Source organism: Xenopus laevis, chromosome 2S (assembly GCF_017654675.1).
Source record: "Xenopus laevis strain J_2021 chromosome 2S, Xenopus_laevis_v10.1, whole genome shotgun sequence".
Lineage (NCBI taxonomy): Eukaryota > Metazoa > Chordata > Amphibia > Anura > Pipidae > Xenopus > Xenopus laevis.
In genome coordinates this window covers 48,269,383-48,332,108 of record NC_054374.1, presented here as the reverse complement: position 1 = coordinate 48,332,108, position 62,726 = coordinate 48,269,383, and the positions used below count along the sequence as shown (strand labels likewise).

The window sequence follows — 62,726 nt, the reverse complement described above, 5'->3', positions numbered from 1 at the left end:
CCCTCATAGACGAGCACGGGGTCAGATGGGTAATGTAAAAGCTTTGAGCAAATACTTTATGGCGAAATTCGAAGTTGCAAACAAAGCCAATACTATGATAGATGTAAAATGGTTTAATTTCTGGTGTCAGTATCTCTTTAATATAATTTTTAGTAAATGTATTTATGTCTTTAGAATAAATGTGGTTAGGCACATTTATCAAGGGTCGAATTTCGAATTCATGTGAGTTTTTTAAAACTCCCATAAACTGCCATAAACTCGAGATAGATTCAACCAATAAAAATGTATTAATGAAATCAGATTTTCTCAGCTCGAAAGAATTTAATTGACTGAAAACTCGAATCTAATGTGATTCGAATTAAAAAAACTCAATTTTATGTTAGGAAGGCTGCAAACATCACCAAATTGATCCCTGGACCTCTCCCTTTTTACAGCAATTCAGCAGTTTAAGGTGGCAAATAGTCGAATTCAAGTTATTAAAGGGCCAGAGTATGATAAATTTTGAAATTCAAATTAAAACTCAAATTAAGGGGGCGTGGCTACCAGCTAGATGTGAACAGACGCACTTGCACTGAGCTCCGGAGCCTGAATTCCTAAAACATCCTGATTTCACAGAGTGGAGGTTATCACTGCTGGTAAAGTGGAGTGCAACTGGGAGCAGTTACCACCTAGACAGCAAAATCGGGCACAAAAGCGTGCATCGGAGGCCGCTGCCAAGCTGGGAAAATATGCCCGGGAAGGAAAGGCAACCCAAGATGGCGCCTCATCCTCAGGGCCCAGCTCTCCGCGCGCTGATGATCCAGCGTCGCACTCTGAAGTACCGGAGCCTACCCTTGCTGATCTTCTGATGGAGATTCGATCCACCAAAGATACCTGTGCGGCACTTATTACCTCAAAAACAGAGGAAATAAAGGTGGACCTGTCGATAATCAAGCATGATATGCAGAAAATCAGAGAGTGAGCGACGGCTGCTGAACATAGAATCAGCGAGTTGGAGGACGCCTGCCTTCCCTTACCTGATCGCATGCAACAACTGCAACATGCGATGCAGCAGGCTCATCAGAAGGCCGACGACTTGGAGAATAGGCTCCGTCAGAACAATTTAGGGTTCGTCGGTTTCCCTGAAAACGCAGAAGGGGATAACCCGGAGCAATTTCTCGAGGCCTGGTTGACGGAGTTGTTCGGCAGGCAGTCCCTCTCCACTACCTTTGCCATCGAAAGGGCCCATAGTGTCCCCACGAGACGCGGGCCGCCAGGGACCCCCCCGAGGCCGCTGATTGCCAGGCTTTTGAACGCACGTGACCGCGACAAGATTTTGGTGCTCGCAAGACAAAAAGGCGACATTCCATACCAAGCTGGACGAATCTCCATTTACGCGGACTTCTCTGCAGAGGTCCAGAAGCATCGGGCCCAATTCCTGGATTGCAAGAAGCGCATGAGGGCGCTGGGCCTCCAATACGCCATGCTTTACCCGGCGAGGATGCGGGTGATTGCTGACGGCGCTACACTTTTTTTTGTTTCACCTGCAGAATTGTCAACTTGGCTGGATGGCAGACGGCAACGGGACGACAACGCGCAGCCAGCTCCTCAGTAAGCTGCTCACTAGCCTCCATAGTTACCGGTTTTCTTTTCCTGCCTCACCGTGTCTTTCTGCATCTCTCCCCGTAAGTACTGTTGTTATATGTTGCCATTGCTGATTCCCTGGGGAAGGAAGGTTCTTAGTTTCCACTGACACTTTGGTTTTGGGACCAAGTATGGACATTGACTTAACCCTACCTATGCGACCCGGTTTGTGTGTGGGCTATACCCTGGTTCATTATTCCACTCAGGACTTTGACAAGGGCTACGGAAGGAGGGTGCCACGTGGTACTCGGCAACTTGTGCTATTGTTTACAGCTCCTCAGGAGTTACTGCACTGGCCACCCCAGTGTAACCATTTTTTGTGTTATGGGTACAGTTCTACCTAAAGTTTGGGAGATAGGTAGAAGGGGAGGGCAGGGTCATGGGAAGTTTAAACTGTTTGTTGCTAAGATTGTTATGCTAAATGTTGGGTTCAGGATGATTACAACAGGTAATATTGTTGGCTATTGGTATATGCATGTACGGTCACCATTGAAACACAGACCTCCATGATGTTGAAAATTATGAGTTGGAATGTAAGGGGCCTTAACCACCCTATCAAACGTAGGCTGGTTATGGATCTGGTTAAACGCAAGAATATTGACATAGCCCTATTCCAGGAAACCCACTTAAAGGAGAAGGAAACCCCCAGGGCGCTAAACCCCTCCCCCCCTCCCCTGTGCTGCCCCCCTTCCCTCCTCCCCCCTGGCCTACCTGTCCCCCTGGGCAAATGCCCCTAACTTTTTACTCACCCCTCTGCGCAGGTCCTGTCCACGGAGTACGCAGTCGCCATCTTCTCCCACGCGCGTCTTCTTCCTGCTCTGATCGGCGTTTTCTGGCGCATGCGCAGTAGGAACAGGTACCGGTACGGCTCTACTGCGCATGCGCCGAATGTCACGAAGTTTTCCGATTTCACTTCGTGACATTCGGCGCATGCGCAGTAGAGTCGTACCGGTACCTGTTCCTACTGCGCATGCGCCAGAAAACGCCGATCAGAGCAGGAAGAAGACGCGCGTGGGAGAAGATGGCGACTGCGTACTCCGTGGACAGGACCTGCGCAGAGGGGTGAGTAAAAAGTTAGGGGCATTTGCCCAGGGGGACAGGTAGGCCAGGGGGGAGGAGGGGGGGCAGCACAGGGGAGGGGGGGAGGGGTTTAGCGCCCTGGGGGTTTCCTTCTCCTTTAACCGGGAGCAAAATTTTAGCCTTGCGGAAACCCTGGGTAGGCTGGCATTACCATGCCACGTATAGTACATATTCTTCTGGTGTGGCAATAGTGGTGTCCAAGCAGATCCCCTTTCAGCTGCTGAACTTGCAATCTGACCAGAGGGGCAGATTCCTTTTCTTGCGTGCCATGATCCATCACCATGAATGTGTTATTGGAAATATCTATATACCACCACCTTATGAGCTTGAGCCTGTGTTACAATTAATAAAATTTATTGCACAGTATCCCCATGCAAGGGTCATAGCTGCCGGTGACTTTAACAGTCTGTTGGACGTAACACTTGACAGGCTGAGGATTAGACCATATGGGGGTGCCGACTCTTGCTCTAACCTGGCAGACCTAACAGCCGGCGTGGGGTTGACAGAGGTTTGGAGACACCTACATCCGCAAACTCGCCAATATTCATGCTTCTCAACCTCCCATTCTGTCCTTTCGCGCATTGATATGGCATTTGTTAATGATCACGCCATCCCCCTCATACAACAGGCCGAATATTTGCCTAGAGGTATCACTGACCATGCCCCCTTAGTGCTTACCCTTAACTTTGTACAACCCCGGAAGAGGGCCAGGTGGGCACTAAACCCGATATGGCTAACAATACTAAATAATAACAAGGAACATGAAGCCAAAATAAGGGAATTCTTCGAGCTTAATAAATCTACTACAGACAGTAATATATTATGGGACACCTTTAAGGCTTACCTCCGAGGTTACATGAACCAAGAAATTAACATGCATAAAACCCAATCGAGACAGGCAATCACAGCCCTTGAACTGGAGGTATTGCAAGCCGAATACCTGGTTACTCACACCCCTTCCCCCCAGCACTGCTCTCACTTGAAGCTTTTACAGGAGAAATATGCCCACCTTGTCTGGGAAAGGTCACAATATAAACATATGTTTGCTAAAGCTAGGATTTTGGAACAAGGGGAGAAGGCGGGGAGAATGCTGGCTCTACTCACAAGAGAACTGGTGGCCCCCCCTACAATCACTAAACTTAAAACAGGGGACACCAGCTTTACTAGGATGCTGTGGAAATTCAGCAAACTATGGTCGGATTTTACACAGATCTATATCGCTCTGGGCTTGCTCCGGGGGGGTGGCAGTAGATGCATTCTTAGATAAACTGACAATGCCTACGCTGAGTGCAGAGTTTAGAGACTATCTCGATCAGCCCATCTCAACTGATGAAATCCTAGAGGCGATTGGGTCTTTTCCGGTGGGGAAGGCGCCGGGAACGGATGGCATTCCCATTGAGATGTATAAAACTCATGCGGCACTGTTAGCCCCTCACCTGTTAAAAACCTATGATTATGCTCTTGATCACATGCTGCTCCCTGCATCTATGTATGAAGCCACCATTATTTTGTTACCGAAGCAGGGTAAGGACCCCACCTGCCCTGAGGCGTATCGCCCCATATCTTTGCTGACAGCGGACGTAAAAATTCTGGCGAAGATCCTATCGAGAAGGCTGGGGAGGGTGGTCACTCAGCTGGTCACTGAGGACCAAACAGGGTTCATCCCTGGTAAAACCACTGCCCATAATATTAGACGGCTCATGCTCAATCTTACTATTGAACACACAAATGTGGGACATAGGGCAATAGCGGCGTTAGATGTGGCAAAAGCCTTCGATACTGTAGAGTGGGTTTATCTATGGAAAGTCCTGGAAGCCTTTGGCATAGGTCCTCATTTCATTAAGTTGGTCCAATTGCTGTACAGAAACCCAATAGCTTCGCTGAGACTTAACGCCTCTCTCACTTGTACGAGACAAGGATGCCCCCTATCCCCTCTCCTATTTGCCTTGGCCATTGAGCCTCTGGCACTTGCAGTCCGCCAAAATACCCAGATTAAAGGCTTACAACTCTTGACCAGGGAGGAGAAAATACAAATGTATGCGGATGACACACTTGTGTACTTGGGCGATACACAGGGTTCACTAGTTGCACTCCTTGACCTGACCAAAGAGTTTGGGGACGTATCGGGGCTGAAAACTAACCAAGCTAAATCTACTCTGTTCCTTATTTATCCGAATGCAGGGGCTGCCATCCCTAACGCCATTCCGCTACAAAGATCCTCCCAGTTCACTTACTTAGGGGTTAAAGTTGCTCTGCCGATCACTACCTATTACACTCTTAACATTGCCCCCCTGCTGCAATGGGTGAGGTCCAAATTCCAAACCTGGGAGCGGCTACCATTAGGTCCTACAGGTCGCATCCAGATTATTAAGATGATCATAGCCCCGAAGCTCCTGTATCTACTTTGGCATGCACCCACCAGGATACAGGGCTCTTTTTTCGTAGAGCTGGCGTCTTCGTTTAGGCGCTTTGTATGGGGGTCATCCAGGAACAGATTGGCCTTGGCAACACTGTATCGGCCAAAAGATTTGGCTGGTATGGCTCTACCTGATATGCAGATGTATTATTTGGCGGCACAGCTCTCGCAGTTGTGGACTCTACTGCACTCCTCAGACGGAGAGGCACTTTATCAGTTGTGGCAATCAGTACTGCACACAGAACTCCCCCCAATACATGCCATTCTAACTGTAGCCCCTAAAAATTCCAGGCCCGCTCATAACCCGCTGTTGATCCATCAAAAAGGTATCCTTAACAGGGTTTACCATCTTACGAACCGGGCAGGACTGGATCCCCTTACACCCCTATGGTATAATAGCAAACTAACGCCTTTGGATAAGTTGAGAGTCCCCAAAGCATGGCTAGACGCTGGGATATTTACCCTGGGCCAAATTTGGGATGACTGCGAAGGGGTCTCGTTTTCCACCCTTAGGGAAAGGTATGCCGTCCCCTCCTCTCAATGGCTTACCTATCATAAAATCATTGGGGCTGTACAGAAGGCTCTTAGGTCTACTAATTACCAACTGCCTTGCACGCCTGTATCAGAAGTGTTTGCACAAACACAACCCGGGCGCAAAATATCTCTCTTTTATAAGGCACTACAGCACAGTATATATCAAAAAACCTCTCTGAAGGCTAGGGACAGGTGCGAACAGGATGTGGCCCCACTGACTGATGACCAATGGCAACTAGTTCTCCAGTCCCCGCTGGTTATTTCCCCCGTATACAAGTTTAGAATTCAACAGTTATATTTTGTACACAGGGCCTATTATACTAGAACTCTCCTTCACAGGCTTAATCCGATGCTCCCGAATACATGTTTGCGGTGTGAGAGGGAAGAGGGTACTTTCATGCACACGTTTTGGTCTTGTTGCAAACTGCATTCCTTCTGGGTGGCCATTCAGGCTCGGATAACGAAACTACTAGGGTTTGAGCTCCCACTTGACCCTAAATGGTACTTATTATGTATGGACCCACCTACCACACTGGCATCCTCAGCCCGTAAAATGGTTAACAAGTTACTTTTCCTGGCCCGAAAGCTCATAGCGCTTCATTGGAGGGCATCTCTCCCCCCTACATACCAGGCGTGGGAAAAAGCGGTCCAAGACTTGCAAAAGGTAGAAGATCTCATAGCTAGAAAGAATGGTACTTCCAAACAGTATCTTAAGATTTGGCAATTATGGATTTTGGAAGATGTATAACTGTCTGTTTGACCTTTTTTCTGTAATTCAACCTTGTGTTTAGACTGTATTAAATGTCTGACTGTTATGCTTATATGCACATCTACTGCTGTAAAACTGCTATATACCTGTGTAATGTTTGTTCTAATAAACTTACCTGAACCAAAAAAAAAAAAAAACTCGAATTAAGCTTGGATAATTCACAATTCGAATTTGAGAGTTTTGACTAAAACTTGTATTAGAATCCAAATTCAAATTCCCTAACCATTGAAAGTTCGCCAGCGACGGCTTTGCAGCCATTGCAACACTTCGTCAGGCATTGCATCCAGGGCTCAGAACACTGGCGAATTTTAGCTAGCGTTACTTTGGCAATCAAATCGAAGATGCGCTAGTGTTGCCTAATTTGCATACAGCGGAAAATGATAAAGTTACATGGACGTATATGTTGCAGCAAATATATTACATTACACAAGTCCAGGGAACCTTAATAAATAAAATAAAGTTTTTATAATGCCCTACACATAAGCCCAGTGTATAGTTTATGTTCCATATGTTAGAAAATGGAGGGGGGGACCCGGATTACCCCAAAAAATTTTTACAGACCTTTGCAGGCTATCACTCAGAAAAAAAGAAAAGACGCCAGCGTTTTTTGTGACTTAGAAAAATTTTGCACCAAAAATTGAGAAAGTCCTATGCACTCCATTGCCTGGTCTGAGCTGGCAAAGGCAAGTCTGGCGAATGAGGTAACATTCAGTAAAATCCGCATCTTAGTGAATTTGTGGAGTTATGTCCATTCACCAGAGCGCAAATTTGCCTGGCATTAGAGTGTGAAGTTACGATATCTTCTATCTCCTTAGCTAGCGGAGTGACGCTGGGGAGTTTTCATTAGCGTTAGTCACTTTGTCCTTTAGGGAATCTGCCCCTTAGTGTTTATCAGTCATCTTCCTAATTTCAACAATACATAGTAGCTGAGCTTAAGAAAATATACCTGTACATCAACCTTTTACAAAGTCCTCAGACTAGGCAGGATGTTGTTTTTTTTAAAACATTACATTTTTGTTGTATTTGTCACATTGGTGTTAAAGAAGCAGCACCATCCACCCTTTAAAAATGTTTTCCATGACTTTAAGTCCCCACTATGCTGAAAGTATGGGAAAAAACCCTACAATGTGAGTAAAAACATGGTGATTTATAATGTTACTTTACACTATGTGATGCATCGGTAAATGTAAAGATTTTAGACCTGAGAAACAGAGGACAGTTTTTATGCAGAAGGATTTTACTGTTTGAACATTCACAAAATAAGCTCAGATCAAGAAACAAAGGCAAACTGCATAATAGACTAGTTTACTGATGCCAGCCCTTTATTGCACAAAAATATAATTAGTGATTAAGCTAGAAAATGATCATAGTATCCATCTCCTCTATTAAAGTGCCTCTCTGCTCTCTGTCATGGGCTAAATCCCTATGGCAAATCATGCAGTAGAATGTCATGTGAGCACTGTTACAACTTTACTGGCCCCCACACCACCCATCCTGTCCCTAATATTACAGGTACGACATCTGTTTTTCAGAATGCCTGTGACCTGTTGTTTGCCAGAAAAAAAAGGTATTTCTAAAATGCGGAACAGCATGCCATGAGGCATCAAAACATTTTAACAGAAAAAACCCAATAGAATTGCTTTGCCGTCAGCATGGATTTATGCAGCTTACTTATCATCAAGTACAAGCTACTGTCTTTTTATTGTCCAGACATATTATAGAGCTATCTGGATAACAAGCTGCTGGGTAATATAGAAGCAAAGAAACCATGTTTGATTGACATGCCAGGGTTATGTAGTAAGTTTCGTTGGCATTAGATCAACTGCTTAGGTTTAAATCCACGCATATAGACAACTGCAGTGCAAGGTTTGATCAGGTTCTACCAATGATGCAGTAATGTAAAACCTTGCTCAGTGGCTAATGATTGGACCTATCATAATAAGTATTAAATGAGATGGTATTTTAGCCCTAAATAAACAAATTATCCAATACCAAGGACCAATATGAGCTTTGAAGTATTAATTCAAGCTCATTTTAACTCATAATAAAGTTAAAGGTGCATATCTGTGTTATAGCAGTAAATCTTTTATAGTTCATTTCAAGAACACATAAACACTATCACAAATATCAGTGATACTGACCTTGATACCACCACTTCTACTTCCTTCAACAGATTACTCCTTAGTCTGTGAAGGTACTTTAGACACCTACAATTGTAAAGCTCATGTTGCCTAATGAATAGTAAACATCAATTTGTTCTCTACTTTTGGCTAATGTTGCTCATTCACTAATGAGAATATCAACATAGAACAGCTAAGATTAATGGAGCCAGGGCTGAAAAACGTTCCATGTGCAATCAGCATAATATTCCAGTTAACAAACCTATGGACCAAGCTTTAAGAGGGGCAGCATGCTTTACTATGGAATCCTATGTTAACAATATTTTCAATTTCTCTTATCAATAGTCAATAACCCTTGCTGATCCTAGACTGACACTGAGTTCCCTCAGTAATGGAATATCCAATAGGACCTAGTCCATCTGGCTTCTCTCTGGGATGTTAGGCTACCCATTCTACCTACCCTTACATGCTCATAGAAAAAAAAGTCCAATAGTGTTAAAAGTCAGATGAAAAAAGTACTCCAACTTAGATCTGCTGAGAACATGTACGCTGGATGGAGTCATTTAAAGAAAATCTGTATTTTGATAAATAACCCCCTAATTGTACTGTATCTCTATTTTATGACTGCTATACAAGCCCACAGATACAGGCCTAGAACACTGACATGCCTCATGATTGGTCTTTTTCCACACATGTTCCTATTCTCTGCAATCTTGTAATATTTGCTAAATGTCTAGCATTTATGTCAGTCATACATGCTATTATTAAACACCATTAAAATCAAGGTGGTTGCTAAGGATTTATCTTTTGATATCACCTTGGTTTTATTACCTTTAAATATTAGGAAGGCATTTGTGACTTGGCAATCTAAAAAGCATTCCTTTAGCTTTTCGAATAAATTGCATACAGGATCTTGGTTTCTCCACATATAACCTTCTGGGAAATATATTTCTAAAAGAGCATTGTCTCAATGTTGTCAAATGAACAAGTAAACAAATGTACTCTATATCATGTATGGCTAATTTCTAATCCTTTTGCCTGATTTGTAATAATGTCATACTATAATCAAAATATACAATAAATTATACGGTTTAACAAGATAAAAATAAAGACAATAAAAAACATAAGATGAGTGTTGTTGATGAATGAATTACTTTTTTTCAGTTATTTAATTGGAAAATGTCATGCCTTTAATTTAAGAAACTAGAAGCTTGAGCAAATTTACAACTGAACAAAGGTCACTTGCTTCTTGTAATTGCCATCAAGCTCAGTGTCTGAGAAATGTACTGTTTTATAATCAATAACACTTGCTCTGTTTTAGCACATTACACATTTCTTGATTTTCCTTATTTAATGGGAATAGATCTGTGCTAATTATAAGAGCAATGTGTCACCATAGGTCAGCTCTACTGTCTGCATGGTTGTGCAGAGCATCTATAGCTAATGTCCCATACCAGTACTTCCCAATATAGGCTGTGTCTCTTGGTAGTCACATCAATGGCATCTGCATGTCACTCCCATATGATAAAAATACACCACTGATTTCACTTCCTACAAACCCAGTGCAGCATTGGGCAAAGCATTTTTTCAACTGGTAGAAAAAAACATGAAGTCTGACATTGGCCTTAGTTTGCTGCTGGTTGTCTTAATGTATATATTCCCTTGCTTTAACTAGTGCTAGATTGCTACTACTTTTTTTTAAAGGTTTTATTTATTAAAAATGTTAATAGAGAAGTGGAAAATAAGAAAAGAAAGAGAAGGGAGAAATAGAAAGATATGGATGGGCTTCCCCTGGTATCCCTACTTATATTGTATCTAAACAGTTTGTTGTTGTAAATTGCTGCATTCCTTTCAACCTTCTGTGCCCTTTGTGGATGAGCCAGCCATCTGTCCCATATTTTCCCAAATATGTTAGGACATCCACTGACCTCATAAATCTGTTTTTGCCTTGGAAGTATGTCATCAATCAGTTTTATACAGAAGCCCAGTGTGGAGGGCTCCCCACATACATAGGCTTTCCACATAAATTTTGGGGTCCCAGTGGACTACTATACCATCATATTTATGGAAAGAAAACCACTGTAGTTGAGGGTCATGTTGCAGGTTTCTAACAGTTCCCGGATCCATTGGGAATACCATTGATATTGACCAGTTGACCCTGAGGCCCTGAAAAAAAAAAATTATGTTACATCCTGGAGGAGTGCAGAGAGCGATCCTTTGGCATTGGCTAGGAAGAAAAGCATATCATCTGCGTAGAGCAAAATCTTTTCCTCCATCCTCTGTATTTAAGTCCCTTTATGTTGGGGTTGTTGAAAAGTCGACAGCGGGCACCCCTGGCATCTTGTACATCTTGCCTAGACCATATGGCCCCAGGAAAACTTCAAACCAGGTTGTTCAACTAAACCATTCAGTTAAATTCCGTCAGTGAAACCAAGTGTGAACTATAAATGTAGGTTACAGTGTCTTTTGCAATGTATAAGGCCAGGTCTGCCTGCTTAGTAAATAGCTGACCCCTTGCTGGAAACGTGTGGGGGGAGGCAACTGGCTCCCAGTATTGTGAGGTGTGAGGAGCTAGGGTGCTGACATTGGAGAGCTGCAGAGTAGTCCGGATACAGGGACACCCAGCTCCTTTGAAGAATATGTCACCTTTCTTCCTTGCTGCCTATAATGCAGCATTTTGGTCTCTGTAGTTCAGGAGCTTGAGAAGGAAGGGCCTTGGAGGGGCACACAGGGGGGGGGGGCTTGCATAGGAAACCAGTGCGCTCGTTCGGTACCAAATTGTTGGGAAAACGTGTCTGCCCCAAGAATGTCACATAGCCATTGCTCTGCAAACAACTCCAGGTTTTGGCCCTCGCTTTCTGTAATATTAAAATGACTCTGGTGGTTTTCCATGTTGTCTGTTCCATATTTTGCTTAACCAGCGTATGCAGTTGGGCAATCTCCCTAGACAATGGGCCTGCACTTTTTCCCTTTAGTGCACCTGTTCTATCCCTTATGGACTGAACATCCTGTTTCTGCAGCAAGATTTCCACTTTACTTCATCTATTTTTGTGGTCAGCATAGTTGTTAATTTGGACTGACATGTGGATATCAATGTGATAACGTCCGGCATAGTCGGCATATGGGGGTTCATGTTGGACCAGGTCCGTGTCAGGTAACGATCTCGGTTCCAGAGGTAAAGGAGGAGTTCGGGCTCCATCTTGGCCAGGAGTGCGCACATACTGCTCCTGCTTTGCTGTGGCTTCCGAGCAGGACTGCAGCATTTGTTTACCCATTTCCGGTATTCAGAGGTGCTCAGATACTTAAGAAGCTGTCTGACCCAGGATCTGAGTCTGCTTGGGGCCAGAAATTGACTGTGCCGAATCATAGTAAGCGGGGCGCCCCACTACGTGTCTTACTAGCTCAGCATGCCCCTTGCTACTACTTTTGATTGTACAGAACAACCCCATTTTTAATTCCCCATTTTTTAAACTGTAGTTTTACAAATAAATTGCATGCAGGAGCCCATATTTCTTCACATCTTCCCTTCTGGGAAATATTTACTTGTACCAAAAAAATTGCTTCTTTCTGGCTTTGTTAACCTTATTTGACAGGTAAACCATTTTTAAGACTGTGTCATTTATAGATGGCGGGGGGTGATTTTATTAAAGTACATTATTCTGCTGTAACTGTTAACAAGCATAACACTTACATAATCTTACCTAAATCATGTCAGATTCAATCTGTCAATCATTTTTCTGCCCTGTAATTGATTTGGGCCTATTATTTGAGCATTGCAACAGCAGTCCAATTTAGTACAGTGGTCACCTACTGAGCGAAACGGTCATTTGCTGATCATACTAGTAAAAACTCATTTTTTATGATTTTCAATGTTGTGCTCAATCGACTTGTTTCCATGGCAACCGTCTTAAGGTTATTTCACTCCTTTCAATTATTCACTTTTGTTTATATTTATCAGTATATAGGTGAAAGTCTGAACAGTGTTTCTAAAGCAACAGCACTTTTGAAAAGATGCGGCTGCTCTAATGGTATATAAGGCTTGGGTACCTTTAGCTATGTTGCTTTTATCTCTTGTTATATATCTGATTTCTTCCACTTATAATACTTCAATAAAAGGCAACACAATCATTGATACATTGATATTTAAGCAAAAGAGACACAGTTACATAGGAATAATATTTAATGATATTTAATGTAATATTTACAACGCTACACTAAATCTACAGTGATATTTTAGCAAAAGAGACACAGTTAAATAGAAGTAAATTTACTGATCAACAATGATCACCTTTTAGGGAAATACCGGTACTGTATTTATCAAAGGGAGAGGTGGTCACAGTGTGCCTGAGGACAGCGGCTTTGTATGTTCATTCTGACAAACTGAGTTGAATTGATGGCTCGCTGATGTATAATTTGGAAACAAATTGTACATAGGCATATTAAAAATTAGGCACTCAACTCCATCCTGTATGGGGTGGGGGGGGGGTAGGTAAATGACTGAATGTGGGAGCACACAAGTTGTGGCTACACATAGAGAACTCAGATCCCCACTGCTCTCTCTCTCTGGCAAATCATGTAATTATCTTATATTATCTAACACATCATTGTATACAGCAATCATCATCAATTCATCATAATTTTTTTCTGCATTAAAAGCAATATCCCCCGTCACTAAAATAATATCACTCAAACTTGCAGCACAGCAGTAAATAGTGACTGAAGTGACTATCAGAGTTTATCAGAGCACAAGGAGCAGCACTATTAACGGATACGTTTTGAAAAAATTTTCCCATGACAGTATCCCTTTAAACGTGTTTATTTTTTTTATGGGCATTTTTATATGTAACTGCAGATTCAAGCTGCACTTGTCTACCCAGTCTGTTCTCAAAAACAGCCAGTTTCTTTCACTATGCAAAAAACAGTTCTAAATCAGTTTTGTATCGCCTCTGCAATGTAGGGAAACAGTATCAATGATAAAAGCCCTGTCTGATAAACAAGGAGCGGAGGAGGTCCACCAGTCACAGCAACATGTGCATCATGTTGATATCATTGATTAGTATTACAAATGGGGACTGGCATGGATGGCAACAGTATAAATTCCTGTGTGTTATGCTTACAGAAAAATTAAATAGTGAAGCATAAATGTGGAACTAAATAGTTGGTGTCTTGTCTATATGCTAGTTTTCCAATAGATGGCACTACTTTATAACAGACATTGACATCTTCCTCAATAGTCCTCAAACTGCAATGCTATTTTCTGCTTTAACAATATTAAACCAGAAAATAGAACAGAGTGATTGGTTTTCATGACTTCTCAATAAAAAATTCCTATACATTATGTCTGTATATTTTTATTTATCCAGGGATGCTGGTATATACACAAGTGTATATTATAATAAAAGAAATAGACGAGGAAGATACAATAACAGAATAAAAATAAATAAAAAGCATGGATTTACTTTAAAAAGCACCTGTTGCTCAAAAAATGTTTTCCCCACCAGAGGTGTGGGCTAATGGAGCCTGCACTCCAGTATGGGGAATCAATAGTGTTTAATAGTGTTGGTGCTAGGCCGCCTACACTGGGGACTGGGGGGCTCCCAGTACGGGCAGTTATATTTAAGGGTGTACATAATTAATGGTTTGCTTGGTGCACTCATTATCACATGCACATAACTATAGAAAGATGTGTCACTATTCTCAATACCACAGCATTGCCACCCACACCTGGAGCTCCCAACAGTTGTGGACACCCTAGAGCAGGCAGGAGGCATTCTTAAAAAAAACAAAAAAAAACCCCCACTATTGCATAGCTTCAAAATGTCCCATTTTTCGCGGGTGAGTCCTGATTTTGACAGCTCAACCCACAGTCCGATTGTTAGTGAAATGTCCTGACATTCTCTTTGATTTCCTGCACTGAACGGCCAGAAAAAGATACAAAGTTTTTTTATTTTTGTAACTTATTTTTTATTAGTTTTTAATATTTAATATAGTAATTACAACATTCTTAAGATTCAAAGTTTTTTAAACTTGATTGGCTTTTGGCAGAGAGCCCAGAACACTTAGCAGGTGCACTTAGATACTTTTGTAACGATTTTAGATAAGGAAAGAAGCCATTGTAACAATATAAGATAAGCAAGTCCCTTGGGGAAACTGTGACAGTTTAAACAGCAATTCACCTTTATTAGCAAAACTGTAATAACATATAAAAATCACAGAAATGTGTTCAAACTTTCATAACCTGCCAGATTTTGTAAAACGAACATGGTAATTAGGGGGTCACAATTAGGATGGCCACAAAAAATGGGCGCTACACGCTGCAAATCTTTTTGTCCCTCTTTCTATTTCCAAAATCCTGGGAGGTATGCTATTGTTGTGTCCCTGTCCCCCAGCCAGCTCTATTAACCCACACTGGGGGAATATTTTTCAGACGACAGGTGTTTTTTATGGATTTGAGGCTCAGTGTTCTCTAATTTCTACCCAGTTGGTCCTGATACACCCCCTTTATGTCACTATTCCCCTCTTGAACATTTCTGCACCTTTTACATCACCTCCACCCCCACATGGTCCTGCCCCCTCCCCTATTGGTGCATTTGAAAATTTTGGGTTAACTTACAGATAAAAAAATACTGGCCTTTCTATAATTTTGCCTTTTCTTGATATCATTGCCTTCAAGAATCATTTTTACCAGCCAGGTGGCAACTCTATATACAGTGGTACAGAAAAAATATTTCATGGGGAGAAGAATTGGATTTTCAGTCACTATCACATACCCATCCCAGTTATAGCATCGGGGCTCCTTGCTGCCCTGAAATGGCCTTTCTGATTCCCCCCCCCCCTCGCACCTGGCTCACATCATTTCCACATCGCTAGTGCGGAGAGAGCAATTGCGCTTAGGGATGGGCGAATTTTTTCGCCGTGTTTCACCTCGGAAATGACGCCCATAGACTTGTATGGCGTAGTGCTTCAAAAAAAAAAATGGCACGCATCAAAATGCCTGTCTGCGACATTTCACCGGCGGCAAATTTATGGCGAAGCGAAGTGGGTCGAATTCGCCCAAGCCTAATTGTGGTCTCTCCATTAGCAGAGCCAAAATTATGATTTAAAAAACAGAAATTTCAGCTCCTAAAGTTACCAGGAGTGGCTTTTTTGCTGTCCTTGCTAACGTATGGGCTGCTGCTGCCTGAGGCGAGTTTCTCAACTTGCCTCATGGCAGCATCACCCCTGCATTGGGGACTTTGTATATATTTTTAGAATTTTCTTCAAAAACCTAATTTTTCAAATGATCTCTCATTTAGAAACTGCTAGTTTGCTCTGAGGGTGAAAGAAAAGATAGTTAATTCTTCCAGTATTTGCTTCCCTTTCTCTGCCTGCCTGGTTTTCCAAATTTGAAAAACGGGGCAGTATTCCTTATGATTGAGGCGGAGATCGGGCAATCATCAATCGCTATGTCATAGCCCCGCCCCTGATGTCATGACCTGACCTTCAGTGTCACAGACCCGCCCCCTGCCTGGATTGAACCAGGCAAAAAGATGGCAACCTTACTTCCTGTGCAGGCCTTCCTTCCTGTCAGAGAACGATGCACAGAATGAACAGAGGACGAGACATGACAGCATCCATACAACTCCCACACACATTCAGAAGAACTATTGGGCACCAGTGCTTTTTGAAAAGGAACAACAGGGTTACTGAAAAAAGTACCATGCTTAGTTCACTCACTGTTGTTTCAATATATTTTCAAAGGCATCACATATATTAAAGGCATCCTGTCATCGGAAAAAATGTTTTTTTCAAAACGCATCAGTTAATAGTGCTACTCCAGCAGAATTCTGCACTGAAATCCATTTCTCAAAAGAGCAAACAGATTTTTTTATATTCAATTTTGAAATCTGACACGGGGCTAGACATTTTGTCAGCCAGCTGCCGCCAGTCATGTGACTTGTGCCTGCACTTTAGGAGAGAAATGCTTTCTGGCAGGCTGCTGTTTTTACTTCTCAATGTAACTGAATGTGTCTCAGTGGGACATGGGTTTTTACTATTGACTGCTATTCTTAGATCTACCAGGGAGCTGTTATCTTGTGTTAGGGAGCTGCTATCTGGTTACTTTCCCATTGTTCTTTTGTTTGGCTGCTGGAGGGAAAAAGGGAGGGGTGATATCACTCTAACTTGCAGTACAGCAGTAAAGAGTGATTAAAGTTTATCAGAGCACAAGGCACATGACTTGGGGCAGCTGGGAAATTGACAAGATGTCTAGCCCCATGTAAGATTTCAAAATTGAATATAAAAAAATCTGTTTGCTCCTTTGAGAAATGAATTTCAGTGCAGAATTCTGCTGGAGCAGCACTATTAACTGATTCATTTTGAAAAAATGTTTTTTTCCCATGACAGTATCCCTCTAAGCATTCTCATTAATAGACAATGGAGGTGTGTGATCATTCCTTCATAGTTAATGTCACCACAGATGTCAACAATAGTGTGCTGGTGTAAGGGATTTAGGGAACCCATGAGGGTTGGCATCTATTAGGTCTATTTGGGTCTCAACTGATTTTCAGCCTTTGAAACCCACAAAATAATTTGGCCAATAAATTATAAATTTATTTATAAATCTTACTATTATATTACTGCCCATGATTTTTTCTATCAACATAGTTATGGTCAAGGACAGTTTTTTTTATTACAGAAAGAAAAATCAAATCAGTCAAAAATGAGGAATCGGCATTGCCATATTTCAGAGCTTTTTGGATAACTGGTTTCTGTGGCAACCCTAGTCCCCACTGATGAGTTGTGAGACCTTCAGGCAAGGGAAAGTTATTTTGACCATTCAGGAACAGGACAAGCAGGAGTGGGCATAGAGACAAAACAAGGCAATAAAGAAACAGAGACTAGATAAACTCAGCACAGGAACATACCAGGACACGAAAGGAACAAAACTGAAACAGAAACAGGACTGGAACAGAAACAAGCAACAGGTGTCAGAGCCATAGTGGTCTAGCCACAAAGCTACCAGAAGCTAATGTTAAGGCAAGGAAGTGATGCAGGATATGGGTCTATATAGGACACAGCTGGCTCTGATTGGCTGGCCAATACACTGCAGGGTAATGATGTCAAAGAAAGGTGAAAACTTAAGAATAAGAAAAGAGAGATGAAAATTCACCAGCTGCTTTCCTGATCTAGTAGTCAAGGAGATGAGCCAGGAACCTGGAGCATCCTTACTACCCAGCAAAACATTATAGTTATATATCCAGTGTCTCAAAGGGAATGCACATTACCCTCAGCCCCTACACATTAAAATCAGCTTCACCTGACAAACTAATCCGTTATGATCTTCAAAGGTGGAGCACAGACCTGCTCTTTATAGCTGACCCTTTCTATCTCACACTCTTGAAGTATTCTGTAACAGTTGATGCCCTATCCCTCACTACAAGCCATATTTCCCTTTCACTGAAGTGAAATTAAAAAGTGATTACAATCTTTAGGGGGGTGTCCTAACATTTGTGACCCCACTTAGATTGAACATTTCCTTCTCCTAAAGATACTGTAGCTAGAATCTCGAACAACGCAGAGCAGAACTGTTTACAATGGAATGCTGTTTTGATAGTACCCATGTGACATATTACTCTGTCACATAAAGCAAATCTTCAAGAAGTCTACCCGTCTCCCCTAATTCATAAATGATTCAATAGACAGCCAACCCCCTCTCTTATGATCCACCAGCCATCTATATTCACCCCTCAGTTCATTCTTAAAGCCTTCCAATAGATAAACAATCTCTCTTTGCATAGCCCTCTCTCCCTCTCTTATGATAGACTGTATTTTGACTCCCAGAAGAGGCCAAATATCTAGTATCTGCCAGATAAACAGAAAAATTACATATTTCATCAGAAGAACAGTAGAAGGCACAGAGAAGTAAACAGCACAGTTTACTAACCAGGGAGATTTCTGACAATAAGCAGAAGTTAATGGCACAGCTCACTGAGCAGCGATCACATGCAATACATGTGATTGCACTTGTTCCAAAATGAAACAAACAGGGCTGTTTAGCTCATGAGCCCTCTGCATAATAAACAAATAGGAACAGTGTTTTGAATGCAAATGGTTACTGGATAATTGGGGTAACTGTATAAAACTCTTTCTTCATGTGAACTCAATAACTGTGCATATTTGTTTAACCGTCACGCTGACTATTGAGCATATTGCTAAATCTGACCTAAAAGACAGATTAAACCACACCTAGAAGGCTGTACTGATCCTGTAATTACACTTAATACGATATATATGCCAGGCTACTGCCACTAGACTATAACACCTCCCAGCACCATACAAGCAGGGGGTTGCTAAAAGCACACTGTCCTCACCCTGGCAACAACAGCTCGGAGCCAGAACTGCAAGAAGGCAGAAGCCACAGCCATGAGCAATACATATGATGTCATAGTCATCGGTGGAGGCATCTCAGGTTATTATTTGGCTTATAAGAATAGTTGATGCGTAATGTTTAGTTCCAGTGGATTCTGCCATTTTAGGACAGCTACATTCTGTAAAGTCAGATCACACTTCAGCACATTTGGCTTCCCATGAGTTAAATGCTTTAAATTGTTTTGATATAAATGGAGATTTAAAATGTCATTAATATATACTGTGTGCCAGAAGATAACCTTCTGCTTTTTTGTAATGTAGTATAAAAATACCTCGTTATGTGCTTTTGTCTGACACACAAACAGTATATATCATGAATATTTGGATGACATATCTGGCATTCCTCTATGTTATCCTAATTTGAGTTGAGTGTAAGATTCTGCCAGGTTTTGCAGTGGGAACCTCCTGGTTACTGTATGCCTGCCTTATCAACTGGGCCAAGAAGGCAACAGGTATGTTCCTGCTCTGGTCTGTTTTGTCCCTACATCTGTTCTGACCTGACCTGAGCTATCTCTATGCCTACTCCAGTCTGATCTGTTTCTACACCAGCTCCATCCTATCCTGCTGTCTAGTCCTTCTTGATCACATACTGCTCAATTCTCTACCCATACCACCCTTTTATCAGAGGGGCTATTTCCCAAATACAAAAATGAACAGCTCTAAATAGCAGACCCCAAAGTCACAAGGCTAACAGAATGGATGAGATTGTCTTCGACTTAAAATGTTCTTCTTATTTACTGTATATTCCAGTATTGGGAATTTTGAATGTAAAAATATATTGGCCCTTCAATTATTTACAGGCCTTTCCGCTGCAAAACTTCTTTCAGAGTCAGGAATTAGTGTTGTGGTGTTGGAAGCTCGGGACCGAGTTGGAGGAAGAACTCATACTGTGCGAGTAAGTGTTACTGTAAAATTATTGCACCCTTCATTTATGTGTGAAGTGCCAAGGCATTTCACTATTTTCCTGCTACATGAATCAAACTAATCAATGGTGTATTGTAATAAACAAATAGTGTTGGGAATACTACCTGTTTTTTAAGTGTTTGGGTGCCATGCCAAATATGCTGCACCTGATGGGAAATAGCTTAGGCGAGGCCAGTGGCATGAAAGGGATGTGACATAGTATCAACTGATGTTTATGAGTAACTCGCAGGAAAAACACATCAGGTCAGCTGAAGCTTTCCACTGCAAATTCAGTGTTTTGTGTGTTGTGTCCATTTTGAATTGAAAATTGTAGAACCTATTGCGATGTTAAAGGGGTGGATGACCTTTAAGTTAACTTTTAGTATATTATAGAATGGCTAATTCTAAGCAACTTTTGAATTGGTCTTTTTTCTATTCTATAGTTTTTCAGTTTTTAATGAGGATTACTTACCCCATCTAAAAAACAAAATTCTCCGTAAGGCTACAAATGTATTGGTATTGCAAATTTTTATTACTCGTCTTTCTATTCGGGAACTCTCCTGTTCATACTCCAGTCTCTTATTCAAAGCAATGCATGGTTGGTAGGGTAATTTGGAGTCTAGCAACCAGATTGTTGAAACTGCAAACTGGAGAACTGCTGAATAAAAAGCTAAATAACTCAAAAACCACAAATAAAAAATGATAACCAATTGCAAATTGTCTTAAAATATCACTCTCTTTATCATACTTAAAGTTATTTTATAGGTGAACAACCTCTTTAAAGGCGAAGGAAGGGCATCATACACTTGGGGGTGCCAAATGTCAGGCACCCCCAAGTGATTGTAGTGACTTACCTGAAACCTGTGCCGGTGCTCCTATCAGCAGAAAACTGCACTGGCCCAGGGTTATACCAGTAAGCACCACAGAGTAATCGACTTCCGTCTTCTTTCTTCGAATTTCCCGGGGCAAACACATGCACAGTTTAATGAAACAGATGACTTTTTCGTTAAAGTTCAGCTTTTTGTTCTGCTGCACATTCGCAGCCACGCAAAGAAGGAGGAAGACGGAAGAAGATCGCTCCGTGGTGCTCTAAAAGCCCAAGTCAAAACTGGCTATAAATATTCCAATGACATGTTGTTTCGGTATTTCCAATAGCCCATTTGTGTTCCATCTCCACATCCCCCAAATTTCTGTTCTTTGCGGGCAGAATGCATGCACAATGCTCTGCCCTAGAATAAATAAACAGGTGCACAAATACAGTCCATAAACGAGCTGCCATATGAGGTAATTATGCTCATTGATGCAAAGTACAAAAAACAGATCCAAATTGACCTTTCTATCCCTGTGTAGCACCTGTCACCACATTGTACAACTGTTTTGCACACACAAGGTGCCCCTGTAACCTATACTATGCTTTTCATCTTGCAATGAATTTTCAGTCTGTCACAAAGCACAGAGTGCAGTCCAACTTTGGGTTGGGGTGGAAGTGCTATTTTTATGTGTCCTGAACTTTTTGGTCTTTTTTCAACCCAACTATGTAATTATGGATAAGTAATGGACTTAGAGTAACCCAGAAAGTAAGCCAAATATGGCAGCTCCATCTTGTTTTGCATATTGCTACCAGCCATAGGAATACCCCAATATGACTAGAGACTTTAGTTTCCTCTTTTGAAATTCCCCTTTATACTGTAGGCCTGCATATAACATTATTTTAATTTTTTTCTGCATATTTCTCTATTCTAAAAGAATAAACAGGTTAAGTATGTAGATCTCGGAGGTGCATATGTGGGACCAACCCAAAATCGCTTATTACGGATGGCAAAGGAACTAGGTCTGGAAACATACAAATTAAATCTCCATGGGCGGCTCATTCAATATACAAAGGTGAGTTGCTTTTATAAAAATAAAAAAATGAGAAGTTTCAAAGTTGTTACTCACCTAATCACCTATAGCAACCAATACACAGGAAGAATTATGTATAATTAATCCTTATTGGAAGTAAACCTAGCATATTGGGTTAATTTAATGTTTAAATTATTTTCTAATAGATTTATAAACATTACAAAAATTACAGAAATATCCCTTATTCTGAAAGCCCCAGGTCCCGATCCACTTTATGGGTAAAAAGGTCCCCTGCTATTTGTCTATAATGTCCTCTAATGTACTTGTAAAGTGTAATCATGTCCCCTCGCAAGCACCTTTTTTCCAGAGTAAACAACCCCAACCTTGACAGTCTACCCTCATAATTTAAGTCTTTCACACCTAACCAATTTAGTTGCACGTCTCTGCACTCTCTCCAGCTCATTTATATCCCTCTTAAGGACTGGAGTCCAAAACTGCACTGCATACTCCAGATGTTTTCATCCCTTGAGTTAATGCCCTTTTTTATGCAAGACAGAACTTTATTTGCTTTAGTAGCCACAGAATGACACTGCCCAGAATTATACAACTTGTTATCTACAAAAACCCCTAAATCCTTCTAATTTAAGGAAACTCCCAACACACTGCCATTTAGTGTATAACTTGCATTTATATTATTTTTGCCAACGTGCATAACCTTGCATTCATCAACACTGAACCTCATTTTCCAGTTTGCTGCCCAGTTTTCCAACTTAGACAAATCACTCTGCAAAGCAGCAGCATCCTGAATGGAACCTATAGTTCTGCACATTTTAGTATCATCAGCAAAAATAGAAACAGTACTTTCAATGCCCACCTCCAGGCCATTAATAAACAAGTTAAAAAGCAAAGGACCAAGTACAGAGCCCTGTGGTACTCCACTAACAACACTGGTCCAATTAGAAAATGTTCCATTTACCAGCACTCTGTTTAGTCAATATTTTAGCCAGTTCTCTATCCAGGTACACATACTATGTTCCAGGCCAACATTACTTAATTTCACCAATAACCTTCTATGTGGAACTGTATCAAATGCTTTAGTAAAGCCTAAGTAGATCACATCCACTGCCTTTCCAGAATCGAGGTCCCTGCTCACCTTCTCATAAAAGAAAATTAAATTAGTCTGGCAAGATCTATTATGCATAAAACAATGCTGGCACAAATTCATAGTATTATGATTTGCGATGAAGTCCAGTTATCCCTTAATACCCCTTTGAAAAGTTTTCCTACCACTGATGTCAGACTAACTGGTCTATAGCTTTGAGGCTGAGAACAGGATCCCTGTTTATCTTAACATGTTCTAGTCTCTTTTGAATTTCCTCATGTGTTAAGCATGCAACATTAGTTGTTTTACTAGGATTGGGACTAATAAGAAGGAATTTTTCATTACCTGGTTCCTCATTTGCATAGACAGACAAAAAATTGTTTAGAATTAGTTATTACAAGATCCAAAAGAGACTGATTCATAATTGGTTCTCGAACGAGCTGAAATAAAAAGTTGTCATTCAGCATATTAACAAACCTGCCAGCTTTTTCTGACTTGGCAACCCCATTACCCCAGTCAATGTCTGGATAATTAATGTCACCCATAATAATAAATTGACCTAGTTGCAAAGCCGCTTCTAATTGTAAAAGTAGTTGGGCTTTGTTCTTGGTTTGTAGCATACACCAATGGTCATTTTCATTGTAACATTTTGAAATCTCTACCCGCTTCCCAGTTCCATAAATGGACTAAATAGGTTGTACCCCAAGGAAAAATCAACCCAGCGCTCTAGGAACCCAAACCCTTCCTTCCTACACCAAGACTTGAGCCACGCATTTAGCTCCCAAAGCTCTTGCTGTCTTCCTAAATGTTGAATGTTGCATGGGCAAAATTTCAGAAAAAAATAAATTGGAAGACCTTCCCTTAATCTTAGAGCCCTGAATTCACTCTTTAAGGTCTTCCATCCATCATTAATTTTGTTGTTAGTACCAATATGTACTAAGACAGCTGGGTCATGTCCAGCCCCACCCAATAATTTGTCTAACCACATGCCAAATCCTGGCACCAGGAAGACAGCAAACTGTTTGGTTGTAGCAATCTGGATAACAGATTACCCTATACACGTTCCTAATAATTGAATCCCCTACAACCACAATCTGTTTAGGCATGGCTCTGCTCTCCTTCCCACCACTACTAGAGCAACTGGTCTCCCGGCTGTTAGAGAGATCAGCTCCATCTAAAACTGTCAAGACAGAGCTCACACAATCTGGCAAATCTGTTGGGATGTATGAACCCCGAAGCAGCCTCCCTTCTCCTTTTGCCCACGCTAGATTTTCTAATTGTCACCCAGCTAACTGCCTCATAATCCTGCTGCTGCTCTGTTCCCTCCAAACTATCTGACCCCACTAGGTCCTGCTCAGTGTCAATCGACCACAGTGTAACTCTTGTTCCAAATCTGCCAAATATCCCAGTAACAGATCAAAAAACAGGAATAAAAAATAGGGTTTAGAACAAACTTTTGACCTAGTTTGAACCTCCTTTAGTTTGAAACTCCTGTGTTTGCAACTCCACTTACAAAGAACCCACTTAACTCCTGTGTTTGCAACTCCACTTACAGAGGCCCCACTAAATGAGCAGACACTTAAGAGCAGCTAACCACTAAAGCAAGCTCCACTGGAGTCCCAGGGGTTCTAGTTATACTGTCTGTTCAGGTGAACTAATCAAGCTCCACCCACCTCAAAACGAGGGAAAACTAACTGTAAAGCAAAGCAGTTTGTAGCAAACTTGCTGTAAGCACAACAGCACACCAAACTTTGCTATTTAGCACCCAAGACAGAAAAAAACTATAAAAAAAATTAAACCACAGTACTTCAATATACATCCCTTACTTTAATATAACAGTTAGTAAATACATATCCTTTTGTGTTGATTTATTTGCTTTAGTTGCTTTCACCAGTCAGCAGCCTGTTAGTAAGCCAAATTGTAGAAAGATCCCTTATCTGGAAAACCCCAGGTCCTGGATAACATGTCCCATACATGTACTGCTCTTGCTAAACTATACTTTGACACTGCTATTCACTACCTTTAGGTCATTATGGGGTTCCTGCTCACCAACTGGTCCATACTGGTCCAACTTAGGGTCCATATCTTGAAACTGGGACCTTATGCCCCAACCTCCCAGGATGAGCCATATTCTCCCTTCCAATCTAAACCTTCCTCTCACAGGGCATAGGTAACTGAAATTGGGCTTTCCATTACCCTTTGAGTGCCCTACAACACTATATTCATCTGTTTCTATCTGCCCACAAAATCTGTCAGTTTAGTTAAACTTTCAGTTAGGTACAGTAATTTATAGCTCTCTGAAAAAAATGGTTGCTAGGTTTTTGTACCCATAATGCAATATTAAGGCAGATTCTCATTGTCTTTATACTATAAGTATTGCACACTGTAACTTACCCCTGATTGGGAAGGGGCAGCATGCTAGCATGATGTATACATGTAATTACATATCCATTAAGTGCATACGATTCAACTTTTGCAGCCCTGATAGGTGCAACACACAAAGGGAGCCTTGGTCAAAGCAGGTGTTATTTGCAAAATTAAGTGCACCATAACAAATGATTAAGGTTTTTACGCTGTTTTGTTAAATACGATGCTTTTTTCTTAAAACCCAAAAGTGCAAGATGTATTTTAGACATTGAAAGGGCACAATAAGCCAACCAACAGACACTGACATTATAATCATCAATATATTTAAGTTAATCAACCAATGGATCGGTTCTGAAAGCCAAGTACTGTTTCTGGTAGTTTAACACTAGTCTAGTAGAACAATTCCAAATCATAACCTGTTCTGACTACAGGAAAGCAATAGCTTCCACCCTTAGTGGCCAGCTTTAGTAAGGAAAATACTCAGTAATGATGATTAATAGTCTTGTCAGTGCAGAATATTTCATAAAATTAGATTTCCTGATTGAACTGAAAGACCCTGTTCCTACATAGTATATAAATTTAGCACAGTAATTACTTTAAAATAAATGATTATTTTAAGGATCTGCTACTTGTGTTTTCCAGGGTAAATCGTACACATTTCATGGAACATTCCCACCTGCGTATAACCCTTTTGTATATTTGGATTATAATAATGTCATGAGAACAATGGATCAATGGGCAAAGGAGGTACTGTATATATGATACCTATTCTATAATTGTTTAATATTCTCAAACTATTTACCCTAAGAAAGTTATTTAAAAAGGAGTAAAGCAGAATTTACACAAAACATATTTCAGAAATTATTCTGGCAATTGTTTAAGGTTACTTAGCCCTTCCTGGCAGTGGGCAGCCAACAAAATACTTGCAATCATTACTCTCTTTTGATGTTCAGGCATCTACAGTAGGTTGTGTGTCAGACATATGTTGCTCAAAAACGCAAAGATGTGTTGTCTTTTACCAGCCATGGATTAGCAGCGAAATTCTTCATTTCGACATCTGCGGCAAAATTTTTGCTGCGACAAAAAAAGTGCCCATTGAGTTTAATGCATTTGGACAAAAAAGTCGCCTTAAGAAAAAATACCCATTGACTTTAAAGTGATACTGATACAAAAATTTTTCTATTCAAAATATTATTCTACACCAACAGTTACCTATAAATCATGTTGATCTTTGCTGATAGTTCTGCTTTTGTAAGTAATGAAAAAAAAAATTTAAGTTCCTAAATCTGACTGTTTTGCCAACCTGACTGTCCCTTCTAAACCTGTCAGTTAAAGTTTCTAATGGTAACGGACTACAGCCCCCTCATACAGGAACATGAGGTTAAGGGAGGTAATTTAAAAGCATCAGGCAAATACATTTATGGCAAAATTATAAATAGCATTCATAGACAATGTTGTGATTGATATAAAAAAGGTTTTTTTTCTTGTGTCAGTATCTCTTTAATGCATTTGGAGCAAAAAAAAATAGTTGCGTAGAAAAATTTTGTTGACACCCATTAACTTCAATGTGTTTCGAAAAATTTTCACTCATCACTATCCATAAGAGCTCTTTAAATATGGCAAAATCACAAATTGCGAATATATATGCGCACACTTGGTGCCGTAGAAAATATTCACAAAACAGCTTCGCAAGTTGCTCGTTTATATTATTGTCACCGCTATTTTCATGCACAACAACCTCGCACAGTGGGCACACTCACACAAACACCCGTCTCATTTGTGAGCCATTTGCGAAAATTTATGCTCAATGCAGATTTGCAAAAGACGGAATGACAGGCACAACAGTGCATTATTCTAGCGTTTAGCAAAAAACATGGCCGATACAACCCTGCTGTCTCACTGACAGTCTTTTCTGTCTTTATACTAAAGTAAACCCCTATTAAAAATGTTATAGTTATCCAAATGTATATTTTTTTGAAAAACCCGAGGTATCAGTATTTTCCCTGATATAAAATAGTACAATTGTGAATGCAGTTACAATACATTGTTACAAATGCAGTAAAAATAATTGTTTGCTTATTTTTAAGGTGACTTTCTAATGTTGTGTAGAACCTGTTTCTGTGCTTGAGTAAAAGTATTATCATAACCAGAACTCCAGCTATTATTGCAAATAGCAGGGCACATGATCTAATGCATCACAACTGTGACACGTGAATGGTGCCATGAGTGCAGAGGGTTTGCTTTGCTCTTCCAATGCATTTTCATTCCACAAATCATTCTTCTCAGTAGTGATGCCATATGGCGAGTATTTCTTGTACTGAATTTTAATAAGTGCCAATTTTATAACCTTGAACCCCAATTGATAACATTTTTTTATTTGGCTGAATAGTTACATTTTTAAAAATTTGACTCCATCGTATCACAGATAATGCAGTGGGTAAAGCAATGGATATGCCGTTTAGTCTACCAAATACCTTTTAAATATGTTTTAACACACTCTATACTTTTGCTATGGACAGCAAGATATAGTATACATCAAACAAAGACAATTGCTGGATACTGATGTGTATGTTTTAGATCCCTGCAGAAGCTCCATGGAAAGCACTTCATGCTGCTGAATGGGACAAAATGTCAATGATGGAATTCATAAACAAAACCTGTTGGACACGGTAAGTGTAATTGTTAAAAATTAAACAAGAAACAACAATACACATTTGATATACACAATGATACATTTAGACGAATGGTACTTTATAGCACATATTGCACAAAAGCATTGGCGAATTTGTTACATTTAGCTTTGCTGAAAAATTTGTGAATTTCCAGCAAAATTCACGAAATGGCGAAAAATTTGCGAAACGCAAATAATGTTGACACACAATGGTTTTGATGCAAATGACTTTTCTGACATGCGTCCAAAATGTCCAAATTTGCCGCCGGCAAAACACGAAAATTTGTCGCCAATTTGTGCCTGGTTGCAAGGTCTTGCTCTATAGTTGAGCCCCTGGGTATAGTAAAACTGTTTGCTATGAGTCATAATTTAGCACAATGTCTCCACCTAGTGGAATCCAGGGGTATACCAGCAGCTGGAACCATTGAAAATTAACCAACACATTATATATTTATATAAAGAAAAATGGAAAGTATACACATCTTACTCTGCTTAAAGGCACTCTAAGGGCATAAATAAGATTTTTTTTCCCCACTGCACATTAGTTATAAATGATGCCCTTTAAAAAAGCACATGAGCAAAATCAGTCAATTTTTGAGAGTTTTATTCACACTTCTTACATAATGATAGCTTAGAGGCCACTCTTTGGTCATGCCAAATACAGTGATACTTTACAGCTCCTCTGTAGGGGCTCTCATGTTATCTCAGATATATCAGTCTTTTTCAGTATAGGACTTTCTTCAGGCTGTGTCTTATTGTGGCATTTATGGGCATATTTATCAAGGGTTGAATTTTGAATTTATAAAAAATAGCTCGAGATTCGAATTTTTTTAATTCAAAAATTCACCTTGACCTTTGAAAAATCTGCCCCTTAATCTCTATATATTTATACTTATATTGCACAGTGCTGTGTATCCCTGTATCACTTTATAAATAAAATTCTACCCAGGCCGAGGTCGCAAAGGCCTGGGCCTAGAGTGGTAAGATTTTAGGGACGGCATCATACCTCCCAACACTTTGGAAATTGAAAAAGGGACAAAAAGATATGCTGAGCAGAGCGCTGCAAAATTTTATTGACCAAGCAGGTTTTTGTGTCCACACTCCCTAATTACCATGTTCATTTTATAAAATTTGGCAGGTTATAAAAATTTAAACACATTAATGTGTTATTACAATTTTGCTAATGAAGGTGTATTGCCCTTTTAGCTGCAAGCCACAGTTTCCCCAAGAGACCTGCTTATCTTAAATAGTTACAAAAGTATTGAAGTGCACCTGCCGTGTATTCTGTGCTCTCTGCCAAAAGCCAACTAAGTTTTATAAACTTATCTTTTTCTGGCTGTACAGTGCAGGAGATCAAAGAGAAAGTCCGGGGCATTTCAGTAGCAATCCAGGACTGAGGACTGAGGGCTGAGCTGTCAAAATCGGGACTGTCCCGTGAAAAATGGGACAGTTGGGAGGTATGCGGCTTGCCTCCCAGCTGCATTCTAAGGAGCACTGGTGATATGTTCTCGTGTATGTGTAATTCCCAGTGCTCTGGGACATTCACACGCTTACGCCTGATTCTACCAGTATCTATACTTTTAAGACCGTTCTTGGTATCCACCAGCTCAAAAAAATGAGAGGACACTGCACACACGGCCCAAAAATTGTACGAAACAGAGATTCGTACGAATAAATCTTTGTGTCTATGGTCAAATTTAATCTACAGCCTGGGTTTTCTGCGGCAGGTTTTTCACTCCAGACTAGCATTGGGCTCTCTTAGGCCTCCATGGAATTTGCTAAAAACTGGGAACTAAGTAACCACAAAACAAACATGTGAATCAACTTATACAGAAGATGGGAAGGTTAAATATGGGTTTGATTTTTGGTTAGCTGCATATCCAAGAGGTGGGGGAGTCTCCTGGTTGAAACATTAAAGGGGTACTGTTAGAATTTCTCTTTATTCTTAGAATAACGAGGAAATGACAATTTACCACTAATGATTAGTGAACTTGCAGTTTCAAGTAAAATTTGCTGAACTGTGGAAAATTTCAGGAAACTGCTAAATGTCGCCGAACTCCATTGGAGTTAAAAAGAGAAGGCAAAATGAAATTGTGTTTAAGGCATAATTAGCTCTGCAATATTATATACATTAAGTCACATTGAGATGCTCCTTTGCATAATTCTACAGCTGATATTCATAGAAAAAAAGATTCCGAGGTTTCCAATTTCTTCCAAACATGGTGTTTGCTCAGGCCAGAAACAGTGGCGGAAATTACGGGGGTGCGACTGCACAAGGGCCCACTGGCAATTCGCGAGTGAGTGAATCCGCCGCAAAAATTGGTTTTGGAGGGGGTGGGGCAGGCTGTACGGCCTGCACCTGGGCCCCTCACGGGTTAGTCACATTACTGGACAGAAATTCTCTAAATCAGGCTCCATTCTCATTGGCCGATGTGGAAATCAATAGGTGGATAATAATAGTAAATTTTACAGTTCTTTGGCAGTAATATGCAGGGATCAAAATAGGGGTAGGTAGCAGAGGCATGTGACTAGGGTGCAATTTAGGGTGGGGGTTATTCCACACAAAAAAATATCCAAATATATTTGCACCAAGGCGAGAGCACACAGCTGGAGGCTTTGTGACAAGAGAGTGTAAACTACTAAATATCACACATATGGTGCTATAGAACATACCTGTCCTTTTGTTATATAACTGTACAGAAAAGGTTATTACCTATATATATATATATATATATATATATATATATATATATATATATATATATATATATATATATATATATATATATATATATATACATACACACATATATTATGCTAGACTCATGCTAGACCCTCATGCTAGATTCATTTTACACATTAAGGGGCATATTTAGCAAGGGTTGAATTTCGAATTGAAAAAAATTCAAAATTCGATTTCAAAAAGTCCAACCGAAGTGAAGTCAAAGTTTTTTTTGGGTCGAAGGGGTCCGTATTCGACCGAATTCTAATCGTATGATCGAAGGAATAGTGCATTCGATCAAATTCGATTCTTTTTCCCCCCCAAAAAAAAAAGTCCACCAATTGTGTTGAGGGTTTCTGTAAAAAGTAACAGCTTGTACAAAATAAAGCAAATATTTTACCATTATGGAAACCATAGAGACCATTGTTTCACTACATATCTGTTAGCTATACGAAAAGAAATAAAGCATATCAATATGGTTCAGTGAACCAGCGTACTTATAAATAGGTTATCATTATCCTTTATTCAGTGCTGTGAAATTTTTGTTCAACAGGGCAGGAAGACGTTTCGCAAATCTTTTTGTGAATTTATTTGTTACTGCAGAAACACATCAGATTTCTACACTTTGGTTGTTGTGGTATATCAAACTTTGTGGGGGAACAACAAGAGCTTTCTCTACAGACAACGGAGGTCAGGTAATGTAAAACAGTTACTGCTTTAGCTATATCTTTCTAAAGCACTGTTTTATTTTTCATCTGAATTCTGGGTATGAAATAAGCAACTAGAATCCCTGTGGGATACCTAACTACTAGGCAGTTTACAGTGATTCTACTTTTAGTTCTACATATGATTTCAGTACTTTTACTCTGGGCACTAAGCCCCAATGTTCTTTGGTTTTCCCAGGCATCCCCTTTATTGAAATGGGTACACATGTAGTACAAGCATCAGATAAAAAATTCTCTACTGCACCAAAGTCCAGGTTGGTGCAGGGAATGGCTTGCAATGGGAATGGCAAAATAATATGGCTGTGTAGCACAGCCTGGGCTTTATTTTTCAAAGAGAGGAATAAGGCAGGAAAAAATTACTGGGGGCTGCCTACCAACCTTGCTCCCCCAGCAATTCTAACTTTTGTTCTCCTTTAATCCCATGATTTAAAGCACAGAAGAAATTCTTTAAATGAACACAATTTGAGGGGATTAGAGTTCAGGCAAGTCTTTTCATGAACATTTGCTTTTTGGATGTGTCAAAAGATGAGGATTCTGTGAATCTCTAGCAAATATAATATGCATTTGCAATTTCTCCATTTACCTAACGACAAATCCAATTTCTTGTTATATGTTATACTAGTTGTTGTTATTACATTTAATCACTAGATGGTGGTGTGGCATAGGGAATCCCCTTGAGAAAGTTCTACAGCAGGACAAGAGCAGTTAAAGAGATTTCCTAGATAGGCTATTTAAGGTAGATCTCAGAGGACCACTTCCTCTTTGGCTTATGTGTATTATAGTGGATGATTCAGAGAGCCTGAACCTTGTCATTTTATAGTAAAAACCCCCAGATAATATCAAGTTTTTTGCATTCAGACTTTAATAAATAAACCCCTAGGTCTGGGTATGTAATTTAAGATGCAAAGTATGCTTCTGTTTTTATCACCTACAGCAATCAATTCAAATATAATTTACTGGTTACCTGCAGACATTTTATTGGTTGCTATAAGTTACTGCACCTGGGCAAACTATGTGCCTTTTATTACATATGGTGAAAGATAGTGGTATTTTTGAATCAAACTCTGCTTGTATTCTGAGCACTGACACAAGTGGCAATGAAAACATCACATGTGTTAGTGATACTAACAGCCCAACACCAGTTGGTATTCTAGGATTGAGCTGGCAAAATATAAAGGAAAATTATTGATAAAATATACTGTACAACTACACATATAAAAAGTATGTTATAGTCAAAATGATACTAAAAGTAAAAGTGTTAGCTTAGTGTGCAAGGTTTTTTGTATCTCAGGTTAAATCTTTTGAGGATAATTGTCTTATATTATGCCCTGCAATAATGGTAATTACTGGATTTGATGTTAATGAACATTGCAAATTGTTTTTAGGAGAGGAAATTTGTCGGAGGCTCTGGACAGATAAGTGAAAGAATCATGGAACGTCTTCAAGGTCGAGTGATGTTGGAGAGTCCAGTGGTCAAAATTGACCAGTCTGGGCAAAGCGTTATTGTGGAAACCCTAAACCATAAAACGTACGAGGTAAATGAATCGCGTTCTGTTACTGATTGGAAGCCACTAACTGACTGGATGTGACCATAAAACCAATTTCTACAATATGTAACAAGTCTTTGCAGCCACTTATATGCAGTAATCCTTAACATTTGAATAAAAATGACTGCTTTTGTCTGCTTTATCTAAATATAAGCAATATAATAATGATAAGGAAAAGTAAACTTGCCATGTTCTTAAAGGGGTTGTTCACCTTTGACATAGCTTTTAGTATGATGTAGAGAGTGATATTCTGAGACAATTTGCAATTGTTTTTTTTTTTTATTATTATTATGTAAGGTTTTTGAGTTATTTGGCTTTTTATTCAATAGCTCTTTAATTTGCATTTTAAGCAATCAGGTAGCTAGGGTTCCAATTACCCTAGTAACCATGCACTGATTTGAATAAGAGACTAGAATATGTATAGGAGAGGCCTGAATAGAAAGATGAGTAATAAAGAGTTGCAATAACTATTAATGTGTAGCCTTACAGAGCATTTTTTTTAGAAGGGAGTCAGTGATGTCCATTTGAAAGCTGCAAAGAGCCAGAAGAAAAAGGCAAATAACTATAAAACTATAACAAATAAATAATGAAAACCAATTCAAGTTGCATAGAATTCGTCACTCTATAACATACTAGAAGTTACCTTAAAGGTGAACCACCCCTATTAACAAAGTCTATTGTAGACACAGGAATTCAAACAGTATAAACGCTTCTAAACAGAAGCCAGCTTGGGCACTGTCAAAATGAAGAATTTGCTTTTTAAAGAGGATTCGGGCGCCAAAAATTCAAATCCGGCGCCGAAACATGACGTCATGACGATCGGCATCAAAACGCGAGCGTCACGATGCTCTGCGTCAAGTGCTGATGAAATGATGCCAGCGTCATTTTCCCCTAGCCGAGGTGTGCAAGGAACCTGGAAGTGCGTGCCTGCACACCAGAAGATGTGGAGAGACGTGCCGGGAGGTAAGAGACAGATGCAATCTCCTGGCGTGTCTTACAGGCTCATTTATCAACATTGGGTCTATTTGCCTGTGGGCAGTAACCCATAGCAACCAATCAGTGATTGGCTTTTTCCAGCCAGTTGCAGGCAGAATATGGAATGCAGCAATTTAATTGGTTGCCAAGGGTTACTGCCAATGGGCAAATTTGCCCAGAGATGATAAATGACCCCCACTGAGTTCCGCCTCATCTCAATACATGTGGCTCAGTGCAAGAAATGCATTATATCTTTGATGAAATCAAATCAACACATTAAAATAAATATAATGTTAAACTGGTAATGTTTGCTGCAAGCAGATTGGAGAATTAATCAGTTGTTATTTTATGCTATTGCATATCTTTAGCCGTTCTGAGTATTTCACATAAAGAGTTTGTTTAGCTGCATGTTTATTGTTCCAATGTATTGGGTCTATCTTATTAAATATGTATATGTCTGCTCAACTTTTAAGGCCAAGTATGTCATTAGTGCCATTCCACCAATTTTGACTACAAAGATCCATTTTGAACCAGAACTGCCAGCCATAAGGAACCAGTTAATTCAACGTCTGCCAATGGGGTCTGTCATCAAGTGCATGGTATACTACAAGGAAGCCTTCTGGAGGAAAATGGGTATGAAATCATCTTTATGTTTGAAATAAATTATCACTTCTCAGCATTTGCTTGTAAGGTACAAAGTGCACCTTTTGGAGTTAGTCATGCCTGCTTGTGCTCTTGGATTTATTTAGGAGCATATGCCAAGCTTTCTTGTGTGCTATCCTAATGTCTTGTACAGTACCTTTAAATGAAAAGGAAAGCTTTAATCACTAGAGGTGTCAACAGTTAGGCAATTGTCAGCACAATATATGAAAAATGTCAAAAGAGATGCAAAAACACAATATTTATTGCAGTTAGGCACTCCTCATTGATTGCAATCCCTTACCTGATACCCCGCTTGGTGCTCCTGTTAACAGTAAACTGCTATGGCCGATGTACTTCTATGCTAGATCACTGTGGGGTGATCCTTTCAAATTTCCTGCATATGCGTTGGCATCAGGGTTTTGAAGAAAGAAGAAGCAGACGAAGAGGATTACTCTGTGATGCTTGTGCAGAAGTACCCCAGGTCAGTGCAGTTTTCTGCTAACAGGAGCACTGGCCAGGGTAACCGGGTGAGTGATTAAAATCACTTGGCGGTGCATAAAACCCCCAGTAATAGAAGCTTTCCTTCTTTTTTAACACTGTGTACTGGTCTGGTAGATCTCCCCACAAAAATGCTACAGCATTGAAGGGGCTCACCAGCAAGACCAGTGTATTTGTCTAAAAGAAAATTATATATCAAGTATGGAGTTATGATATGTAGTATATGTATTATATATACAGTATTATAATATGTTGTAAGAACACAGGTAAATTGAAAGGTCATTACAGTGAGAATTATTGTGACATGCTGGGTGTTGTTATTTATGAGAATCAATTATACATAATGCTGGAATGCACATGAACAACTTCTTTAGTGTTAGATTAAGTGTATCTCTCTTTTTCTAACTTCTAAATTGTATGCTTGTCTCTTCTGTGGCTACCTACTAGCATTATCATCAGTCTAGACTAGGGATGTCGCGGACTGTTCGCCCTCGAACTAATTCGCGCGAACATCGCCAATCGCGTCCGCCGAATGTTCGCGAACGTTGCGCGACGTTCGCCAATTTGGGTTTGCCTTAGCTGGCGCTTATTTTTGCCCTCTCACCCCAGACCAGCAGATACATGGCAGCCAATCAGGAAGCTCTCCCTCCTGGACCACCCCCACACCCCCTGGACCACTCCCCTTCCATATATAAACTGAAGCCCTGCAGCGTTTTTTCATTCTGCCTGTGTGTGCTTGGAAGAGCTAGTGTAGGGAGAGAGCTGTTTAGTGATTTGAGGGACAGTTGATAGTAACTTTGCTGGCTAGTAATCTACTTGATACTGCTCTGTATTGTAGGGACAGAACTCTGCAGGGATTTGAGGGACAGTGAGTTTAGGTTAGTTAACTTTGCTGACTAGTAATCTACCTTTTATTTTCTGCTTTTATTTTCTTTTTTGTTTTTTTACTTTGCTACTATAAGAGCCCAGTGCTATTAGTCTAGCTGTGTTGGGGAGTGGGACTGGTTTGCTGCTCCTCCTAGTAGTTCACCACTAACAGCACCAACCAGAGTCAAAATTGTTACAAAGTATCTTATTTGCACCTGTTAGCTGTTCTGAGCTCTCTGCCAAAAGCTAATTAAGTTAGAAACTGGGTTTTTTTCTGGCTGTTCAGTGCAGAGAAAAGAGGGACTGGTGTGCTGCTCCTCCTAGTAGTTCACCACTACCAGCACCAACCAGAGTCAAAATTGTTACAAAGTATCTTATTTGCACCTGTTAGCTGTTCTGAGCTCTCTGCCAAAAGCCAATTAAGTTAGAAACTGTTTTTTTCTGGCTGTTCAGTGCAGAGAAAAGAGGGACTTTCCAGTACAAAAGAGGGACAGGGGGTTGAGTGGTCAAAAGAGGGACAGTTGGGAGGTATGCAAGTGCCACCTAGCTGTGTGAGCTTTTTCACATTCTGTCTAAATAACAATAATAATTCCGTGTCCGTAAACATCACCTGAGTGATGTTTTTACAGCAGCAATAATATATTCCGTATCCACTACTGTATACGTTGCCCTTGCAGGCATTGTTTGCCCAGTCTTTAACCAAGTGCCACCTAGCTGTGTGAGCTTTTTCACATTCCGTGTCCAGAAACATCATCTGAGTGACGTAGTGTGATTTCTGCCCTTTACAGCACAAAACGCAGCGCTGTGTCAACAATGTATTTTTCAGATACATTTTTGCCCTTGATCCCCCTCTGGCATGCCACTGTCCAGGTCGTTGCACCCTTTTAACAACTTTAAAATCATTTTACGTTCGCGAACCGTTCGCATTTTTGGACGCAAGTTCGCGAATATGTTCGCGAACATTTTTTCCGCCGTTCGCTACATCTCTAGTCTAGACTATGCTCCAAGCTGTTCAGGTTGAGAGAGTGATAGTGAGGAGTTTGTTTCCCATTTTTTTTTAAATCATGTTTTTCTAAAACATGCTTGGCTTGATCATTTTATGCGTTCACTTTCCCTACAGATATTTGTGGATGTATGATGATGGAAGATGATGACACACCAATTGGACTTACATTAGATGATACAAAGCCTGATGGTACTGAACCTGCAATAATAGGGTAAGGGATGGTACATCTTTATATTTAAACTACAAACATATATCATTAGAACTACACATTTTGAAAAAAAGAAGCTTACAAAATCCCCTAACCTATATTTTTGGTAATTAAGTATGTTATCATAGCAAGAAACAGAGAAATACTATCTGAGCATGCTGGGAGAAGTACTTTCAGTACGATATGCCTATTTACATTATATGATTATGAGAATGGTAGGAGATGTGCTTACTTTTCCTATCACTGATGGAGTGTGTAGGTCACGAGTAGTGATGGGCGAATTTGCGCCATTTCGCTTCGCTGAAAAATTCGCGAATTTCGCGCGAAATTCGTGAAAAGGCTCGTTTTTGACGCTGGTGTCTCGTTTTTGACGCCGGCGCCCATTTTTTTGATGCCGGTGCCCGTTTTTGACGCCGGCGTCCGTTTTTTCGAAAAAAATGCGAATTTATTCGCTGGCGGCGAATCGCGCAAATTCGCCGCAAATTCGCGCCTGGCGAATAAATTCGCCCATCACTAGTCACGAGTGAAGCCCAATATGTAAGTACAAAATGTATCATGATCAAATTCATATTACAATGATCTGACATTGAACTTATTGATCCACAATCCCTATGGGAGCTATGATACCTTTATGTTAACTATTTAATGGCCACCAGATCATCTTTTGGTTCATGTAGCCTGTATGATGTCTAAACATAAACTACTTAATTTTTCATAAACCAGTGTTTATCTGTATTCTTTCCCAAGTGTTCCTTCACTTACTACTGGCCACAATTTCTACAATATTTACATGATATCCACAGGTACACAAGAAGTTTAAAGAATATATTTTTTTTCAGGTTCATTCTTTCTAGAAAAGCAACTCTAATGACAAACCTTACCAAGGAACAAAGGTAACAATTGTGATAAACCGTTTTGTTTTCGGCAAAAGCTAAAAGGCACCAGCATCAGAATGTAGTTCTAGCAGAAAACTGTATTATATTTACATCCCAGTAAACTGAGGAACTTTCAGAGCTTTGTTGATTAAATTGACAGTATACTCCTGTTTTCAATATGACTTCAATGAATATAGCCTGTTCTATGGTTTTGGTTATTTCTTGAGCTTAATATGGCAAACAGGGAAACTGAAGCTACTCCATGTTTGGTTCTTGTTATAATTAGATCACAGGTACACAGATAACCATGTAATGCTAATCTGGGCTATCCAGACCACAAGGAGTTAAGTGTCCAGCTAGTGATATGAGCATGGGTTACATTGCGACTCACACATCAGGATCAGGGCCTTTGCTAAGTGGAAGTTTCCCATGTGGGTGTAGTGGAGTGGTTAGGGAGAAGAAGTCTAGCCTAACACCCTATACACTGTGGTTCCTTCACTAAAGGCATACAAGGAAGCCTTTTGGGAAGCTACTCCCTGCTACTGATCCTCGATAGAGCACACAACTGCTCTTTCTATATAACCTGTCTATCTCACTCTCCTATAGAGTCTATGAACGATCTATCCTGCTCTTACTAATTCTCATTCATGGGGTTTCCTGGTCCCCGACTTAAACACTAAAGGTGCTGTCCCTTTAGGGCGGTGACTTTACTGGGCCTTGGTGTCCCCAGGCTCGATGGGCACATTCAGATGGTTCAGACACCAGCAGCCAAAGAGGAAGATCCACCCCTTTCCAAACAGTATATGGAAGTGTGGTAGGAAGTGGTCATTACACCCTTTGGCCAACAACTATTGGTTATGCAAATATAACTAGAAATTAGATACATAGGCTTTTGCCTAATAACTAGGGAAGTAAAAAATAGGGTAGGGACTTAAAGCCATAGGAACATAATAAAACCTTTTGGTCCCTACAACCATACAACCATAATGGAGGTAAATTATCTTTGCACTGTAAATCTAATCTAATTATCTACCTTGCAAGAACCAAACATAAAGTAGCTTAAAACAATAGGCAAAAAGTATGTTCAGCACAAGCACTATTAATTGAGATCATGCTGAACAAGGGGATATACCTCCCCTTTAATTTGTAAATTTGTACATTGATATACCTTGATACACACTATCTCTCAAACTTCAAAATCTTACATTTTCTTTAAACTTGAATGCTACAAAGCAATTTACCATTGTGTAACCCCTTTTTGGCCACCCCCTGTGCCAAATGTTATACATCACATTTTTCTTACCAATGCAAGTTCTGAGTTCCCTTTGCTAAGTGAAAGGGTACTGGGAATAACCTCTCATGGCAGTGCCTCCACCTAATGGGATCTGGGAATACACCTGCGGTGTGGCCCCATTAGGAAAACATTCAAACACACAAAGTACTGTGTAACAAATAACTTTATGTAAGTCCCTTTTCCCCAAAAGAGCACAATTGTCCCCAGGTAGCGCTATCTGTCCCAAATACCTTTCCCAATGGACAAGAAATTGGTTCCCACATGGCAGGCACACAAAAAGCCTGTTTCACAAACAGGAGATACGCTGGATCCTTATTCTTTTTCTATCCTCCCTCAGACACAACTCACCCAGGAGATTCACTCAGATGGGTAGGCTCCTCCAGAGCTGCAACAGGCATCCACAGCAATGAAGTCCTTAGAAGCTCCAGGCTCTCCTAGCCAAGCATACAACTTGCTTGAAACCTTCAGGGTATTGCTCCCAGTACTGTCCATAGCGCGAGTACAATAAAACCCCCTTTAATCCTGACCACCAGCTTCCAGTGCTGTCTAAAGCACGAACACTCAGAAATCCAGATTTGGAAATCAGGAGCTTCAGAACCTCCTGGTCTAGCTCCCAGGCTTGGGGTTGCCGCACCCAAGCCTCAAAGGCCTCCTGCCTCTACATCTTGACGGCCAGATTCTTACTCCTACTCTGTCTTCAGTGAAGAAAAATCAGCAATTCAATCATGAGCATGTCATCTCCTATTTATAGAAAAGTGGTGCACATCTAGTGACATCCTCCGGTATATGCCATGGTAGACCCTGTAGCTCAAATCCAGGGGATTTCCAGACATGTGGTTTCGACCATAGGGGAATTAACCCTACAGGTCCCTACAATTGTTTAAAAACTTAAAATTTCAACAGTGTAGATTAAATGTACAGAAATACAGGAGACAGTGACAATGAGTGTAGAACAACCTCTATATTGAATAATCATATATAACAGTGGCTCAAAGTGCTATAATAACACTCATAAAGAACACATTTTAATGAGTCTCAACAGAGTGAAGATATTTTGTTATATTTGCTTGTATTACATTTTTTTCAAAATACTTTAAACAGTTATGTTTTGTAATTATCCAGAAAAAGAAAAATCTGTGAGTACTATGCCAAAGTCATGGGCACTGATGAAGCATTACATGTAAGTTACAATTAGTACATAAACTATTGCTATTGTAGCAAAATTATTTGCATAAATGAGCTTTATTGTTTCAAACCCTTATACTGCAATAGGACAAAATGGAATTTTAATTACAGAACATAAATTTTTGTAATGTTTTGTGAGCAGGGCCCTGCTATCCTGTTTTTGTTGTATTATTGTAAGACACTGTTTTAGATAAATTATTGTTTTGCATAACTTACTGACATTATACAAATAAATAATATATCCTCATCATACTTTACTACTACTATTACTATTATCTTTTTTTTAATATAGTAAGTTACAGTAATACATAAATCATAAAGTGCTGTGGCATATTTACACTCTATATGATTAACCTTTACTGGCACCCAAGAATTTAGCCATAACAGGAAAGCTCCTCTCTGCCTTTTATCTATATAGACATAGTTACATAGTTAGTTACATAGTTAAATTGGGTTGACTATGTAACTAACTATGTAACTATGTCTATATAGTTATAGACGTTCTCATTTCATGTTTTATAAGATTTAGTTAATACATTTACAAAACATAAACTTTGACATCAGCATTACAGGAATATTTATGAAATGACATAGAAAAAACTCTTCCGTGTCAGTTCTATCATTCAAGTCCTTTACACTCTAAGAGCTGTTTCAATTGTAGTCACCTAATAACATAGCTCTCTAAGGCAGAACAAGCATTTACAACAAGTTATACAATTATTTGTAAGCAGCAGAATGGTGTATTCTATTCTTTTCTTTTTCAAAAATATTCTTGTACAGGTATGGGATCCGTTATCAAGAAACCCGTTATCCAGAAAGTTTCAAATTACGTAAAGGCCATCTCCCATAGACGCCATCATAATAAAATAATCCAAATTTTTAAAAATGATTGCCTTACTCTCTGTAGTAATAAAACAAACTTGTACATGATCCAAACTAAGATATAATTAATCCTTATTGGAAGCAAAACCAGCCTATTGAGTGCATTTAATGTTTACATAATTTTCTAGTAGACAAGGAATGAAGATCCAAATTATAGAAAGATCCATTATCTGGAAAACCCCAGGTCCTGAGTATTCTGGATAACAGGTCCCATACCTGTATTGTATATGGTTAATTTGAAAACATGACCAGCTTTTATATGCTGCTTTCTAGCCAGTACACTATGAAGAGAAGGACTGGTCTAAGGAGCAGTACTCTGGTGGCTGTTACACTGCATATTTCCCTCCTGGAATTATGACTCAGTATGGAAGGTAAGACAGGAAATAGGGGAGATCATATTTGCGCCGGCCATTAGTACAAATATGAAAAACATTCTGTGTTTTTGGAGACCTTAATCTGATATTCTCCATTATGCATTCAGAAACTTATCCAGTTATACATAGTAGGTAATAATAAGAAGGCCATTTGTGTCTCAGAGACTATACAGTATTCCCAAGGCTCAGAAAATACCTTATGACCTTCACCCTTCCATGTAAAGAGAGGTTTATAACTCTATACAATAATAAAAGCAGCTTTGTAAAGGAATTTGTAAAGGCATAAAACTAAATCAAGTCAAGCAAATGTGAACTGGAATTTATTACATGTTATCTTATATATTATATTCATATATGGTATGCACATTGCGGCCAGTTTATTAAAGGGGTTCCTACTACGAAATTAGTGTTTATCTGTGTCCCACTTAAAGGGGACCTGTCACCCAAAATTATTCAAAATCCTATTTTATCACATTAGTCAAGCAAAATGAACTACATAAATTATTTGAATCTTGTTTCCTTCGGTCTGGGAATTCATAATTATAGCAAGCAGGCAGGAGCCATTTTGTGGACACTGTTATTAAGGCAAGTCTTGCATCATCTCAGAATCTTGTGGGGGACCCGATGTCCATCCCCATGCCCTGGCTACACAATTCAACGATGAAGAGAACTGGGGAATGTGTGGAGAGTAGTGAAATCTAGGAAGTGCTGAATGGCAAGTTATGCCTAAGGCATAGAGAAGGGGCAGGCAATATTTGATTGATATCTGAGAATTTTAAATGAGCTTACAACAGTTACGAATGCTTTAATTAAAATTAAAAAAATGCTTTAATTAAAAAAAAAGAAATGGGATTTCATGTTTAATTTGAAAAGGACTTTTATTATACAGCTTTTTGTGTCTTGGTGACAGGTCCACTTTAAGTTTTGTAAGCAAAGTGGGCAAGGTTTAGTAAATTGTATGGAGAGGAACATAGAATTTTCTGGCTGCGGTGGTGCAAATGGTAATTCCAGAGCTCATTTTTGGCCCATGGGCTCTGCCCATTCTTATTCTATTCACAACAAGAGCAGCTGGCATATTAGGTATGAGGGAGTTCAGGCACATGCAGCTCAATCACATCTTCTGCCCAACGTCAATATCCAAACCTATTGATACTAAAATTTACAGTCAGTGTGAGAGTGTGTATGTATGTATGAATGCTGGGTTTCATTTGTAGGGGTTGAACTTGATGAACTTTGGTCTTTTTTCAGCCCTATTTAACTATGTAACTATGTAACGCATAGAACCACAGTAAGTGCTAAGGAATTGATCAAAGTATTTTTTAAATATAGAGAACAAGTTGATTATGAATTGACTTAATGGAAAACAGAAATACATTAAGTAGTGGTGTATATCTCTTGATAAAGGCTCCACTGACTTTTGCAAATCAAAGTCCTGTGCTTAGTATCAGACCACTTTACAACTATTTGTAACCTGGACAACATTTCTACATCTCAAGTTAATAAATAATTGGAAAACTTAAATCAGCATTTGTATCTACTGGATGAATCCCATCTGGCTTAGAAAATATTGAATTCTTGTGTCATTATCTTTTGGACACTGAGTCTTACAAAACTCTCCTTACTGACATAAAATATTTGTTACATTAATTATTAAACCCTGATCCATATTTTCCCACTTAGTAGAAACAAAACTTATCTGCTGATGGTGTAAAAATCTGAATGTTAGAAGTGCCACGATCCGTAGGAACCAGCATATTAGGTTGTTTTATGCAACAGCTTATGTGTAACTCACAAACTGACAACTGACCTTTATGGGTGACCAGCGCCATCCTGGATTGACCATTATTCTTCTGTAGAAACACTTACAACACACAATATATCATTTTTACAGATCACAAGATTGAAGGGAACAACTTTGTTCACTAAGTGCCTAGATGGTGCTTTTTACCCTAAAACAGGTGCAAGTGTAACCCACCCATGTCACATCAGCCAGCGCAGGCACTGGATCCCCACACTCTTTCAGTATATAAACACACAACTGCTCACAAAGTACTTGAATGGAGTTGTTCTTTATTGAAGTGGAGTGCGCTTGGCTGGAGTCCTGTGAAACAGCGGGAAACACACTGCCCCTCTCATGTACACAGCAAGTCCACCAGCCCACCTACATTACAAAAGGCAGTTATTAATAGATATCTCTCGGAACACAGTACAGGATTTTTAATTTTCTAATGGAGTATACAGTATAACATAAAATACATTAAACATTAGTAGATAACACATATCTCCTTGCATTGTGATAAAAAACCTCATAATCAGGTAACAGGGTGCCGCTTAGACTGGGCAGATTTCTCAAATACAGTAGCAGGCATCTTGTCAAGTACTGTGTGCTCTGCAGGGCTTCACTGTAAACTTCAGCTAATCTGCAGTGCAAACTCAGTAAAGTTGCTGCACAACACACAGTAACTGCACAGAGCATGTACAACATATTGCAGTGGATGAATTAACTTCTAGAACAGAGTATTTTATGTTTTCATTAACAGAACAGTGACAGAGCCCTTCCCTTTCCCAGGGTCGGACTGGCCCTGCGGTACAGATCCGCACCCTGCACCTCTTCCTCTCTTCCTGCTGTGACCAGCCGGGCATGGCAAAAACACTATGGAAATGCGCACGCTTTTGGCTGCATGCACACATGCGTGGTGGAGGGCTGGAGGGGGGCACTGAGGCAGCAGCCCCAGTGGGCCCCGAGCCCCCAGTCCGACCCTGCCCTCTCCTATAGATCTTAATACACTGGGAGAGACAAAAACCGTTGGCAATAATCACTAGGGGGTTTAGGAAGGGCCCATTACAGAGATATAGTTTGGTATATATTCTCCAATGATTTAATCTATGATATCAAACAATCAGGTTTAGTCAGATATCACTTGTAACTAGGGTTGCCACCTGTCCGGTTTTGACCTAGTATTTTGAAGGGCTACCTGGGTCAAAACTTCCTGCCTGGCTTTCCAAATTAGGAAAACTGGGCAGGATTCCCCTTGATTGACACGGCGATCGGCATTTGTCGATCGCTGTGTCATAACCCCACCCCCTGATGTCACATCACTAACCCACCCCATCCGCATCAAATCCTGGTAAGTGTGTTGGTACAGCCCAAAGGTTTTCCATCCTATTATTCCTTTAACCTTTAGCAAACCAGAATTATTTGGTTCATATGAATAAATTGGCAATGAAAAAAGGGCAACTATGATGGGTTGAAGGGGCAAAATACAAGTCTTTCTTCAGCTTTAACAGATGTTAACAGATATGTGATTTTATATCTATGAATGCTTGATAAAAGAGAAAATTAATTAATACTTACCGAGATTTTCTTTTCCTGGCCATACCCCCTGGCAGCATAACAATTTGGGTTTTATCCCTATACTGGTCGGACACAGAAGGGTTAACAAGCAACCTTACAAATACCCACCCCCTTCCCGCCCTCACCAGTCTTTACCTGATGTACTGGACGGACAATGAAAAGGGTGGGCATGCTGTCAGGGGGTATGGCCAGGAAAAGAAAATCTCGGTAAGTATTAATTAATTTTCTCTTTTCCTGGCCATCCCCTGGCAGCATAACAATTTGGGTTAGTACCCTAGCAATTAAATGGGAGGGCAACTGAATGATGCTTGATAACAGAATTTAATTAGGTTACAGCTGCGGCCTGCAGTACTGAACGTCCAAACTGCGCCAAAGACGCAGATCTAATATTTAATTTGTAATGTTTAATAAATGTGTTTGGAGTAGCCAATGTTGCAGCCCTGCAAATTGACTCAGGTTGTGCTCCTGCTTCTGCTGCCCATGACGATGCAACGGCCCTTGTGGAATGTGCTTTGATCCCCTCAGGCACCGGCTTACCCTGTTCTTTATAGGCTTTCTGTATTGCCGTCACTATCCATCTCCTCAATGTTGCAGTTTTGGCTGCCTCTCCCTTCCTAGCCCCTTCTGGGACTATAAACAGCCTACCAGTTTTCCTGATGCCCTCAGTCCTTTGGAGGTACATCCGTAGACAGGCATGCACATCTAGAGATCTCCATCTCGATTCCTCTTGTGTCCCAACCTCCAGAATGAAGGCTGGTAAAACAATCGGCTCATTCATGTGCAGAGAAGAGACTACCTTAGGCAGGAATTGTAATATTGGTCTAAGGACCACTAAATCCGCTTTGAAGATAGTATAAGGAGGCTTAGATTATAACGCTTGTAGCTCACATGCTCTCCTGGCTGATGTCAGAGCTACTAATAGGACAGTTTTCAGGGTGGCATTTCATAGTGTGGCGTGTTCAAGAGGTTCAAAAGGGCTATCCACAAGAGCATTCAGGATTAAAGGCAAGTCCCAAACCTGAGTGAGTTGCTTAAGTGGTGGAACAATCCTGATTGCTGCTTGAAAGAATCTGGAAACCAAGGGTTCCACTATCCATCGTCTTCCCAGAATTGCGGATAATGCTGACAATTGTACTCTGAGTGTACTCAGGCTTAGACCCTTCTCTAGGCCTGACTGTAGGAACTCAAGAATGTTTGGCACTGATGGGTTCCACAAATCCACAAAATTCTCACTTGCCCATGCCTGAAACATTTCCCAGATCATGTAATACCAGTGAGACGTATTTGCCTGTCTTGACCTGAACAATGTGTTAATCACAGCCTCAGAACAGCCTTGTTGTCTTAACCTTCCCCTCTCAGCTTCCAAGCCATCAGGTTCAACCTGGCAGGGTTCGGATACCTCAGAGACCCCTGAGACAAAAGATCCTCCCTGTCTGGTAGGCGAAAGGGATTGTCTGCCGCCATCCTCCTCAACAATGGATACCACGGGCAACGTGGCCAGTCTGGAAGTACCACCACTGTTTCCATCCTGGTGAAAAAGATCTTCTGTAGAACTCTGAATATCAATAGAAAGGGGGGAAAGACATATGCACATAGACCTCTCCAATCCTGGACTAGCGCATCCACCGATGTCGACTGGGGACAAGGGAACCTGGAGAAGAAGTTCCTCACTTTCCGGTTCAAGGCTGTAGCCATCAGGTCTACCTTTGGGTATCCCCACCTGGTTATGATCATAGTGAATACTTCTGGGTGAAGACTCCACTCTCCACCGTCGATCCGCCTCCTGCTGAGGAGATCTGCCTGTACATTCATTACTCCCGGTATATGAAGAGCAGTGATGTGTAGTAAATGATTTTGAGCAAACTCCATGATCGGAAGTAATTCTGTCATCATACTGAGGCTCCCTGTGCCTCCCTGTCTCTTTATATATGTGACTGCTGCCACATTGTCCGAGCGGACCTTGTAGTTCTTTCCTGAAAGCCTGAAGTGCACATGCCACTGCCCTCAGCTCGAGGATATTTGATGGAAGATAGTACAGCTCCCTGGCCCAAGTCCCTTGGACTGACAGATCTGCTATGTGGGCTCCCCATCCTTGACCTGAAGCATCGGTGAACAGCTCTACATATTCCGGCTCCTGCAGAGGCATTCCTCTCATTAGGTTGAATAGAGTTGCCCACCACTGCAGATGATGCTTCAGCTTCCAAGGCAACCATATTGTCTGATTCCAGTTCAACTCTTGATGCTTCCATTGGTCCAAGAATACATGCTGGATTGGGCGCATCTGCCATCTTGCCCATTTGACCAGTCCTATTGTTGATGTCAGGGAGCTCAAATATTTCATTAATTGTCTGGCAGATAGATAGTCTAGTTCCAGCATGGTCAGAGTCATCTCCCTGACCTTGGAGATTCTTGCCTGAGGAAGAGATATCATTCCTAAGACTGTGTCTATAGAAGCTCCTAAGTATGTTAATCTTTGGACTGGACTCAACTGACTTTTTGCCTCATTGAGAATCCATCCGAACTCTTGGAGAGTTGCTTTGACCTTGTCTCTGTGCTGTATTAAGATGTCTTTTTGTCTTGCCACTAATAAGAGGTCGCCTAGATAGTGATATAATTCTAGACCCTCTTCTCGAAGCTTTGCAATAACCAGCACCAACACCTTGGTAAATGTTCTGGGAGATGTGGCCAGCCCGAAGGGAAGGCAAGTGAACTGTAGATGATGACAACCTATTGCAAAACGAAGAAACCTTTGATGTTCTAAGGCCACCGGCACATGCAAAGAGGCGTCCTTCAAATCGATTGTACAAAGCCAGTCTCCCCTGTGTATGGCTGCCTTTATAATCTGAATCGTCTCCATTTTGAAGCTTTGGATCTTTAGTCCCTTGTTCAGCTTCCTTAAATCCAAAATGGGCCTCATCTCACCTGAAGCCTTCTCTACCAGAAACAGAGGGGAATAAAATCCTCTTCCCCTCTCTTCTAACGGAACCTCTACTGCTGCCCCCTTGAGAAGTAAGTCGGAAATGTATTGCTTCATAATTTCCCTGCTCGCCACAGATCGTGGCCAAGGGGTAACACAATTGTGAGGGATTGGCTTTTGTATGAATTCCAGCCGATAACCCCTTCTCACAATGGACAGAACCCAGGAGTCTTGAAAATGTCTCGCCCAGACTTGAAGAAGCCTTGCTCCTACTCTTGGAAGCTGGACAGGCCTCCCGTCATTGTGACTTCTGCTGGGACTTGGGAGTTCTTGGGGCCTTGGCCTTTCCACCTCGAAAAAAAACAGACTGCCCTGTCTTCCAAGATGATGACCTAAAAGTCTCCCTACCAGGCCTATAAGCTTTAAAGTCGTCCTTCTTCCTTGAAAAATACCTGTCCCATTGACGTTTTGGGGGATCTTTAAATCTCCTTGGAGCCTGTGGAAGGAATGTGCTCTTTCCTCCAGATGATTTGGATATTATATCCTCCAAAGCTTTGCCAAATAACATCTTGCCCTCAAATGGGAGCCTGCATAATGCATTCTTTGAGGCAGTGTCTGCAAACCAGTACTTAAGCCAAAGGGCTCTACGAGCTACTACTGATGATGCCAAAGATCAGACAATCTTGTTAAATCTCCAGCGGCCCCCGGGCAAAAAGATGTCGCAAGTCTCAGATCCTCCAGAGCTGCCAAAATCCTCTCACAAGGCTCCCCTTCTCTGGTCCTCTGCACTAAATCCTCTATCCACATCGACAGGGCCTTGACCACTGAAACTAATGATACTGCCGGTCTCAACATGGCTCCAGTCATCATGTATAACTTTTTTTTTTTTTTTTTAAACTTCTTTTTATTGAATTTTACAACAGAGTATCCACAAGGAGAGATACTTATCACAAGAGAAGAGAGAAAAGGAAAGGAAAAGTAGAAGAAAAGAAAGTGAGGCGGAGGGAGGCGGAGGGAGGGGCCGAACAGACAGAGTAATCATATACAATAATACAATGCATATAAGCTAGACCTTAGAAAACATGCGGACTGTTGGTGTCAGGGTTGAGCACCCAAATCATCCAAATTGCGATGAACTTGTCCACGCAGCCCCTAGTGAGGTAGGCAGCCTTATAGCAGGGCAGTGCCTTATTGACTAGTTCTTTCCAGGTTGCAAGTGTCGGTGGGTCAGGCCTGTTCCATTTCAAGACTATCTGTTTGCGTGCATAGTAGAGTAGCAAGTGTAGCAATGTTCTGTCGGACCCATTATCGACAATACCCTTTGTCAGACCCAACAGCGCCAGAGCAGGGTCCAGGGGTATCTCGAGGACCATAATTTTAGATATAAAGGCTATCAGCTGTGTCCAGTAGGTCACTAGTTTGGGGCAGGACCAGATCATATGTATCCAAGTACCCGGGTGGCCGCAGCCACGAGTACAACTGTCGTCCCTGATGGGAGTGATGTGGTGGAGGCGCTCAGGAGTTAGATAGGAGCGGTGGAGGAATTTCACCCGAATCAGCTTGTCTCTGCTGGCTATCATGGGTTGAGTCAGCAATCTGAGAATTTCTGACCATTTATCAGGGTCTAAGTCCACAATGTCCCGAAGCCATTTGCCATAAGTGCCGAGCTCCTGCCGCTCTTGCCGTGATTGGAGGGTTTGGTAAATGGTGGAGAGAGGTTTGGGCACATCCAGGAGTTGCAACTTAGTTTCCAGTTCAGAAGCTTGAATCAGCGTCTGAAGGCCGACAAATTGCTTTTTCGCCGCATGTTGGAGTAGGCAACTCCGGAAAAATGCCGCTTGACTAACTGGAAAAGAGGTGCGTATTTGGTCTCGATCGAGTAATTGGCCCTGGGGGAACAAATCTTTCACAAATCTTAAGCCGGCTGTGGCCCAGATATGATAGTCGGGAATGTCTAGCATAAGAGGGAGATTCACATTGCGCCACAGCGGGGCATGCGGGGAGTACACAGTCAATCCCTTGGGGGTAAAAATAGATTGTGCCAACTTCCAGGCTGTGATAGTGGTGGTCATGGACCTGGTTACCATTGGGTGTGCCTCCCGTCCCCTGTATACCAAAAGCCGCAGGGCCTCCCTTGACCCCAAGATGGCAGCTTCCAGCGTCACCGCCGAGTTCGAGCAGTCTGACTCAAACCACCATCTACCTGTCATCAGGATCGCCGCCAAGTAATAGTGGTAAAAATTGGGCAAAGCCAAGCCGCCTGCCTGGGGCGATCGTTGCAAGGTGGTGAAACTTATCCTCGGGTTTTTGTTGCCCCAAATGAAAGAGCGGATCTGGGAATTCACCTGGGAAAAAAAATATTTAGGAAGGCATACCGGTGTATTCCTGAAAACATATAAGAATTTAGGGAGAAATTTCATTTTGACCAGGTTGAGTCTGCCATACAGCGAGAGAGGAAGCGAAGCCCAGCTTGAGAATTTAGTTTTCATGTCAGTAAGAATAGGGTCAATGTTGAGTTTCCTATATTGGGTAACATCTCGTGTAACCTGGATCCCAAGATATGTGAATTTGTCCACCCACTGGAGAGGGGAGTCGGGAGGTAGGTGATTTTTTGCCTCAACATCTATCGCAAATAGGACGGATTTTCCCCAGTTTACTTTTAAGCCCGAGAACTTACCGTTCTCATTAATAACACTAAGTAGGGTGGATAGTGAGTGGTTGGGATTGTCTAAGAAGAGAAGGAGGTCGTCCGTGTGGTACCCCTGCTGGCTATTTCGTTCAGTAGGTCAGTTAGATGGGGTCCCAACAGTTGTATGTGATGTTTGTAAAACTCGGCTGGAAGCCCATCTGGACCAGGAGCCTTGCCAGCTGGGGAAGCTTTCACAGCCTCCTCCACCTCCTCAAGAGTTATGGGCGCTTCCAAAAGTCCCTGGCTGTTGGCAGAGAGGTATGGCAACTGAGCGGCTCCCAAGTATGTAAGAATGTTCTCTTCAGTTTGCACAGATTTGGATGCATATAAGTCTTGATAGAACAGTTTAAAAGCATCTAAGACACCGCGGGGGTGCGTAATCAAGGTGCCATTGGCATCTTTGATAGTGGGAATCGTGGCAGTGGGTCTGTCTTCCCTGGCTAGCATCGCTAAAAGTTTCCCCGCCTTGTCTCCGGTCTCGAAAATCGTGTATTGTTGTCTAAGAAGGTGTGCCTGTGCACGTTCAATGGAGGCCAAGGACAGGAGACGGGCTGCCTGGAGCCACTCATTCCTTGACCCTTCAGTGGGGTCACCTAGGTAAGCCTGTTCTTTTTCGGCAGTCTCCGCTTCCAGGGAGTCTATCTTTTGGGCAAGGGATTTTTTAGCCCTGCTAATCCCCGAAATATAGGCTCCCCGAGCCGTGGCCTTAAAGGCATCCCATACCGTAAAGAGATCCGCTGTATCTGGGTTTACGTGCCAGTATTGAGAAACCGCGGGGTGTACTACTGCTTCCACAGTCGTGTGCCCTACCCAGTGAGGGGGAAGCCTCCATATCCTATCTGGCGGATCTGGGTGTAATCTAAGGGTTAGAGTAAGCGGGGCATGGTCAGATATGCCTCTCGGCAGGTATTCTACCTCCTGTATGAGCGGCAGGGAATCAGGGAGGGCAAATACCAAATCAATGCGGGAGTGGGTTTTGTGAGAGGCCGAGTAACAGGAAAATTCCTTTTTAAAAGGGTGCTTCCACCTCCAAAGCTCCGTGAGGCTGTTAGTGCTGGCCCAGGTGTCTAGGGGAAGCTTGCTATAATGTGCTCCCGAGAGCGTGTCAGTTGTCGGTTGCAGTACCGCATTGAAGTCCCCAAAGAGCAGAGTTGGAGCAGGGGTGAATCCCGTTAGGGCAGTAGTGATTTGGGTCCGAAGTAGATTGTCAGAAGCGGGGGGGAGATAGATAGAGGCTAATGTAAGAAGGAGCCCATTAATCTGAGCTTGCACTATGACATATCGTCCGTTAGGGTCCTGTTTGACCTGCCTCACCTGAAAGTTCAGTTTTTTGTGGACCAGGATAGCCACCCCCCTGGAGTAAGTTGAGTATGTGGATTGAAAGGTTCTGCCTACCCAAGCCCGTTTCAAAGCCAAAATTTTCTGCCCTGTCAAATGGGTCTCCTGTAAAAGAAGTATATCAGGTTTATACCTCTTGACGAAATCAAAGACAAGGGTGCGTTTCAGTTTGTCACCTAGCCCTCTAACATTCCAGCTAACGATCCTTAGGTCCGTCATGTGTGTGGTGGATATATGGTCGGAGCCGCTCAGTCCCATTCCCCCGCCTGGAGTTCGGCCCTCCCCTCAAGAGTGCAAAGAAAGAAAAGAGTGGAAAAAGAAGGAGAAAAGGGTAGAAAGAGAAACATGTAGTGAAAGACATATCAAAGAACATAAAATAATACATGGACACGTATCAAAACAGTAGAGGTATCCCGTGTCCTGTGAGTCCCAATCCTCTTGGCTTCTACCAAGAATCCCCCCTCCCTGACCCTTCTGGAACACGAAGAGTCCCGATCCCCTAAACTAACTGCCGAAGCGGGAGGCACCCCGTAACTATCTAGAAAGTTAGTTTGACTGTCACTTAGCAACAGTGAACGGCTAGAGCCAAATAAACAACTTTACCCTTCCGAAAGCAGTGTGTCTTGACGCTTGGGTTGCCTCGTGGTGGCCGCCAAGGCCGATGGCAGCCTCCTGGGAGAGTACCGTGCCACACCATATCGGTCTTAGCGCTTGTCGAGCCACTGCCCGACCTCTTCAGGATCTGTGAAGAACCGGACCTGCTGGCCATCCACGACCCGGAGCCTGCTAGGGTACATCATACTGTATTTGATGCCTTTGTCGCGGAGCCTCTTCTTCACGTTCTGGAACGTGCGGCGTTGCCTTTGGACTTCCGCAGAGAAGTCGGGGTAGAATTGTAGAGTGGCGTTGAGGTACTTGACTTCCCCTTTCTTTCGCGCAGCCAGCAGGATGGCGTCTCTGTCGCGGTAGTTCAAGAGGCGTAGGATGAAAGGTCTAGGCATAGCCCCTGGAACCTGCCTCGTGGGAATTCTATGGGCCCGTTCCACCGTATAGGCCGAAGACAGGGCAATAGGTGCCAGGAGCTCTTTAAGCAACTGTTCAGTGAAGTCGGCCGGGCTTAGGCCTTCAGCACCTTCCGGCAGGCCTATAATGCGGACATTGTTGCGACGCGTTCTATTTTCTGCGTCTTCTGCCTTCTGCGATAGCAGCTTGACCTGGCGCTGTAACTCCACGATAACCGGCTGTTGCTGGCGCAGCGTGTCCTCCGCCTCACTGATGCGGTGCTCAGTCTCTGTAACCCGGCCGCGGATTTTAGCCATGTCGGCCCGGAACAGGGCGATCTCCGTTTGGATCTCGACACGCAGGTCGTCCATCTTGGCCGATATCGCCGTCTGGGATTCTTTAATGGCCCCCAGCAGCATGCTGGACTCAGGGGAGATATCAGCTGGGCGGTCTGTGTCTGCGCCGGATGGTTCCGACATACCTGCGTGTGTGTCCGTGCGGGCGCAGGCCGCGCGTCTCGTCAAAATGGCGTCGCCCTCACCCCTGTGGTGTTGCTTAGGGGCAGAATGGAGGGATTTTGAGCGGCGGTTGCGGCTGCGGGCACTCATAAGACAGTCTTGGCAAAAGTTCCCAAGGTCTGGAGGGCGAAATGCGGGTCAAGAATGTGACAGGGTAGTCAGTCAGGATGAATTCCACACGGAGCTCTAGCCGAACACGTCTTCCCGCTCGCCCTACATAGCCACGCCCCCTCATGTATAACTTTTTTAATTCTGTTTCCATCCTTCTCTCCATTGGCTGTTTCAGGGTGGAAACATTGTCTATTGGTAGTGCAGTCTTTCTGGACAATCTAGCTACTGGAGCATCAACTGTTGGAGGATTGCTCCAAATTTCCTGAGATTCTGGAGGAAAGGGATATAGTTTCTCCATCTTCGCCTCTACCAGAACTTTTCTAGACATCCTTTGCCATTCTGCAGAAATGACATCTTGCACCTCCTTATGCACTGGGAAGACATGTTTTCTCTTCCTGGCAAAAAACACACCTGTGTCTGTCTGGTCCTGCTCCTCAAGGACTAATGTGTGTCTCACTGCCTTAATAAGGTCTGGAACAAATTTCATATCAAAAAATGAATTCTCTTCCTCCTCATCTGAAGAAGAAAAGTCTGAGTTAATCACCTCAATCTGATTAGAATGCGGGTCAGCAGGTATCTGACTTTCAGAACCCTTTGCCTCTTGAATTCCTAAGGCTACTGCCTGAGAAGCATCCTTAGAAGTTGAAGGAATCTCTTGAGCAGGTATACGCTTCTGAGCAGGTGGAATATCAGCGTCACCTTCGAAAATCTCTGCAATACAATCACCACATAATCTCTTGCTCGGTAATGTAGGCTTTTTGCAGGCTTTACAGGCTCCAATGTCCTTATCCTGAGATCTTTGCCTTTTCCTGGCAGTATCTTCAACAGGTGAAGTAAGCCTAGAGTGACAAACACCCAATTATTAATGCACTTTTTTCAGCGCAAAAACACTCAGTAGCTCTAAACCCACCGTGAAGCCTTCGAGGTAGCAGCTTTCTCGGCAGCCGGATCCATCACAGATGCGTCAATGCGGGTGCAAAGGCAAAACTGCACCCGTTCGGAGGCAAAATAAGGCACCCTTTGATGACGTATGTGCCTCCTTGCGCCACTACGGACGCAACCTCCCCCCGGCTGTATAGGGACCCACTCCTGAGAAGGCGCTATGGCGATCACAACGGAGGGGCTTCAGGCGGAGAAAGTGCATGAAAAACTGCGCCTGGAATCTGGTCCCGAAGAACCAAGTGGGTAGAGCATACAAATCCCCAGTCCGGCCAGGACAGAAGGAAAAAAGACTGGTGAGGGCGGGAAGGGGGTGGGTATTTGTAAGGTTGCTTGTTAACCCTTCTGTGTCTGACCAGTACAGGGATAAAACCCAAATTGTTATGCTGCCAGGGGATGGCCAGGAAATATGTATATATGTGCATTTGTTGGGTGTGGGTTAGGTGAAGGATTTCTTTGTTAAACACAAATGGGCATCATATCAGCTGCTTTTGCGGAAGAAGCCTGAGGCAAAAATCTCTTCAGGTGTGGATTCAGATGTGGATTCTCAACAGATGCTTGTTTGTTTCTACAGTGTTATTCGAAAACCGGTTGGAAAAATGTATTTTGCTGGCACAGAGACCGCTACTGAATGGAGTGGATATATGGAAGGAGCTATACAAGCTGGTGAAAGAGCTGCAAGAGAGGTATAATGTGCATATCCTCTATTAATGGGACAATGATTCTAAATTAGTAGAATAAATAATGTAAGTATAGGGGCTCAGTAAATGCAGTATAAGTATAAGAAATTGATATATGATACACAGACACTGAGGGGCACATTTACTAAGGGTCGAATATCGAGGGTTAATAAACCCTCGAATTCGAACCCTCAAGGTAAAATCCTACGAATTTGAATATCGAATTCGTAGGATTTACCACTACGATCGAAGGAAAAATCGTTCAAACAATGAAATCCTTCGAATCGAACAATTCAAAGGATTTTAATCCATCGATCGAAGGATTTTCCTTCCATCAAAAAAACCTTAGAAAAATAATGGGGAAGGTCCCCATAGGCTAACATTGTACCTCGGTGGGTTTAAACTACCGACGTATGTAAGGTCCCATTTGTAACCAGATATAGTAAGCAATTTTATATGATATTGGATATAGTTAAGAAATATATTCCGATCTTATGTGCGGATGATGACTTCCATAAAATATTAAAAGGAGGAGTTAATAGTATACCAAGGCGGTCTCATACATTGAGGGTCCATTTATCACCAAGTATGTACAGGGAAATGAACAGGGGAGATCTAAGAAGTAAGGGCTTTTTGAAGGTAGAAGGTAGCCATAAATGTGTTAGTCGTAGATGTATAACTTGCCAACATATGAAAATTTCAAAAGAATTTAAGTCTACGGTGACAAACACCAGCTTTAAAATAAGAGACTAAATTAATTGTAACACATCCACAGTGGTTTACTTGATAACATGTCTGAAATGTCAGAAACGAATGCACAAGTAGACCGCTAAAAGAGCGAATACGGGAACATCTGAGTCAAATAAAAAATCCAAAAACAGTTGAAAAGAGTAATATAACGAGACATTTTTCAAAATGTAATGGAAGTGATGTAACATACTTTTCTGTACAGGGAATAGAAAAGGTAAGATTGGGGAGTAGAGGAGGTAATTTAGCAGGGCTGCTAGCAAAAAGAGAATTGTTTTGGATTTTTTATTTGCATACTCGGTTACCACTTGGTCTGAACTACGAGTTTGATGTAACATGCTTTACTTAAATCATAATGTAATTGGATATATTTATAATGAGGTGGATGTAGAGATATATGGGGCAACTAAGATAATGTGATATATACAAATAATAATATCAGGATAGAGAACCTTTGGGTATCCTAATATGTTAATTGAATAGGTTTGAGCTATAACAGAGTATAGGTAGAAAAACAATGTTAATATGACCAAATTGAGATGTGTATGTTGCTTTAAAAAAAGAAACGTGAGGTGGCAACACGTGATTGGTTTTAACGTTTGGGGAGGGATTTCCTGGGGTATAAATTTTGTGACCAAGTGTAACAACAGTAATGCCTATGAATAAGTGCCTGTGGGTGTGAAACGCGTAAGGCCTACTCTGTATGCCTACTTTTTAATATTTATGCTGAATAAAGTGTGACTTTTTTAACTTTGAGAGAATTGATTTGGAATATATCTTTGGAATTTTACCGACATATGTAGTCAAAGTTTTTTTTAAAGTGACAGTACTTCGACTATTGAATGGTTGAATAGTCAAACGATTTTTAGTTCGAATCGTTCGAGTCGAAGTCGTAGTCGATGGTCGAAGTACCCAAAAAAATATTTTGAAATTAGAATTTTTTTTACTTCGAATCCTTCACTCGAGCTTAGTAAATGTGCCCCTAAGTTTATCTCTATTCATTTATTTCATTAGTTATTCACGACTGTAGCAAATCAATCATACATCCATTCTTTAAAGGGGTAGTTCACTATTATATTAACTTATAGCATGATGCATACAGTGATATTCTGAGACAGTTTGCATTTGGCATTCATTTTATATTTTTTGGTTTTTCAACAAGTTAGGTTTTTGTCCAGCAGTTAATCCAATTTGGAATTTCAGCAACCATCTGGTTGCTAGGGTCCCATTTATCCTAGCAAAGCAGCAAAGCAGTGGTTTCAATGAGAGACTGGAAATTAATAGGAGAGGGCCTGAATAAAAAAAACTAAGTAATACAAAGTGACAATAGCAATACAATTGTGGCCTCACAGAGCAATTGTTTCTTTTGGCTACCAGGGTCAGTGACCCCTAACAACCAGATAGCATTTTAAATTGCATCCACCAAAAAGGCAGAAAATGAAGGGAATGCCAATTAAAACAAGTTGCATAATTGCTAACAATAGAACAGAAATTTATAAAATACTAAATGTTAAATACCTTGTTACAGCATTTTTTATGCACATTATATTAAAATAAAAAAAAAAGGAAATGGCTAATACATTTTATTGCACCTTTTGGATGCACTTTTGTGTCAAGGATTTGATTTGGTAACTTAATCTTTTATGCAGATATTTTAAGGTATAATAAACATTTATGATAAATTGATTTGGGAGTGCTACCTATTTTTCAAAGATTTCTATATTTTATATATGAGTGAGTCACACGTGTATATAGACCAGCCTAGATCACTACCTACATATTGTGTAGAATTTGGATCCTGTCTAGCATTCAGTCAAGTTTTTGTATAGAACAATATTTTAAGATAAACTCAAAATAAACACAAGCATTTAGTGGTTTAAATAAACATGAGCACTTATTGGATTGCTAACCCCCTTCACGTTCTCCTTTCAATATGTATCTTGAAGCTGAAATAAGATTAGCATTATTTATGATCATTATTATTATTTTATGATTTATGCCTTCAATTATTTGCTGGTATTTGTTCTTTTTAAAAACATAAATAGAATGTGGTTCTTATGAACTGTCAGGTGTAATTTTCCTATTCATAATTTCTAGTGTAAGGGTATAATATTTCTAGCAAGGACCAGAATAATAGACAGAAATAGGTACCATTATTTACACACAGAGTATTTAACATTAAAACTTAAATCCATTTCAGATAATGTTCCAGGTGGGACTTATAAAAGAAGACGAGATATGGAAGTCAGAGCCTGAATCTGTGGTTAGTTTTATTTTCTTATGTCTTTAGAAAATGTTGTACAAGGGTTATTTGAGCAGTTACATGAGGTCACATATTTGAAAATGTAAGTTCAGGTACATCAAAAGAGTGATCAAAAGGATAAATTAACAGCTACAAGTCATAACTGCCACAGTCAAAAACAAAAGGAGTATCCAAAGTATATAAAAGTATGGAACCTGTTATCCAGAATGCATGGAACCCGGGATTTCCGAGATAAGGGGTCTTTCTGTCATTTTCATAACTCAAATCTACTACATAATAATTAAATTATTAATTAAACCCTATTTAATTCAATAAGGAGTAATTATATCTTATTTGGGATCAAGCACTTGGTACTGTTTTAATATCACAGGCAAAAAGGAAAATTTTAAAAAATTAGAAGTATTTGATTGAAATGGTTCTGTGGAAGATGGACTTCCCGTAATTAAGAGCTGGATAATGGGTTTCCAGGTAATGGATCCCATACTTGTATATCAGATTTACTAGCAGCATAGTAGGGCACATGTCCTCTGACTTGAGCCTTCCTCTCAGTCCTCCAGCCCCCCCCCATTGAATAATTGTATTTGGATTAGCTGTCCTACCTAAAAATTTAAGTGACTTTGTCTCTGGCCTGTGAGCGGAAGGTAAAGCAGAAAACATATTATGCTGAGCTAAAGTAATGCTTCTAGCTAGTAAACTTTGTTTGTTTCAAGTATGATCTTGGGGACATCTTACTGAGTGTATGTTATAGATTGTACAATGATGTAAGTGATTCCATAGTGATGTAATCATAGGCACAAAGTTTCTTGCAGGTTTAGTGGTTCGTAGCAACCAAGCAGGTAGCTGGTAGGTTTACTGTTCACCTCTTTGAAACCAAACATCTGATTGGCTACTGGACCAAGGCAAACTTTGGGCCTTTTATTACAGTGTCCCAACATTTTATAGTGCCATGGCTATCGGTCGTTCAGTTGATCGGACAGGTTCGAAAATTTTCTGTCGGCTACTGATAATGTCTCTGCATGTATTGCCGATCTGCCAATATCGTGGGAGACATAATCTGATCTGTTCTTTTACTACTTTATTACTCTGAAAGGTTAGTGGCAGGTCGGGAGATTGTGACGTCCGATCATTCATCCAATATTTCAGGTATATCTGCACGTCTATGGCCAGCTTTAGAACCCAGGGGGGAATGCCATCTGGCCCTTGCACCTTGTTCAAATTAATTTTCACTAAAGCTTTATGAACCATATCCTTAGTCAGCCACTGACTAGATTGACCTGAGCCAACAGTAGAGCTATGAGGTGGGCCTGTGAACTCTGACTCCTCTATTGAATAAACTGAAGAAAAGAACTGATTTAGCACATTTGCCTTTTCTGTATTTGTTACAACTCGTTGGGTGATGGAGAGCCATCAGTGCCAAATATGAAGATAAAGTTTCTTCCATTTGTATAAAGAATGCCCTGAATATGTATTTATTGGATTAGGAAAAATACTGAATCCTATGTAAAATACTTACCCAATTAATGATCTGAATCCTAATGTACCGTAACATATGGCATTCCAAACCCAGAACAAACCCCAAGGTCCCAGCCTCAGCTTAGATGAAACAAACCATGTTTACTTGCAGTGAGAAAGCATAGCCATAGGAGTGAACCAGAGCCTTAGCTGTCGGCTCAAGTAGAGCAGTAGCAACGCAGACAGCTCAGGAATACAGGTCCCTGGTTCAACTCCAGGCAGGCTGTTACATTACCCCCTGCCCTAAGGGGGGACCACTGGACCCCTAGACTTACTAGGGAATTTAACATGAAGTAGTCTTTTTGAGATGGTCTGCAAGGACAACAGAGGCTGGAACCCAAGATCTCTCCCCAGCACCAAAACCTTTCCAGTGTACCAGATATTGTAATTTACCTCTGGAAAGGCAAGAATCCACTAACCTCTGTACCAAATACTCATGCTGACCTTCAACAGAAACCTGAGGAGAATTTTGGAGCTACCTGAGGGAGAGCTTAGCGTTCTGCTTGCCAGGACAGGGGCTGACACAGGAGCAGCAGGTTGCTGCTGAATAAGATTCAACCTTGTGGAGAGTCCCTGGAGGCATTGTACAATCTAGTCCTGCTTGAATTATTGTTCCCTGAGGAGCTGGGGGAGACTTGCCAGGGTTGCTTTCTTGCTGGCAGGGGAAGCAGCTGTGACAGTGCCAACCAGACCAGAATCAGAAGCCAGGAGCATAGTCAGGATAAACAGGCTGGAACAGTACCAGACAGACAGTGCAGTACAGAATCAGGAGCGTAGTCAGGATAAACAGGCCGGGGTCAAAACCCCAAAGTCAAGATACAGAAGAGTGGTCAAACAGGCATGGGTCAGTTCTGGGTGATTTCCTATGATTAACCAAACGGGCAATCACCGATTGCCATGTCACAACCCTGCCCCTGACATCACAACCCCACCCCCTTTCCGCACTATCCCTGCCTGTTACATCATGGCTCTACCCCCTGTCCAGAGTTAGATGGGCTAAAAGGTGGCAACCCTACTTTACAGACCAAAGTACATAAAAATAAAATCTGTATTCAGCTCCAACTACCAATCCTTGTGTTAATGAGACAACTATACACCAAGGTACTGACTCCAAAAAGAGACTAAAAACATAAAAACAAAGTCAGACAAAGTAGGAAAATTGTTTTCAGTTCATTTACTAATGAAACCAAATTGCATTCTCTTGCTAGGATGTTCCAGCAATACCAATCACAACAACATTTTGGGAGCGCAACCTACCATCTGCTCAAGGATTAATTAGGTTTATTGGCTATTCTACGTTCTTTGGAATGGCTGCTGCTGTTGGAGCTTTTGCATACAAAAAAGGATTTATCACCCAAATGTGAAGAAGCTACAGGATCACATCTAAACCCTCTAACCAGTCTGAGCTTTGCATTAGACTCTGCATTGTTTAGGCTAAATGTAAATGTAAAGGGGATGGGGAAGTGTGTTTCAGCTGAATTTATACAGCTTTTACTGAAATATTCAAGACCACACAATACATTTAAATGGAAAGGATGACTCTGCCTTAATGACTAGTACTGCACCTATGTAATAGATTTGATTTGTTGCAAAGCATGTTTACTTATAAATATATAATATCATACAGTAACAAAAATGTTTTTTCCTTTAAACCTGCCTGATAAATACAGACGCTCATAACTGTAAATGTACTGACACAAAAACAGACCTGCTCACTAGTAGTATTTAAACCTTTTCAAATATTTCATGCCACCGCTGTCCAACATGAGTCCATCAAACAGAATGTGGCAGCAAACAGAATTTCATTTCCCCCATTTTCTCAAGTGCTTCAAACACATCTTTTCATGGAATACTCATTTCACTTTTCAAAAAAATATTTTATTTAAATTCACATTAAAATATAGATACATACTGACCCTCACATGGCCCACCTTACGCGTTTCGCACCTTCTGGCGCTTTATCATAGGTGTCTCTCATAGACACCTATGATTAAGCGCCGGAAGGTGCGAAACACTTAAGGTGGGCCATGTGAGGGTCAGTATGTATCTATATTTTAATGTGAATTTAAATAAAATATTTTTTTACTGAAGAAAAAAGCCTTGGGACAGATATCTTTTGATATAAATCTTTTTGCATATGATTGCCTGTGAACTGGGGCGAGTCCCTTTGGCTTAATTAAGGCAGTAATCAGATGTGGACTCCCGATCAATCAATACTTTATTGAACGATTACTGACAGATATTTCTTTGCTTTATATAGAAATAGTTCTGGATCATTGCCTCACAGTATCAACTTTGTCTGGACACTAGCAGTTCTCCTGGGCAGTCAGTTTTGGGTTAATCAATCAATAGATAAGAATAATATATATGGTGAACAGCTTTAGAAACTGCTAAAGACACAACATTTGCTTTCTAAACAAATATTCAGTTAAGGCTTTGCATACCACGAAACCACAGGTGGCTAAGCTGTGGTTTTGCTGTTAGAGACTAACAGACATGTATGGAAGATTTTGATTCATTATGAAGGGTAAAGCAGGCCACATAATCATTTGTTAACTCCTAGTGTATTAACAACCCAAAAACATCACAAAGTCATTAAAGGAGAAGGAAAGGTACCAAAGAAGTTTATGGTCAATAGATTAGCCACAATGCATTGTAATTATATTTTATATTTTTGTGAATTGTATTCTAATAATGCACTTATTGTTACTTTTTATTCCAATGACCCCTTGTTTGTTACTACTAATTTATTGTTTTGTTGTACAGTGCTTTGCCCTCAAGGAGCGCTTTACAAATAAAAATATACATACATACAATAGTACAAGCTATGACACTATTTATTCAGTAGAATGCTTTACCATACCTGAGTAACAGCTCTAGAAACTCTCTCTGTTTGTTTAGGATAGAAACTGCCATATTCACTTGGTGTTACATCACTTCCTGCCTGCATTTCCCATAGCTCTGGGCTCAGATTACAGCACGGAAGGGAGGAGGGAGGTGGAGAGGAGCAAACTGAGC

The 62,726-nt window shown here is 41.0% G+C and overlaps 1 protein-coding gene across 1 annotated transcript; it reads left to right on the top strand.

Moving 5' to 3' along the window:
• Window positions 1-18,734: 18,734 nt before the first annotated feature.
• Window positions 18,735-61,619, top strand: LOC108709415 (amine oxidase [flavin-containing] A). The gene is made up of 15 exons (XM_018249216.2): window positions 18,735-18,992; window positions 19,753-19,847; window positions 21,602-21,739; window positions 25,809-25,913; window positions 27,744-27,835; window positions 31,113-31,254; window positions 32,670-32,819; window positions 34,280-34,439; window positions 36,934-37,030; window positions 37,867-37,920; window positions 40,319-40,376; window positions 41,537-41,634; window positions 55,081-55,192; window positions 58,134-58,196; window positions 60,917-61,619. Exons 1-15 carry the CDS (start codon window positions 18,947-18,949, stop codon window positions 61,070-61,072), a joined length of 1,566 nt encoding a protein of 521 aa, XP_018104705.1. The 5' UTR covers window positions 18,735-18,946; the 3' UTR covers window positions 61,073-61,619.
• Window positions 61,620-62,726: the final 1,107 nt, after the last annotated feature.

Excerpts from the sequence above, each read along its gene's own strand:
- LOC108709415 (XM_018249216.2), top strand. The coding sequence starts at position 18,947 with ATGAGCAATACATATGATGTCATAGTCATCGGTGGAGGCATCTCAG. Across the intron at positions 37,031-37,866 it reads ACTGAACCTGCAATAATAGG|GTTCATTCTTTCTAGAAAAG; the intron begins GTAAGGGATGGT and ends ATTTTTTTTCAG. Across the intron at positions 55,193-58,133 it reads GTGAAAGAGCTGCAAGAGAG|ATAATGTTCCAGGTGGGACT; the intron begins GTATAATGTGCA and ends AATCCATTTCAG.